This window comes from Lactuca saligna, chromosome 1 (assembly GCF_052625555.1).
Source record: "Lactuca saligna cultivar CGN05327 chromosome 1, ASM5262555v1, whole genome shotgun sequence".
Classification (NCBI taxonomy): domain Eukaryota; kingdom Viridiplantae; phylum Streptophyta; class Magnoliopsida; order Asterales; family Asteraceae; genus Lactuca; species Lactuca saligna.
In genome coordinates, this window is record NC_136417.1 from 135,639,316 (window position 1) to 135,711,404 (window position 72,089).

Below are 72,089 nucleotides of genomic sequence, written 5' to 3' on the forward strand. Positions count from 1 at the left end.
TGATATCTTGGTATATAGCAAGAGCTTGGAGGATCATTTGGTGCACTTAAAACAGGTTTTCAAGATGCTTAGAGCTCAAAAACTCTATGGATAGCAAGAAAAATGTTCGTTTTTAGTGGAAGAAGTGGCATTTTTGGGTTTTGTGGTTTCAAAAAATGGCGTGTCCGTAGACCCATCCAAAACTGAAGCAATCAAGTCATGGCCTATTCCTACTAACATTTCTGAAGTTAGATCATTTCATGGTCTTGCTTCTTTCTATAGAAGATTTGTTCGTGATTTTAGCACCATTGCAAGTCCCATGACAGGTTGTTTGAAGAAAGGAGTCTTTGCATGGGGAGAAGAAGCTCAAAAGGCATTTGAGAAACTCAAGGCATTATTGTGTGATGCTCCTATTTTAGCTCTTCCAGATTTTTCTCAACCATTTGAAGTGGAGTGTGATGCAAGTGGAGTTGGTATTGGGGCTATTTTGATCCAATCCAAACGTCCTATTGCTTATTTTCCTGAAAAGTCGGGTGGTGCTCGTTTGAATTATTGCACTTATGATAAGGAGTTTTATGCTATTGTTCGTGTTTTAGATCATTGGAGTCATTATTTGTGTGCAAATCATTTTATTTTGCATTCTGATCATGAATCCTTGAAGTACATCAATGGGCAACAAAAGTTGAGCACAAGACATGCAAAGTGGGTGGAGTTCTTGCAATCCTTTCATTTTTCATGCAAATACAAGGATGGCAAAAGCAATGTGGTGGCTGATGCACTCTCGAGGCGTTACTCATTATTGGTGACTTTGGATGTTCGTTTCTTGGGATTTGAAACTCTAAAGGACCATTATCAATATGATATGGACTTTGGAGATATGTTTTTGAAATGTGCAGGTGGTCCTAATGGTGAATTTGTGATTCAAGATGGCTTTCTATTCAAAGACAATCGCCTTTGTGTCCCAAAACATGCAATACGGGAGTTGTTGATTCGTGAAGCTCATGGCGGTGGTTTGGCTGGTCATTTTGGCATTACCAAAACTTTGCAGGTGCTTAAAGAACATTTCTTTTGGCCGAAGATGTTGGGGGATGTAACCAACATAGTGGGAAAGTGTGTTACATGTCATATGGCGAAAACAACTTTCAAGAATGGTGTTTACACTCCTTTGTTGGTTCCTATTCGTCCTTGGGAAGATGTGTCCATGGATTTCATTATGGCTTTGCCTAGAACTCAAAGGGGGAAGGATTCCATTATGGTGGTGGTGGATAGGTTTTCAAAAATGGCTCACTTTGTGCCATGTCATAAAACCAATGATGCATCTAATGTGGCTGATTTGTATTTTAAAGAGGTGGTTTGTTTGCATGGTATTCCTAAAACAATTGTTTCTGATAGGGATTCCAAATTTCTAAGTTACTTTTGGAACACTTTATGGAGGAAAGTGGGTACTAAGTTACTTTTTAGTACATCCCATCATCCACAAACGGATGGGCAAACGGAGGTTACTAATAGAACTTTGGGTGCTTTGTTGAGAGGGCTGGTTAGCAAAACTCAAAAAGATTGGGACATCAAACTTGCACATGCTGAATTTGCCTATAATCGTTCTCCTACTTATGCTACACGTCACTCTCCTTTTGAGGTGGTGTATGGTGTGAATCCTCACATGCCTTTGGATTTGATTCCATTGCCAAAGGATGAATTGGTTCACAAGGATGCTAATGACAAGTTGAAGGCCATGATGAAACTACACCAACAAGTTCGTGAGAAGATTGAAGCTGTGAATGAGTTGTACAAACAGAAGTCAAACAAGCATAGGAAACCACGTGTCTTTCAAGATGGTGACTTGGTGTGGGTGCATATGAGGAAAGAACGTTTTCCTAACAAAAGGAAAAACAAGTTAATGCCAAGAGCCGAAGGTCCTTATAAAGTGGTGTCATGTGTCAATGATAATGCTTACAAGGTATATTTAGGAGGAGACCATGGAGTGCATGCTACCTTTAATGTGGGAGATCTTTCACCTTATCTTGATGATGATGGACTTGATGAATTGAGGTCAATTCCTTTCAAAGGGGGAGGGGATGATCCATGCATGGATTATGAAAGCCCAAAATGTGATGGATTAGTGATTACTAGTGGGCTAGAAGGTGGTTTGGGCTTAATGGTTGGGTTGTGCATGGTAACCCACAAATTGAATTAAGGTTGCATGAAGACTAGGGCAATATTTTTAAGGCTTCATAAGTGCTAAAAACGTTACTATTTGCTTCATAAAGCCTCCTAGCCGTTTTTGACACTCTTTGGTGGATTAGGGTTACACTTTAATGCTTATGATGACTCCTTAATGCTTCTTATGGCTCCTTAAGCAAGCATAGCCATTTTTTTTTCATTCACAAGTCTCATGGATGTTTTTTTTGTGTTCTTTCAAGAGTTACCTTAATTTCTATTTACTAGTTTTAATGAATAATTGGTTGGTTGGCTTGTAACCACCAAATTTGTAATAAAGGCTTCATATAAAGCCAAATTATGCATGGCAAAAGTAAGGCACGAATTTTAATCAAAGAACCATTATTTTCACTTTGAATTATTGTTATAATTCTCAAATTATCTTGTTGGGACGTGTTCTTGACTTGATACGAACTCAACCCAATAGGTCTTGGATTGTTTTCATCGGTATACAACTTAATAGGTCTTGAGTTGTTACTATACTAATCTATCTATTTCATTCCATTCACATATCATTTGTGGTTTCTATTCTCTCTTAATTTACCTAAACACTACCCTACTCACTAAATCAAGCCCATACACGCATCATCTTTGCAATTTAGCAAAGCTTTGATGATCGTTGTTTCATTTTTGAGTTCCACAATAGAATTCTATGCAATTTAAGAAAAGCTTTGATGTGCATTGTTTCATTCTTGAGTTCCACATTAGAAGTCTATGCAATTGAGAAAAGCTTTGATGAGCATTTTTTAATTCTTGAGTTACACAATAGAAGTGGTCTTCACAATTTATCAAAGCTTTGATGAGCATTTTTTAATTCTTGGGTTCCATAATTGAAGTCATTGCAATTTAAGCAAAACTTTGATGAGCGTTGTTTAATTCTTGAGTTACACATGGAAGTAGTCTTCGCAATCTAACAAAGCTTTGATGAGCATTGGTTAATTCTTGAGTTCCACAATTGAAGTCTATGCAATTTAAGCAAAGCGAGATGAGCATTGTTTCATTCTTGAGTTCCACATTAGAAGTCTATGCAATTTAGCAAAGCTTTGATGAGCGTCGTTTAATTCTTGAGTTCCACAATAGAAGTCTATGTCATTTAGCAAAGCTTTGATGATCATTGTTTCATTCTTGAGTTCCACAATAGAAGTGTGTGCAATTTAAGCAAAGATTTGATGAGCATTGTTTCATTCTTGAGTTGCACATTAGAAGTCTATGCAATTTAGCAAAGCTTTGATGAGCATTTTTTAATTCTTGAGTTCCACAATAGAAGTAGTCTTTGCAATTTAGCAAAGCTTTGATGATCATTGTTTCATTCTTGAGTTCCACAATAGAAGTCTATGCAATTTAAGCAAAGCTTTGATGAGCATTGTTTCATTCTTGAGTTCCACATTAGAAGTCTATGCAATTGAGCAAAGCTTTGATGAGCATTATGTAATTTTTGAGTTACACAATAGAAGTAGTCTTCACAATTTAGCGAATCTTTGATGAGCATTTTTTAATTCTTGGGTTCCATAATTGAAGTCATTGCAATTTACGCAAAGCTTTGATGAGCATTGCTTAATTCTTGAGTTACACATGGAAGTAGTCTTCGCAATCTAACAAACCTTTGATGAGCATTGTTTAATTCTTGAGTTCCACAATTGAAGTCTATGCAATTTAAGCAAAGTGAGATGAGCATTGTTTCATTCTTGAGTTCCACATTAGAAGTCTATGCAATTTAGCAAAGCTTTGATGAGCGTCGTTTAATTCTTGAGTTCCGCAATAGAAGTCTATGTCATTTAGCAAAGCTTTGATGATCATTGTTTCATTCTTGAGTTCCACAATAGAAGTGTGTGCAATTTAAGCAAAGCTTTGATGAGCATTGTTTCATTCTTGAGTTGCACATTAGAAGTCTATGCAATTTAGCAAAGCTTTGATGAGCATTTTTTAATTCTTGAGTTCCACAATAGAAGTAGTCTTTGCAATTTAGCAAAGCTTTGATGATCATTGTTTCATTCTTGAGTTCCACAATAGAAGTCTATGCAATTTAAGCAAAGCTTTGATGAGCATTGTTTCATTCTTGAGTTCCACATTAGAAGTCTATGCAATTGAGCAAAGCTTTGATGAGCATTATGTAATTTTTGAGTTACACAATAGAAGTAGTCTTCACAATTTAGCGAATCTTTGATGAGCATTTTTTAATTCTTGAGTTCCTCAATAGAAGTCTATGCAATTTAAGCAAAGCTTTGATGAGCATTATTTCATTTTTTTTTTTTTTTTTGAAAGAGCCAAAGCCCAGCAAACTTTATTAAAAAGAATAAAAGAATACAATCACCAAAAATTCAAACAAATAACAAAAATAACCAGCCTATCCATAACCAACTACCAAACCACTTCCTAAGAATAAGAACTAACCACTCACAACCCCAATAATCCCTAAAATCCTTAAAGTTAGCCCAAGGACTTATTGAATGAGGGAAAAAAGGTAACTTCACCCCCTTGCACCTCCAAAAACTCCGAGAACCATAAAAAAAATAGCAAGAGATAAGGCCCTTAAAAAAACCCTCAGTCCAAAGACTAAACTTTAAGGAAAATCCAACTAAGACCAAAAACCTCAACCAACAAATCACAAATAAAAACCAAACATATTTAAAACTGCTAAACAAAATAACAATGCAATCCCTATTAAACTCCAAGAGCTGACCAAAATCACTTCTTCTGTCCCTTTTCCAGTTCTTCATCCTCCTCTTGATTTTCTGCATGAAACTCTCTTCCTTCTTTTCACTACTGTCCATCTTCATCCAATGCAATAGATTCCTGCAAAGAATACAAAACCCAACGAACCAAAAACCAATACCGAGACTCCAGAAATTCAGAATAAGTTTCAGCCTTGACATGGCATCAATCACATGTCTAGGATTTTCAATTTGAATAATCACATAAAAGATCATATCTAAATTAAAAATCCCAATGGTACAAGTCAAATGATTAGAGAGAGAACTCCCCAACCATTGACAATTTCCATCAATTCCTTTGTAAAACCACTTATTCCAAAATTGCCCCCATCTAAAACCAATACTAAGAACAAACTCAAAATAATTTCTCCACTGCCAACCCCAATTAAAAATCACATCAACCAGCGACTTCACAATTCTGAACCAGTAAATCATCTCTTATTTTTGTCCTTTCCATAAATGCCCCAATCCTTATAGATTCTTTCATTAATCAAATTGTTATTATTCCTTAAACCCAACAGCTTTAATCTGATTTCATTCTCAATACAAGCTATCACTCCTTCAGCTGTTAATCTCTTCTTATTAAAAATCCTAGCATTCCTTTCCTTCCAAATATGTGCCACACAACTCGCAAGAATACATTTATTAATTAAATTCTCACAAGAATCCTTGTACAACAGTTTGCAGCACTTCAGAATCAGCTCATTCCAGCCACCCATCACCAAATTAATTCTCATCTTATCACAAAAATGTCTCCAAATACTTTGTGAGAATTCACAATTAAAGAAGAGATGATCATGTGAATCAGGAATAAGATTACAAAAAGGACAGAGGAGAATTCCTGAAGTTTCCCAAACTCTAACACGATCCTGAGTTTTCAATCTATTCAAGATAGCCATCCATAAAATGAAAGAATTTCTAGGAATGCCCTTACCATACCAAACGATTTCCTTCCATGGCACCTTATTCCCAAAATTATTAATATCTCTCCACACTTGATTACACGAAAATTGCTTGCAATTACCCTCCTTATCTCTCCAACCAGCAACATCTCTCATATTAGGATCAATACAAAACATAGGAGCATCCTTTAGACCTGAAAATTTATCAACCCAATTTACAGGCCAACAATAAGTATCATAATCAAGCACATCACTAACCAAAGAAAAGTCATTAAATCCATTGCTAAACCATTCTCTTCTTGGAATGATAGTGCTTAAAATACCTAAAGGATGCCACCAATCATGCCATAAAGAGGTGTTCCTCCCATTTCCCACACAAGCAACAATATGAGGTCTAACAATTTTCCTAATTTCCAAAAATCTCTTCCAGGTCCAGCTCATGCTTTTCTTTTGCATTATATCCCAAAAATTCCTCTTTCCAATGTAATAAGCTTTCACCCATTGCACCCATAAAGAATTTTTATTATTAACAACATTCCACACATGTTTTGCAAGTAAAGCATCATTTCATTTCCTTAAATTCTTAATCCCCAATCCTCCATAATCTTTAGGTTTACAAACATCATCCCATTTGACTTTAGCTTTCCCATTAACTTTTTCACCATTAGCCCATAAGAAGCTTCTACACATCTTTTCAATCTCTTTTATAGTTGCAATGGGAATTTTAAAAATTGAAGCCCAATACACATGAATAGAAGTCAACACAGATTTAATGAGCTGCAATCTTCCAGCAAACGATAAAGTTTTGCATTTCCAGTTGAAAATTCTCATTCTAATCTTTTCTAACAACTTCTTGCAATCTCTTTCAAAAAGTTTAGTAACACACATAGGAACACCCAAGTATTTAAAAGGAAATTTCCCAACATCAAAAGGAAGAATTCCCAAAATAATTCTCCTCATATTCGGTTTAACACAACTGAAATAGATCTGGCTCTTTTCCATGCTAACCTTCAGCCCAGAAACATTTTTGAAATCATCAAGAGCTTCCCTTATGATTCTAGCCGAATTCCCATTACCATAAGAAAATACCAGAAGATCATCAGCAAAGCATAAGTGAGAAATGCTAAGCACCTCACACTTATTATGGTATTTAAAATTATGGCTGTCTTCTATTTTCTTACCAAGAATCTTATTGAATACTTCCATCACTATAGTAAATAAGTAAGGTGACAGTGGATCACCCTGCCTAAGACCCCTCTTTCCTTCAAAATACCCATGGTCTTCACCATTAAAATTGATCATAAACCACGGGGAAGACACACAAGCCATAATCCACTGAATCATAATCGGATGAAATCCAAACCCTTTAAGACTTCTATTAAGAAACTCCCAATCCACTGTATCATATGCTTTTTGAATATCAATTTTTAAGGTGCACTTTGGAACTCCCCTCTTGTTATTATATCCCACCATCAATTCCTGCGCAAGAAGAATATTATCCAAGATCGATCTTCCAGGAATGAAAGCAGATTGATTCTTACTAACAATTTTCCCCAAACAGCTTCTAATTCTATTCACTATAACCTTACTAATACACTTATACAAAGTGTTACAGCAGGCTATAGGTCTAAAATCAGCAACCTTCCTCAGCATATCCACTATAGGAATTAAAATAACTCTCGTAGCATTTATCCCTTTAAGAAGCTTCCCTGTCCAAAAAAATTCTCTCACTGCTTTGCAAACCTCCGATCCAATAATATTCCAGGCACTCTTGAAAAATTTTGAAGAATATCCATCAGGCCCAGGGGCACGATTGTCATCAATTTCAAACATAGCTGCTTTAATTTCTTCATCTGTCACCACTCTGATCATATTAGTAGCATCAGTACTGTCTAACCTATTTTGGAAAATATCTTCAATTAACTCCGGCTTAACAGAATCATCCTTACACCCCAAGAAATTTTTGAAATACGAAACAAATTTATCCTTCAAAGCAATTCCACTAACCCATCTTCCATCTTCATCCAAAACCCTCATAATTCTATTTTTATTGCCCCTGCTCTTCACAATACTATGAAAAAACTTAGTATTATTATCGCCTTCCTGAATCCATTTAATTTTAGCTCTTTGGAATAAAAGCTTCTCTTCATCATTACAAGCTTCATTAAATTTGAACAAAAGATCAGCATGCTCATTCCTAATCTTATAATCATAAGGATTACAATCAATCTCCACTTGTTTACTTTCCAGCTTTTTCCTTAGCTCAAGAATTCGCTTCCCATATTCTCTGTAGCTGTTACAAAGATCCCTACAATGTTTTTTAAGAATCTTCAATTTCTGACAAACCTTAAACATATAAAACCCTTCAATGTTTTCATCCCAAACTTCCTTGACCATAGGTAAAAATTCTTCCTTCTCAGTAATGAAATTAGCAAATCTGAAAGAAGGTCGCCATCTCATTTTACTCAATGGTATATTAAGAACAGCCGGACAATGATCTGAAATTCTATAGGGTTTGAATATAGCATGAGCCAAAGGATAATCCGAAACAAACTTCAAATTATCATCACTCTATCCAGTTTCTTCAGGAGGCCCATACTTCCAGCAGGAGTTTTATTCCAAGTAAATTGAAAACCAGTCGAATTCAGGTCCTCAATATCTAAACAGTTAATACATTCAATAAAGTCTTCAACACCTTTAGGAAAACTAGAACATCCTTCAGAATATTCCGAATGTTTTAAAGCAACATTGAAATCTCCTAATAATCCCCAAGCATCCTCTTTAACCACCAGTTTATGTTTCTTCAAATTCTCCCATAAATCTCTTCTATCCAGATAATTGGAAGCAGCGTAAATAAAAGACAAATACATGCTATAATTAGATTCACAGAATCTAACATAACAGTGAATAACTTGTCTAGATTGAGAAATCACCATCACATCCACAATTCTAGGATTCCATCCAACTATGATCCTAGTTCCAGCCTCACAACAACTATTATTAGAAACCCAATCCCATTGTCCAAAAGTCTTAGCACAAACACTCTTGAGATTTAAGATTTTGACATGAGATTCAATCACAGCACAAATACCAAGGTTATTACACCTAATAACATCAATAACCTCCTTCTGCTTAACAGATTTATTCAATCCCCTAACATTCCAAGCACCAACAGACATCATTGGGAATTAATAGTATTTTTGGCATTTACCTCCTCAAATGCCTGAGAACTCCCCATCTTACTGCTATTATTATCCGACTCCAACTTATCTTTATTCACTTTATTACTTTCATTTCCTTTCTTCTTCCCCTCTCCCTTGATTGAAGAAATCAATTTGTTATTCTTGCTATCATTAGAACCCATTCCAGCATCACCACTATCAACATTTTGATTAGCAACTGTCTTCACAATCTTATTATCCTCTTCCATTTTATCCAAAACTTCCTCTTCAATCTCTCCCAAGATTTCAAAACTGTTTTTATTACTTAATCCCTCCCCTGTTATATTCTCACTACCAAGACTAAAATTGCCCATCTCTGCCTTATTATCCTTTTTAACTACAACCTCCTGCTTATTATTCTCCTTCAACCCCCTACTACCTATAACATCCTGCCCATTAACAAACTTCTCATAATTTGTATTCTTTTCTAAATTCCAGTGACTTATTCCTTTATTACTCCAATTCCAATTTTGCCCTTTACCATTTCCACCTCTGTTCCCATTATTGCCTTTAGAGAAAATACTCCTTCTCCAATTCCCATTCTTCCCATTATTCTTCATATTATTCAATTGATTATAACCCTCTTGAGACTTGCTAGTGCCTTCACCATCATTGTTACCCATTACCTTTTTATATTTAACTTCTGTGAAACCATCCCCATTAACAACTTCCTTCCCTTTATTATTCTTTAAATTTCTCACTTCTCCATTATTATCCTCCTTCTCAACATTCATAGCAGCAGCACAAACTTTATCCACATGCCCATAGACTTTACAATGATTACATCTAGAAGGAATCCAAGCATATTCAACATCAAAACTTTGAATCACAGCAGAATTAGAGACAAAATCCCAAGTAGCTATATCAATCTTCTTTCTCCATTCCTTCCCAGCTGCCATTTCAACAAGAATTCTAGCATAAGCATTCCTTCCTTTATGTTCCAAACACATATCCTCAGTAAAGGAATCAAAAGCCAAAGGAATACCTATCTTACTAGCAATTCTACATAAGTTTTCACCACTCCAAACTTCCAAGGGCAAATCAAATATTTTAATCCAAATAGGAATTTTATCATGCTTGTTCTTAGTTAATGTCAAACCAGGCCTCCATCGTTGAAGAAATAAAGGCATATTATTAAACATTAACCAAGGACTACCCTCCAAAATAGATAACATCCCCTTTTCATCACTAAATTTAAAGAAGAAAAATCCTTTGCTGTTCATGAATACCTCTTCCAAACCCACATTCTTCCACAGTCTTCTAACTTCTTTCTGAATTACAGGAAACGCCAACTTCTTGTCAATCATATAACCATAAAGAGTATTAGAAAAAGGAATACTTGCATTCTTTAGATTCTCTATTGGAATTATAACAGGACCATCCTCTTCCCCTTTCTCCCCTGGAATGAATCTAACATCAATCTTACCCTTATGTCTATTACCCTTTAACACACCAGCATAAGAGTTCATCACATTCCCCTGCATTCCTCCTTCCTCCTTATTGCTAATCTTAGCATTTCCCAAAATAGAAGGAAGTAAATTAATGCTATTAATAACAGTACCTGACTTCTCATTGCAGCTAGTATCCATATTACTCTTAGCATTAACCTCTTCTTCTATTTCAATTTCCTCATCCCCACTAGTATCATCCTCACTTGAATCATTATCCCCTTCCTCGTCAGTATTCTCATCATCATCAGTATTACCTTCTATCTCCTTGTCTTTCTTTTCCAAATTTGACATATCAACATCCATTTTCTGATTCTTCTCACTATCTAAATCTTTCCCCATAGTCTTCTCAACTCCCTTTCCCACCTGTCCTTCTTCCTTCAATTCACTCAGAAATTGAAATCCAACTCCTGGAATGAAATCTTCATTATTATTAGCCCTTTTCTCCCCATCAGTTATAATCTTCACAACTTCATTATCTTCCCTATTAGAGTTATTCTGAACTTTATCATCCATCACTGATATGGTAGGGTTCACATTAACCATTTCACTAATAACATTCTTCAATTCAGAGATTGGACTCAAAACTTCATTACTCATCATCAACCCATCCCAATTTCTCATCAAATTAGCAGTATTACCAGTTGGGATAGAAACAACATGAGAACTTACCTTTTTAGAATCACCAGACAACCCTATCTTCAATTCCTTCTCCTTTCCTTCAGATCTAGGAATAGAAATGTTAGAATCCGACTCCCAAACTGAGACAGATTCCGATTCTTCTCCCGTTTCCTCCTCTGAACCATCTTCATTGAAGAACTCTTCCGTATCCATCGGAGCTAATTTATCCACCTTTTTCCTAGCTCTGTTCTTAATCCTGAAAGATTTCCCCTCCATTTTCCATCCAGCTTTGCTAATCCCAGATGCAACAGCTCCAGTCACACTTGGTTTGCGACGAGCTTTATAGATCGTGGCAGATGATTGTTCAATTACCCCAGGAGGAACAAGATCATTCACCTCCATTTCAGTTTTTGTATAACGAACTGCAGCACTTTTATCCGGAGGTTTAACCTTCACGTCCTTCAATCTATCCGATTTGGAAGATGCTCCCATTAAATCAACGGAATAATGAAAGATATTGCTTCACCAATTAAAAGAAATTCGTCGGAAAAGCAGCGCCGATGAATCAAAGCTAGATCGCACCACCGTCAGAAAGAATCAGGATAAGAGAGAGAAAGTAGAGAGAGAAAGCGAAAAAGCTTCAGCATTATTTCATTCTTGAGTTCCACATTAGAAGTCGATGTAATTGAGCAAAGCTTTGATAACCATTGTTTAATTCTTGAGTTACACAATAGAAGTAGTCTTCGCAATCTAGCAAAGCTTTGATGAGCATTGTTTAATTCTTGAGTTCCACAATTGAAATCTATGCAATTTAAGCAATGCTTTGATGAGCATTGTTTCATACTTGAGTTCCACATTAGAAGTCTATGCACTTTAGCAAAGCTTTGATGAGCATCGTTTAATTCTTGAGTTCCACAATAGAAGTCTATGAAATTTAAACAAAGCTTTGATGAGCATTGTTTGATTCTTGTGTTCCACAATAGAAGTCCGTGCAATTTAGCACAGCTTTTATAAGCATTGTTTCATTCATGAGTTCCACATTAGAAGTCAATGCAACTTAGCAAAGCTTTGATGAGCATTGTTTAATTCTTGTGTTCCACAATAGAAGTCTATGCAATTTAAGCAAAGCATTTATGAGCATTGTTTCATTCTTGAGTTCCATATTAAAAGTCTATGCAATTTAGCAATGCTTTGTTGAGCATCATTTAATTCTTGAGTTCCACATTAGAAGTCTATACAATTTAGCAAAGCTTTGATGAGCATATTTTAATTGTTGAGTTCCACTATAGAAGTAGTCTTTGAAATTTTGCAAATCTTTAATGAGCATTGTTTCATTCTTGAGTTCCACAATAGAAGTCTATGCAATTTAAGCAAACCTTTGACGAGCATTATTTCATTCGTGGGTTCCACAATTGAAGTCTATACAATTTAAGCAAAGTTTTGATGAGCATCGTTTCATTCTTGAGTTCCACATAGAAGTCGATGCAATTGAGCAAAGCTTTGATGAGCATTGTTTTATTCTTGGGATACACAATAGAAGAAGTCTATGCAATTTAGCAAAGCTTTGATGAGCATCGTTTAATTCTTGAGTTCCACAATAGAAGTTTATGCAATTTAAACAAAGCTTTGATGAGCATTGTGTGATTATTGTGTTCCACAATAGAAGTCCATGCAATTTAGCAAAGCTTTGATGAGCATTATTTCATTCTTTTGTTCCACATTATAAGTCTATGCAACTTAGGAAAGCTGTGATAAGCATTGTTTAATACTTGAGTTCCACAATAGAAGTGGATGCAATTTAGCAAAGCTTTGATGAGCATCGTTTAATTCTCGAGTTCCACAATTCATGTTTATGTAATTTAAACAAAGCTTTTAGGAACATTGTAAAGACCTTCTGCTATTGGCATCAACTTTTGATGTTAATAATGCTGAATGGGGGCTTTTTCGCTTTCTCTCTCTACTTTCTCTCTCTTATCCTGATTCTTACTGACGGTGGTGCGATCTAGCTTAGATTCATCGGCGCTGCTTTTCCGACGAATTTCTTTTAATCGGTGAAGCAATATCTTTCCTAATTCCGTTGATTTAATGGGAGCATCTTCCAAGTCGGATAGATTGAAGGACGTGAAGGTTAAACCTCCGGATAAAAGTGCTGCTGTTCGTTATACAAAAACTGAAATGGAGGTGAATGATCTTGTTCCTCCTGGGGTAATTGAACAATCATCTGCCACGATTTATAAAGCTCGTCGCAAACCAAGTGTGACTGGAGCTGTTGCATCTGGGATTAGCAAAGCTGGATGGAAAATGGAGGGGAAATCTTTCAGGATTAAGAACAGAGCTAGGAAGAAGGTGGATAAATTAGCTCCGATGGATACGGAAGAGTTCTTCAATGAAAATGGTTCAGAGGAGGAAACGGAAGAAGAATCGGAATCTGTCTCAGTTTGGGAGTCGGATTCTAACATTTCTATTCCTGGATCTGAAGGAAAGGAGAAGGAATTGAAGAAAGGGTTGTCTGGTGACTCTAAAAAGGTAAGTTCTCATGTTGTTTCTATCCCAACTGGTAATACTGCTAATTTGATGAGAAATTGGGATGGGTTGATGATGAGTAATGAAGTTTTGAGTCCAATCTCTGAATTGAAGAATGTTATTAGTGAAATGGTTAATGTGAACCCTACCATATCGGTGATGGATGTTAAAATTCAGAATAACTCTAATAGGGAAGATAATGAAGTTGTGAAGACTATAACTGATGGGGATAAAAGGGCTAATAATAATGAAGAGTTCATTCCAGGAGTTGGATTTCAGTTTCTGAGTGAATTGAAGGAAGAAGGACAGGTGGGAAAGGGAGTTGAGAAGACTATGGGGAAAGATTTAGACAGTGAGAAGAATCAGAAAATGGATGTTGATAGGTCAAATTTGGAAAAGAAAGACAAGGAGATGGAAGGTAATACTGATGATGATGAGAATACTGACGAGGAAGGGGATAATGATTCAAGTGAGGATGATACTAGTGGGGATGAGGAAATTGAACTAGAAGAAGAGGTTAATGCTAAGAGTAATATGGATACTAGCTGCAATGAGAAGTCAGGTACTGTTATTAATAGCATTAATTTACTTCCTTCTATTTTGGGAAATGCTAAGATTAGCAATAAGGAGGAAGGAGGAATGCAGGGGAATGTGATGAACTCTTATGCTGGTGTGTTAAAGGGTAATAGACATAAGGGTAAGATTGATGTTAGATTCATTCCAGGGGAGAAAGGGGAAGAGGATGGTCCTGTTATAATTCCAATAGAGAATCTAAAGAATGCAAGTATTCCTTTTTCTAATACTCTTTATGGTTATATGATTGACAAGAAGTTGGCGTTTCCTGTAATTCAGAAAGAAGTTAGAAGACTGTGGAAGAATGTGGGTTTGGAAGAGGTATTCATGAACAGCAAAGGATTTTTCTTCTTTAAATTTAGTGATGAAAAGGGGATGTTATCTGTTTTGGAGGGTAGTCCTTGGTTAATGTTTAATAATATGCCTTTATTTCTTCAACGTTGGAGGCCTGGTTTGACATTAACTAAGAATAAGCATGATAAAATTCCTGTTTGGATTAAAATATTTGATTTGCCCTTGGAAGTTTGGAGTGGTGAAAACTTATGTAGAATTGCTAGTAAGATAGGTATTCCTTTGGCTTTTGATTCCTTTACTGAGGATATGTGTTTGGAACATAAAGGAAGGAATGCTTATGCTAGAATTCTTGTTGAAATGGCAGCTGGGAAGGAATGGAGAAAGAAGATTGATATAGCTACTTGGGATTTTGTCTCTAATTCTGCTGTGATTCAAAGTTTTGATATTGAATATGCTTGGATTCCTTCTACATGTAATCATTGTAAAGTCTATGGGCATGTGGATAAAGTTTGTGTTGCTGCTATGAATGTTGAGAAGGAGGATAATAATGGAGAAGTGAGAAATTTAAAGAATAATAAAGGGAAGGAAGTAGTTAATGGGGATGGTTTCACAGAAGTTAAATATAAAAAGGTAATGGGTAACAATGATGGTGAAGGCACTAGCAAGTCTCAAGAGGGTTATAATCAATTGAATAATATGAAGAATAATGGGAAGAATGGGATTTGGAGAAGGAGTATTTTCTCTAAAGGCAATAATAGGAACAGAGGTGGAAATGGTAAAGGGCAAAATTGGAATTGGAGTAATAAAGGAGTAAGTAACTGGAATTTAGAAAAGAATAGAAATTATGAGAAGTATGTTAATGGGAAGGATGTTATAGGTAGTAGGGGGTTGAAGGAGAATAATAAGCAGGAGGTTGTAGTTAAAAAGGATAATAAGGCAGAGATGGGCAATTTTAGTCTTGGTAGTGAGAATATAACAGGGGAGGGATTAAGTAATAAAAACAGTTTTGAAATCTTGGGAGAGATTGAAGAGGAAGTTTTGGATAAAATGGAAGAGGATAATAAGATTGTGAAGACAGTTGCTAATCAAAATGTTGATAGTGGTGATGCTGGAATGGGTTCTAAAGATAGCAAGAATAACAAATTGATTACTTCAAACAAGGGAGAGGGGAAGAAGACAGGAAATGAAAGTAATAAAGTGAATAAAGATAAGTTGAAGTCGGATAATAATAGAAGTAAGATGGGGAGTTCTCAGGCATTTGAGGAGGTAAATGCCAAAAATACTATTAATTCCCAATGATGTCTGTTGGTGCTTGGAATGTTAGGGGATTGAATAAATCTGTTAAGCAGAAGGAGGTTATTGATGTTATTAGGTGTAATAACCTTGGTATTTGTGCTGTGATTGAATCTCATGTCAAAATCTTAAATCTCAAGAGTGTTTGTGCAAAGACTTTTGGACAATGGGATTGGGTTTCTAATAATAGTTGTTGTGAGGCTGGAACTAGGATCATAGTTGGATGGAATCCTAGAATTGTGGATGTGATGGTGATTTCTCAATCTAGACAAGTTATTCACTGTTATGTTAGATTCTGTGAATCTAACTATAGCATGTATTTGTCTTTTATTTACGCTGCTTCCAATTATCTGGATAGAAGAGATTTATGGGAGAATTTGAAGAAACATAAACTAGTGGTTAAAGAGGATGCTTGGGGATTATTAGGAGATTTCAATGTTGCTTTAAAACATTCAGAATATTCTGAAGGATGTTCTAGGTTTCCTAAAGGTGTTGAAGACTTTATTGAATGTATTAACTGTTTAGAAATTGAGGACCTGAATTCGACTGGTTTTCAATTTACTTGGAATAAAACTCCTGCTGGAAGTATGGGACTCCTGAAGAAACTGGATAGAGTGATGACTAATTTGAAGTTTGTTTCGGATTATCCTTTGGCTCATGCTATGTTCAAACCCTATAGAATTTCAGATCACTGTCCTGCTGTTCTTAATATTCCATTGAGTAAAATGAGATGGCGACCTTCTTTCAGATTTGCTAATTTTATTACTGAGAAGGAAGAATTTTTACCTATGGTCAAGGAAGTTTGGGATGAAAACATTGAAGGGTTTTATATGCTTAAGGTTTGTCAGAAATTGAAGATTCTTAAAAAGCATTGTAGGGATCTTTGTAACAGATACAGAGGATATGGGAAGCGAATTCATGAGTTAAGGAAAAAGCTGGAAAGTAAACAAGTGGAAATTGATTGTAATCCTTGTGATTATAAGATTAGGAATGAGCATGCTGATCTTTTGTTCAAATTTAATGAAGCTTGCAATGATGAAGAGAAGCTTTTATTCCAAAGAACTAAAATTAAATGGATTCAGGAAGGCGATAATAATACTAAGTTTTTTCATAGTATTGTGAAGAGCAGGGGCAATAAAAATAGAATTATGAAGGTTTTGGATGAAGATGGAAGATGGGTTAGTGGAATTGCTTTGAAGGATAAATTTGTTTCGTATTTCAAAAATTTCTTGGGGTGTAAGGATGATTCTGTTAAGCCGGAGTTAATTGAAGATATTTTCCAAAATAGGTTAGACAGTACTGATGCTACTAATATGATCAGAGTGGTGACAGATTAAGAAATTAAAGCAGCTATGTTTGGAATTGATGACAATCGTGCCCCTGGGCCTGATGGATATTCTTCAAAAATTTTCAAGAGTGCCTGGAATATTATTGGATCGGAGGTTTGCAAAGCAGTGAGAGAATTTTTTTGGACAGGGAAGCTTCTTAAAGGGATAAATGCTACGAGAGTTATTTTAATTCCTAAAGTGGATATGCCGAGGAAGGTTGCTGATTTTAGACCTATAGCCTGCTGTAACACTTTGTATAAGTGTATTAGTAAGGTTATAGTGAATAGAACTAGAAGCTGTTTGGGGAAAATTGTTAGTAAGAATCAATCTGCTTTCATTCCTGGAAGATCGATCTTGGATAATATTCTTCTTGCGCAGGAATTGATGGTGGGATATAATAACAAGAGGGGAGTTCCAAAGTGCACCTTAAAAATTGATATTCAAAAAGCATATGATACAGTGGATTGGGAGTTTCTTAATAGAAGTCTTAAAGGGTTTGGATTTCATCCGATTATGATTCAGTGGATTATGGCTTGTGTGTCTTCCCCATGGTTTATGATCAATTTTAATGGTGAAGACCATGGGTATTTTGAAGGAAAGAGGGGTCTTAGGCAGGGTGATCCTCTGTCACCTTACTTATTTACTATAGTGATGGAAGTATTCAATAAGATTCTTGGTAAGAAAATAGAAGACAGCCATAATTTTAAATACCATAATAAGTGTGAGGTGCTTAGCATTTCTCATTTATGCTTTGCTGATGATCTTCTGGTATTTTCTTATGGTAATGGGAATTCGGCTAGAATCATAAGGGAAGCTCTTGATGATTTCAAATATGTTTCTGGGCTGAAGGTTAGCATGGAAAAGAGCCAGATCTATTTCAGTTGTGTTAAACCGAATATGAGGAGAATTATTTTGGGAATTCTTCCTTTTGATGTTGGGAAATTTCCTTTTAAATACTTGGGTGTTCCTATGTGTGTTACTAAACTTTTTGAAAGAGATTGCAAGAAGTTGTTAGAAAAGATTAGAATGAGAATTTTCAACTGGAAATGCAAAACTTTATCGTTTGCTGGAAGATTGCAGCTCATTAATTCTGTGTTGACTTCTATTCATGTGTATTGGGCTTCAATTTTTAAAATTCCCATTGCAACTATAAAAGAGATTGAAAAGATGTGTAGAAGCTTCTTATGGGCTAATGGTGAAAAAGTTAATGGGAAAGCTAAAGTTAAATGGGATGATGTTTGTAAACCTAAAGATTATGGAGGATTGGGGATTAAGAATTTAAGGAAATGGAATGATGCTTTACTTGCAAAACATGTGTGGAATGTTGTTAATAATAAAAATTCTTTATGGGTGCAATGGGTGAAAGCTTGTTACATTGGAAAGAGGAATTTTTGGGATATAATGCAAAAGAAAAGCATGAGCTGGACCTGGAAGAGATTTTTGGAAATTAGGAAAATTGTTAGACCTCATATTGTTGCTTGTGTGGGAAATGGGAGGAACACCTCTTTATGGAATGATTGGTGGCATCCTTTAGGTATTTTAAGCACTATCATTCCAAGAAGAGAATGGTTTAGTAATGGATTTAATGACTTTTCTTTGGTTAGTGATGTGCTTGATTATGATAATTATTGTTGGCCTGTAAATTGGGTTGATAAATTTTCAGGTCTAAAGGATGCTCCTATGTTTTGTATTGATCCTAATATGAGAGATGTTGCTGGTTGGAGAGATAAGGAGGGTAATTGCAAGCAATTTTCGTGTAATCAAGTGTGGAGAGATATTAATAATTTTGGGAATAAGGTGCCATGGAAGGAAATCGTTTGGTATGGTAAGGGCATTCCTAGAAATTCTTTCATTTTATGGATGGCTATCTTGAATAGATTGAAAACTCAGGATCGTGTTAGAGTTTGGGAAACTTCAGGAAGTCTCCTCTGTCCTTTTTGTAATCTTATTCCTGATTCACATGATCATCTCTTCTTTATTTGTGAATTCTCACAAAGTATTTGGAGACATTTTTGTGATAAGATGAGAATTAATTTGGTGATGGGAGGCTGGAATGAGCTGATTCTGAAGTGCTGCAAGCTGTTTTACAAGGATTCTGGTGAGAATTTAATTAATAAATGTATTCTTGCGAGTTGTGTGGCTCATATTTGGAAGGAAAGGAATGCTAGGATTTTTAATAAGAGGAGATTAACAGCTGAAGGAGTGATAACCTGTATTGAGAACGAAATAAGATTAAAGCTGTTAGGATTAAGGAATAATAAAAACTTGATTAATGAAAGAATCTATAAGGATTGGGGCATTTATGGAAAGGACAAAAATAAGAGATGATGTTCAGGTTCAGAATTGTGAAGTTGATGGTCGAAGTGATTTTTAATTGGGGTTGGCAGTGGAGAAATTATATTGAGTATGTTCTTAGTAGCGGTTTTAGATGGGGGCAATTTTGGAATAATTGGTTTTACAAAGGAATTGACGGAAATTGTCAATGGTTGGGGAGTTATCTCTCTAATCATTTGACTTGTACCAATGGGATTTTCAATTTGGATATGATCTTTTATGTGATTATTCAAATTGAGAATCCTAGACATGTGATTGATGCCATGTCAAGTCTGAAACTTATTTTGAATTTCTGGAGTGTTGGTGTTAGTTTTTGGCTCGTTGGGTTTTGTATTATTTGCAGGAATTTATTGCATTGGATGAAGATGGATCATAGTGAAAAGAAGGAAGAGAGTTTTATGCAGAAAATCAAGAGGAGGATGAAGAATTGGAAAAGGGATAGAAGAAGAGGGATTGTTCAGCTCTTGGAGATTAATTCGGATCGCATTGTTAAATTGTATAGTAGTTTTAAATATGTTTGGGTTTTATTTGTGAATTGTTGGTTGAGGTTTTTGGTCTTAGTTGGTTTTTCCTTAAAGTTTAGTCTTTGGATTGAGGGTTTTTTTAAGGGCCTTACCCCTTGCTATTTTGTTCATGTTTTTTGGAGTTTTTGGAGATGCAAGGGGGTGAAGTTACCTTTTTTCCCTCATTCAATAAGTCCTTGGGCTAATTTTAAGGATTTTAGGGATTATTGGGGTTGTGAGTGGTTAGTTCTTATTATTAGGAAGTGGTTTGGTAGTTGGTTATGGATAGGCTGGTTATTTTTGTACTTTGTTTGAATTTTTGGTGATTGTATTCTTTTATTCTTTTTAATAAAGTTTGCTGAGCTTTGGCTCTTTCAAAAAAAAAAAAAAAAAAAAAAAAACAAAGCTTTTAGGAGCATTGTTTAATTCTTCAGTTCCACAATAGAAGTCTATGTAATTTAGCAAAGTTTTCATGAGCATTGATTCGTTCGTGGGTTCCACATTAGAAGTCTATGCAATTTAGCAAAGCATTGATGAGCATTGTTTAATTCTTGAGTTCCACAATAGAAGTAGTCTTTGTAATTTATCAAATCTTTGATGGGCATTGTTTAATTCATGAGTTCCACAATAGAAGTGCGTGCAAGTTAAGGAAAGTTTTGATGAGCATTGATTCATTCTTGATTTACACATTAGAAGTCTATGCAATTTAGCAAAGCTTTGATGAGCATTTTTTAATTCTTGAGTTCCACAATAGAAGTAGTCTTTGCAATTTAGCAAAGCTTTGATGATCATTGTTTCATTCTTGAGTTCCACAATAGAACTCTATGAAATTTAAGAAAAGCTTTGATGTGCATTGTTTCATTCTTGAGTTCCACATTAGAAGTCTATGCAATTGAGCAAAGCTTTGATGAGCATTTTTTAATTCTTGAGTTACAAAATAGAAGTGGTCTTCACAATTTAGCAAAGCTTTGATGAGCATTGTTTAATTTTTGAGTTCCACAACTGAAGTCTATGCATTTTACGCAAAGCTTTGATGAGCATTGGTTCATTCTTGAGGTCCACATTAGCAGTCTATGCAATTTAGCAAAGCTTTGATGAGTATCGTTTAATTCTTGAGTTCCACAATAGAAGTCTATGCAATTTAGCAAAGCTTTGATGAGCATCGTTTAATTCTTGAGTTCCACAATAGAAGTCTATGCAATTTAAGCAAAGCTTTTATGAGCATTGTTTCATTCTTGAGTTCCATATTAAAAGTCTATTCAATTTAGCAAAGCTTTGTTGAGCATCATTTAATTCTTGAGTTCCACATTAGAAGTCTATGCAATTTAGCAAAGCTTTGATGAGCATTTTTTAATTGTTGAGTTCCACAATAGAAGTAGTCTTTGCAATTTAGCAAATCTTTGATGAGCATTGTTTCATTCTTGAGTTCAAGAATAGAAGTCTATGCAATTTAAGCAAAGCTTTGATGAGCATTGTTTCATTCGTAAGTTCCACAATTGAAGTCTATACAATTTAACCAAAGTTTTGATGAGCATTGTTTCATTCTTGAGTTCCACATACAAGTCGATGCTGTAACAACCCGAAGTTGTTCATCGCCAAAACTTGTTCTACCCGAAAAATTCGTCATTATCAAATTCGTTCCGTTTTCACTTTGGATTAAATTATTTAAATTTATATGTTTATTATAATTTAATGAGTGTCCAAACCCCTTTGGAATTCATGAAATTAACCCAAAAGTGTTTATTTCAAAAAGTTAGAAACGTTCCCGCCGGGTTACGGTAACTTAATCGGGTGCGACCTAAAGCCCCATTTAATGTCGGTATCGGGTAGAATTCCACCGTGTCCAAGTTTTAGGACCTATATAAACATGTTTAAACATTCATCTGAAGCTTTTTCTTCATCTCTCTACTCTCTCTCTAACCTCTCTCTTAAATCCAAAGTTTAAGGGTCCAAAACTCAATTTTAAGGCCTTAAATCCCTAAGGTACCTTCCTAACCTTAATGTATAGCATATTTGGCTTCCAAATTCGGGATTTAATCATGATTTAAGGCCTTGAATGTGAGTTTACAGCCTTGGTTGAAGCTTAGGCCGTAAACACATAGTTAAGGGGTTTTTAAGCCCTAAAACCCTTCCCAACCACAACTAGACTTTAGATACGGCTAAATGACTTCATGGAATGGACTAACATTTTAAACATGGATTTTGATGGATTTGAAGGAGTTTACGGCCAAGGCACATGCTTGGGCCGTAAACTCATATATATGGGGTTTTTATGACCTCAAACCCTTCCAAAACACTAATGAGGCTTAGATATGAATTTTAGAATATTGGTTTTAGCCTTGGGACACTTTAAACATAATGTTTTGGGGAATAAATAGGAGTTTACGGCCAAGGTTCATGCTTGGGCCGTAAACCCCTCAAAAATGGATAGTAAACTCATTTTAACATGTCCAAATGCCTTCAAACTTAACCAATAGCCTTGTGGTAAATTCTAGAGCCATCTAAAAATAGTTTGGGGATCTTAAACACATTATTTGAAGGATAATTGAGACTTTACGGCCAAGACTTGTGCTTGGGCCGTAAACCCTTCATTTTGGGGTGTAAACTCCTTCAAAGGTGTTAGAAATGCCACTTTAACACCTCTAAAGCCTTGGAATAATTTTTAGAAGTGTTACAAACAAGTTTTTGGCCTTAAAATACAAGGAATCCCTCTCTAAGAGAGTTTACGGCCATGAGGGGGGTCTCATGGGCCGTAAACTCCAAAAACCCCTCAAAAGTCCCATAAAAATTCATGAAAGGCCTTGAAACAATTTTAGCAATCAGATGTGATTTGTTTGGAACCAATAACTCATCCATGCATGGATCATGAAAGCCCAAAATGTGATGGATTAGTGATTACTAGTGGGCTAGAAGGTGGTTTGGGCTCAATGGTTGGGTTGTGCATGGTAACCCACAAATTGAATTAAGGTTGCATGAAGACCAGGGCAACATTTTTAAGGCTTCATAAGTGCTAAAACCATTACTATTTGCTTCATAAGGCCTCCTAGCCGTTTTTGACACTCTTTGGTGGATTAGGGTTACACTTTAATGCTTATGATGACTCCTTAATGCTTCTTATGGCTCCTTAAGCAAGCATAGCCGTTTTTTTTTCATTCACAAGTCTCATGGACGTTTTTTTTGTGTTCTTTCAAGAGTTACCATAATTTCTATTTACTAGTTTTAATGAATAATTGGTTGGTTGGCTTGTAACCACCAAATTTGTAATAAAGGCTTCATATATAGCCAAATTATGCATGGAAAAAGTAATGCACGAATTTTAATCAAAGAACCATTATTTTCACTTTGAATTATTGTTATAATTCTCAAATTATCTTGTTGGGACGTGTTCTTGACTTGATACGAACTCAATCCAATAGGTCTTGGATTGTTTTCATCGGTATACAACTTAATAGGTCTTGAGTTGTTACTATACTAATCTATCTATTTCTTTCCATTCACATATCATTTGTGGTTGCTATTCTCTCTTAATTTACCTAAACACTACCCTACTCACAAATCAAGCCCATACACGCATCATAAGTGGTATTAGAGCGCATAATGGATTTTGATGATCCAGAGTTCCTACAAAATCTTCGAGAAGCATTAAGAAACATCCAAGAAGGTGGAAATCGAAGGAAACCCCGTCGTAGTGAACATAGGGTTGTGGAAGAATTCAAGGTGTCTGAATTGCCTGAATTTGTTGGTGGAACTGATCCTGAACGCTACTTGGAGTGGGAAAGGAAGATTGAAAGAATGTTCGAGTACAAAGAAGTGGATGACAAAAAAAGCTGCAAGTATGCCATTCTCAAGCTAAGTGGTGGTGCTTCATTGTGGTTTGAAGGGCTTAAGGCCAAGAGAACCCGTGAAGGCAAAGAAAAAATTTGTTCTTGGCTTTCTTTAAAACGAAAGCTAAGAAAGAGATATGTTCCTTCTACTCATAGAATGGCCACTTACAAGAAGATTGCTGATTTGAGGCAAGGAAAAATGAGTGTTGGAGAATACATTGATGAATTTGAGAAGTTGTCCTTGATGGGGGATATTGAAGAAATTGAAGGACAAAAAATGACTCGTTTTCTAAAAGGGTTGAACTACAACATTGCCAATGTTGTGGAGTTATATCCTTATGATGATTTTGGAACTCTTTGTGGTTTGTGTTTGAAGTTGGAGGGGCAAACCAAAGCACTTTATGGTGGGAGTTCAAGTTCAAGTCTCGAAAGTCCCAAGTCAAAGTCGTGGTCAAAGCCCAAGTCTAGCAATAGACAAAATTTTGTTTCTACTCCTTCTGGTTCTAGTAGTGTTCCCGTTGCTCCTAAACTTACTAGTGGTACTAAAGAAACTAGTTTGGCGAAAATTATATGTTTCAAGTGTCAAGGTTTTGGTCATTACCAAAATGCTTGTCCAAACAAAAGGGTGGTGACTTTAAGGGAGGCCATTGAATGTCGTGAAGAGTTGGAGGAAGAAGAGAGGTTGACGGGTATTTTTTATGATACACAACAAGAAGAGGAAGAAGAGGAGGAGGTAGAGTATGAAGCACCAGTGTATGATATAGTTTTGGTGCTTAGAACCCTTAAAACTCAAGGGGTTCAAACCGTGGCTGATGTGGATCAACGAGACCAATTGTTTCACACCAAATGTTTGGTTAGATACAAGTGGTGTAGTTTGATTATTGATGGTGGAAGTTGTACTAATGTTGCTTCTAATGAAATTGTGACCAAATTGGGTTTGTCTACAACAAACCACCCAAAACCATATGTTCTTCATTGGTTGGATGATGGAAGCAAAATAAAGGTGACAAAACAGGTTAGAGTTGGTTTAACGATGGGGTCTTATGAAGATGAAGTGTTGTGTGATGTTATTCCTATGGATGCATGTCATATTTTGTTGGGGCGTCCTTGGCAATTTGATAGGGACGTGTTACATAGAGGGAGGAGCAATGAATATGAGTTGAAACACAATAATAAAAAAATTGTGTTAAAACCCATGTCCCCAACGGCCATAAGGTCCATGATTTCTAAACAAGTAAAAAAACCTAGTCTTTCTATGTTTGCTAGTGAAAGGGAGGTGGAGCAAGTTCTTGACAAAGGTGATGTTATTTACATGCTTGTGGCCAAAGAGCATGCAAAGGTGGAGAAGATGGTGCATGGAGAAAACACTATTGCTGATTTGCTTTTGGAGTTTCAAGATGTGTTTCCAAGCGAATTACCACCGGGTTTGCCTCCAATCCGCGGTATCGAACACCAAATTGACCTTATTCTGGGTGCTCCTTTGCCTAATAAAGCTGCCTATAGATGTAATTCGGAGGTGACAAAAGAGTTGCAAAAACAAATTGATGAACTCATGAAAATGGGTTATGTTCGTGAAAGCCTAAGTCCTTGTGCTGTTCCAGTTTTGTTGGTTCCAAAAAAGATGGTTCTTGGAGGATGTGTGTTGATAGTAGGGCTGTTAATAACATCACCATAAAATACCGATTTCCTATTCCTAGAGTTGATGATTTATTGGACGAGTTGCATGGTTCTATTGTGTTCTCAAAAATTGATTTGAGAAGTGGTTACCATCAAATTCGTATGCGTGAAGGGGATGAATGGAAAATAGCCTTTAAAACTAAACATGGCTTGTATGAATGGACCGTGATGCCTTTCGGTCTAACTAACGCACCTAGCACTTTCATGCGACTAATGAATGAAGTGCTAAAATCTTTTTTGGGCAGGTTTGTGGTTGTGTACCTTGATGATATCTTGGTATATAGCAAGAGCTTGGAGGATCATTTGGTGCACTTAAAACAGGTTTTTGAGATGCTTAGAGCTCAAAAACTCTATGGATAGCAAGAAAAATGTTCGTTTTTAGTGGAAGAAGTGGCATTTTTGGGTTTTGTGGTTTCAAAAAATGGCGTGTCCGTAGACCCATCCAAAATTGAAGCAATCAAGTCATGGCCTATTCCTACTAACATTTCTGAAGTTAGATCATTTCATGGTCTTGCTTCTTTCTATAGAAGATTTGTTCGTGATTTTAGCACCATTGCAAGTCCCATGACAGGTTGTTTGAAGAAAGGAGTCTTTGCATGGGGAGAAGAAGCTCAAAAGGCATTTGAGAAACTCAAGGCATTATTGCGTGATGCTCCTATTTTAGCTCTTCCAGATTTTTCTCAACCATTTGAAGTGGAGTGTGATGCAAGTGGAGTTGGTATTTGGGCTATTTTGATCCAATCCAAACGTCCTATTGCTTATTTTCCTGAAAAGTCGGGTGGTGCTCGTTTGAATTATTGCACTTATGATAAGGAGTTTTATGCTATTGTTCGTGCTTTAGATCATTGGAGTCATTATTTGCGTGCAAATCATTTTATTTTGCATTCTGATCATGAATCCTTGAAGTACATCAATGGGCAACAAAAGTTGAGCACAAGACATGCAAAGTGGGTGGAGTTCTTGCAATCCTTTCATTTTTCATGCAAATACAAGGATGGCAAAAGCAATGTGGTGGCTGATGCACTCTCGAGGCGTTACTCATTATTGGTGACTTTGGATGTTCGTTTCTTGGGATTTGAAACTCTAAAGGACCATTATCAATATGATATGGACTTTGGAGATATGTTTTTGAAATGTGCAGGTGGTCCTAATGGTGAATTTGTGATTCAAGATGGCTTTCTATTCAAAGACAATCGCCTTTGTGTCCCAAAACATGCAATACGGGAGTTGTTGATTCGTGAAGCTCATGGCGGTGGTTTGGCTGGTCATTTTGGCATTACCAAAACTTTGCAGGTGCTTTAAGAACATTTCTTTTGGCCGAAGATGTTGGGGGATGTAACCAACATAGTGGGCAAGTGTGTTACATGTCATATGGCGAAAACAACTTTCAAGCATGGTGTTTACACTCCTTTGCCGGTTCCTATTCGTCCTTGGGAAGATGTGTCCATGGATTTCATTATGGCTTTGCCTAGAACTCAAAGGGGGAAGGATTCCATTATGGTGGTGGTGGATAGGTTTTCAAAAATGGCTCACTTTGTGCCATGTCATAAAACCAATGATGCATCTAATGTGGCTGATTTGTATTTTAAAGAGGTGGTTCGTTTGCATGGTATTCCTAAAACAATTGTTTCTGATAGGGATTCCAAATTTCTAAGTTACTTTTGGAACACTTTATGGAGGAAAGTGGGTACTAAGTTACTTTTTAGTACATCCCATCATCCACAAACGGATGGGCAAACGGAGGTTACTAATAGAACTTTGGGTGCTTTGTTGAGAGGGCTGGTTATGCTACACGTCACTCTCCTTTTGAGGTGGTGTATGGTGTGAATCCTTACATGCCTTTGGATTTGATTCCATTGCCAAAGGATGAATTGGTTCACAAGGATGCTAATGACAAGTTGAAGGCCATGATGAAACTACACCAACAAGTTCGTGAGAGGATTGAAGCTGTGAATGAGTTGTACAAACAGAAGTCAAACAAGCATAGGAAACCACGAGTCTTTCAAGATGGTGACTTGGTGTGGGTGCATATGAGGAAAGAACGTTTTCCTAACAAAAGGAAAAACAAGTTAATGCCAAGAGCTGAAGGTCCTTATAAAGTGGTGTCGCGTGTCAATGATAATGCTTACAAGGTAGATTTAGGAGGAGACCATGGAGTGCATGCTTCCTTTAATGTGGGAGATCTTTCACCTTATCTTGATGATGATGGACTTGATGAATTTAGGTCAATTCCTTTCAAAGGGGGAGGGGATGATCCATGCATGGATCATGAAAGCCCAAAATGTGATGGATTAGTGATTACTAGTGGGCTAGAAGGTGGTTTGGGCTCAATGGTTGGGTTGTGCATGGTAACCCACAAATTGAATTAAGGTTGCATGAAGACTAGGGCAACATTTTTAAGGCTTCATAAGTGCTAAAACCGTTACTATTTGCTTCATAAAGCCTCCTAGCCGTTTTTGACACTCTTTGGTGGATTAGGGTTACACTTTAATGCTTATGATGACTCCTTAATGCTTCTTATGCCTCCTTAAGCAAGCATAGCCATTTTTTTTCATTCACAAGTCTCATGGATGTTTTTTTGTGTTCTTTCAAGAGTTACCTTAATTTCTATTTACTAGTTTTAATGAATAATTGGTTGGTTGGCTTGTAACCACCAAATTTGTAATAAAAGCTTCATATAAAGCCAAATTATGCATGGAAAAAGTAATGCACGAATTTTAATCAAAGAACCATTATTTTCACTTTGAATTATTGTTATAATTCTCAAATTATCTTGTTGGGACGTGTTCTTGACTTGATACGAACTCAATCCAATAGGTCTTGGATTGTTTTCATCGGTATACAACTTAATAGGTCTTGAGTTGTTACTATACTAATCTATCTATTTCTTTCCGTTCACATATCATTTGTGGTTGCTATTTTCTCTTAATTTACCTAAACACTACCCTACTCACTAAATCAAGCCCATACACGCATCAATAACACACTTATTCATGGGAATTTGAGAGTTTATGGCCATGAGTCCTATGCTAGGCCGTAAACTCCCTTAAGTATGTCATTTGGTGTTTAAAAATTATTCCAAGCCCTTAAACCAAGCCTAGAAATTATCCCCTAAGTGTTTCAAGCCATTTTGTGCCATAAACTACCCCACCATGAGTTTACAGCCGTAAACTCATGGGGAGAGGGTCATTAGGGCCGTAAACTCCCTAAGGAGTGTTCTTTTGAAGTCCCAATTCAATATCCTAACTATATGTGTCCCCAAATGTCACTCAGGTCCCTCCAAACACTTGTATCGCCGTGCGTTTGCAAGCCCCGGACCAACGTTTAGCTTCCGAAATCGTCACATTTCTCGTCCGGTAAGTTCATACCCATACGCACTTTTCCGTGTTTTTCAATGTTTTCAGGGGGGGGGGAATCCAAGTAAACTATAACTGTTTTCAAATCATAACATTGTTATGTTTCAAATAATATCTGGCAAATTTATAAATACTTTTACTCCTTATGTATTATGCTGAGCATAAGGAATGATTTATCAATTACAACTAAATGGATTTAGTTAAGGAAATAACCAAACTAATCAAATTATTATGGGAATAATTTGGGGTTCTTTACTGTTCGTTTTATCATGTACTGATATCTATATAAAGTTATTCGATAAACTATGTCTGATTCAGTTTATCTCCGTATCATTTGAATGTATTGTCAGATAGTTTCATTGTATGTATCTATATTCGCTGTATTACGTTTCATAATCTTCTGTATGTTGATATCATATGAGAACCCTGTGAATAGTTTAGTACTAGTTTGTGAGATAGTCACTACCCTTTATGGATGATCAGTAAATCCTCCCTGGAAGTGTAACCAGAGTCTCCTGGAGGGAGAGCGAGGAATTTGTGAATGGATTTATTCGGGACTGACAATCCCACACCTTAACTGCTAGCTACAGTTAGGCGGGCACGCCTGGGGTGACAAATTTATGGATATCATTCGACGTCTGACAAGCGTCAAGGAGGTCTCGTTGTCGTATTAGCATGGTTACCCGACTCACAACATGTATTAATATAAGTTTATTCACAGTATCGTTTTGACTTTGTTTCGATTGCGTATCTACTTTTTATATGGTATCTACAACTTGTACGTGATGTTTGCCCCATGATTTTTAACTATGTTTTATACGGGATAGTAATCCCATGGTTTTGAATCTATAACTATTACGGGATAGTAATCCCATGGTCTAAACCTATATCTTGTCTGGGATAGTGATCCCATGGTTTTCAATCTATATTTATTTCGGGATAGTATTCCCATGAATTTCAATCTATATCGAGTACGGGATGATAACCCCATGATCTAAATCTATATTTTGTCCGAGATAATAATCCCATGGTTCCCAATCTATATTTTCATATATATCAAATTATCTTGTGTCTAGTCCGGGATGGTAGTCCCATGATCTTAAATCTGTATTTTCATATGTGTCCAACTATCTTATATCTCTTTCGGGATAGTGATCCCAAGATTTTCAATATATAGTTTTGTGTATTAAACTATACTCTGTGATATACAATTGGTCTTACAATTAGGAAAATATGGGATTTTCCTGGGGTAAAATACAACACGTAATCGAATTGGTAACAAATGATAACTAAACTAACTTTACATAAGAAAATATGGGATTTTATTGGATAACAAACCTTTTCGGAAAACTAAAGGAAACCGATACATTTTCATAAAACAAAACCGCTTATGAACTCACCAGCTTTATGTTGATTTTCAAACCGCTTGTATTCTCAGGTCCAAGTTAGACAGGTACCCGGTGATATCTTTTGGTGAAGACGGAGTGCTCAGAAGACTCGTCTCAACTTTTGTTAATATGATGCATATGTATATCTTGTATAACTTTACTTTTGAAACAAATGTAAACTTTCATATATATATATATATATATATATATATATATATATATATATATATATATATATATATATATATATATATATGTAATGTAATGGTTGTTTATTGTGATTACTATGTACATTGGATTTGATACACAACGTGGAGTCCATCCCGGAAATGTTTCCACCTTTGATTTTCAGGGTGTGACAGATTGGTATCAGAGCCCTTGTTTATAGTGAACGGAGTATACCAAACCTTACATGGTATAAAACTATAAACACTAAAGGGCCTCAGTGCTCTGAATTAAAAGTATCTTCAAAACTATAAGTATTTTCAAAAGTATACAAGTATACCGAACCGTCAAAATCCGTAACTACAAGTAGAACAAAACATAAGTAAATGGGTGTTGTACACTGCGGTTAAACCTGGGCAGTTATGTAGTCGTGTCTAGGATCAATATAGCTTGGCCAACTATATTCATTCGAGACACGGCCAACATGTGCTTGGGAGTGACTGTGGTACGTAGCATGCCTAAAACTTACCTAATATCCCAAACAACGAATCGTCGCTGCAGCAAACCATAAAATACTATGGGAGTATTTCTCGAGCCGATCCTTGGTAGAAAGTCCTCGTATACGTGTTGTTCCTTGACCATTCCTCTAGCGATAAAATGTTCTGTCTTGATAACTCTTTCCTGCTTTATCGCTAAGTGTAATGCTATATTTGTCTCGATGAGATATCCCATGTTCCATATCTCTTGATTCAATTCAGAGGACTTATGATCCTCTCTTTCCTGATCTTCTTAGATCAAGATGCCTCCAAGAAAGAGACCCAGCTCGAAGAACAACAATAATCCTCCTCCGCCACCACCTTCTCCTCAATTTGATCTCGCATCACTTCAGACAGTCCTGACTGCTGCAATGGTGGCAGCCATGTCACAAATGAATCCCGGTGGCTCCGAAGGTGGTCCCCAACCCCAAAATCCAGAAGACAGCTGGGAACACCGAAGAGGGGGTTCCTATAAAGACTTCATGAATGCGAAGCCCACAACCTTCGATGGCACTGGAGGTGTCATTTCTCTGACCCGATGGTTCGAGAAAATCGAATCAATCTTCGAAATATGTGCCTGTTCGGAGTCTGACAAAGTAAAGTTCACCGCCTGCACCTTCCTTGATAAAGCCCTGACTTGGTGGAACGGCCGAGTCAAATCTTTAACTTTACCTGTAGCAAATGCCATGGGTTGGGAAGCTATGAAGGATCTTCTGCTTGCAAAGTATTGCCCTCGGGGCGAAATACAGAAGCTAGAACACGAACTCTGGAACCTTAAGATGAAGGGTTCCAACATAGCCGCTTATACCTCAAGATTTGATGACCTGGCATTACTCTGTCCGGGAATGGTTACCCCGGAGAGTAAAAAGATTGAGAGATTCATCTGGGGATTGACCCAACCAACAAAAGGGAATGTCTTGGCTGCGAAGGCAGATACCTACAACAGCGCTAAATGTCTTGCGAAAATCTTGATCGATCACGAAGACAACTCTGATGAGGAAGCTACTACCCCCGAGCCAGTCACCAGTGGAGACAGAAACAAAAAGAAATCTTGGAACAAGCGGAAGGCCCCGAGTACGCAAGGGTCTTCTAAGAAACAACAAACAGTAGCAGTCCATGCTGCTACTGCCCCTATTGCTGTTTCAGCTGTCGGTTCCACGGCCCAAACTCCCGCCAGTGGATACACTGGTACCCTTCCTTGGTGTGGTAAGTGCAGCTACCATCACCACATTCCTGGTCCATGTCGCGAAAGGATTTGTGACAACTATGGCAAAAAAGGCCATCTTGCTCGAACCTGCAGAAAACCAGTCAAATCAACGAACCAATCATCCGGAGCGGGCATCAGTCCATCCTGCTACAATTGTGGCGAAGCAGGGCACTTCAAAAGGAATTGCCCCAAAGCAGCTACAACCACTGATCCCTCTGTTGCCGCAGGTATATTTCTCTTTGATAATTCTTATGCATGCAACTCTTTCGATTCCTGTACAAAGAGGGAAACCTGTTATCTATCTATTCAAACATTTTTCTAAGCTCAACCCTTCATATGTGATCGAAATGTGTATCATCGAGACGACTAACCAGTGAGATAGAGAACACTAACTTCGTACCTATAGATTAAATCCCCAGTCCAGAGGACTATTTTGTTCCATTCAATTAAATGGGAAACTTTTCACGAAATGCTTTGATGCTATGTTTAACATGGAATGACTGAGCCTCATTCATGTTGGCATCTTGGTTTCAAAAGGGTCGCCGGTCTAGATCTTTTCCCCGACCCGACTCTCATGATCTTCGGCATCAAACCTTCGTTATGTTTCATGCTTTAAAACTCAAAAGTTTTTCCCGATATGAATTACCACACCTCCCTCGTTTCTGTGATCATTGAGAAACGGGAAGTTAACAACTCTTTCTTCTAAATGTCTATCCCGAAGGATTTCCGGGAATTTCATTTGAACGTCTAAAGTTTAGTCCCACCTCAGACCTTTCAAGATCTTCGTAGAAATCGATTCTGCAACCTTCAGATTTCGGATGCCTTCAGAGCCTGGTAACATCTATCCAGTACATCACGTCTCGAATCCTTAGAATTACCTACCCGACAAAACCCTAGTGATTTTCTTTGAGGAAACCGAAGTCGTTCAGGGTTGGAACCTCCATGGGAGAATCAATTAAGATCATAGATTGAGAGAGAGTCAAGGTACGAAACAAAGACACGTCCCGATAGTGAGAATTCATTAGAACGCCAAGTAGAGACTTGATTCCACTTGAGAAAGTGAAGATCTGAGTCAACAAATCCATTCGTATCTCATTCCAAATTCATGATCTATATCTTATTCTTTGAATTTCGGGACGAAATTCCCTCTGACGCGGGGATAATGTAACAACCCGAAGTTGTTCATCGCCAAAACCTGTTCTACCCGAAAAATTCGCCGTTATCAAATTCGTTCCGTTTTCACTTTGGATTAAATTATTTAAATTTATATGTTTATTATAATTTAATAAGTGTCCAAACCCCTTTGGAATTCATGAAATTAACCCAAAAGTGTTTATTTCAAAAAGTTAGAAATGTTCCCGCCGGGTTACGGTAACTTAATCGGGTGCGACCTAAAGCCTCGTTTAATGCCGGTATCGGGTAGAATTCCACCGTGTCCAAGTTTTAGGACCTATATAAACGTGTTTAAACACTCATTTGAAGCTTTTTCTTCCTCTCTCTACTCTCTCTCTCTCTAACCTCTCTCCTAAATCCAAAGTTTAAGGGTCCAAAACTCAATTTTAAGGCCTCAAATCCCTAAGGTACCTTCCTAACCTTAATGTATAACATATTTGGCTTCCAAATTCGGGATTTAATCATGATTTAAGGCCTTGAATGTGAGTTTACGGCCTTGGTTGAAGCTTAGGCCGTAAACACATAGTTAAGGGGCTTTTAAGCCCTAAAACCCTTCCAAACCACAACTAGACTTTAGATATGGCTAAATGACTTCATGGAATGGACTTAGAACATTTTAAACATGGATTTTGATGGATTTGAAGGAGTTTACGGCCAAGGCACTTGCTTGGGCCGTAAACTCATATATATGGGGTTTTTATGACCTTAAACCCTTCCAAAACACTAATAAGGCTTAGATATGAATTTTAGAATATTGGTTTTAGCCTTGGAACACTTTTGTAACAACCCGAAGTTGTTCATCGCCGAAACCCGTTCTACCCGAAAAATTCGCCGTTACCAAATTCGTTTTGTTTTCACTTTAGGTTAAATTATTTAAACTTATATGTTTATTATAATTTAATGAGTGTCCAAACCCCTTTGGAATTCATGAAATTAACCCAAAAGTGTTTATTTCAAAAAGTTAGAAACGTTCCCGCCGGGTTACGGTAACTTAATCGGGTGCGACCTAAAGCCTCGTTTAATGCCGGTATCGGGTAGAATTCCACCGTGTCCAAGTTTTAGGACCTTATAAACGTGTTTAAACACTCATTTGAAGCTTTTTCTTCCTCTCTCTACTCTCTCTCTCTAACCTCTCTCCTAAATCCAAAGTTTAAGGGTCCAAAACTCAATTTTAAGGCCTCAAATCCCTAAGGTACCTTCCTAACCTTAATGTATAACATATTTGGCTTCCAAATTCGGGATTTAATCATGATTTAAGGCCTTGAATGTGATTTTACGGCCTTGGTTGAAGCTTAGGCCGTAAACACATAGTTAAGGGGCTTTTAAGCCCTAAAACCCTTCCAAACCACAATTGGACCTTAGATATGGCTATATGACTTCATGGAATGGACTTATAACATTTAAAACATGGATTTTGAGACATTTGAAGGAGTTTATGGCCAAGGCACGTGCTTGGGCCGTAAACTCATGTATAAGGGGTTTTCATGACCTTAAACCCTTCCAAAACACTAATAAGGCTTAGATATGAATTTTAGAATATTGGTTTTAGCCTTGGAAACACTTTAAACATGATTTTTGGGGGATTTATGAGTTTACAGCCAAGGCTTGTGCTTGGGCCGTAAACTCCATGAAACATGGTGTAAATTCAATTTCAAGGTGTTAGAAAGCCATCCAACACCACCAAAAGCCTTGGAATAAATCATAGGACCAACCAAAAATAGTTTAAGGGCCTTAAACACATCAAAACCCTTCATTTAAGAGTTTACGGCCATAGAAGGTGCCCCATGGCCGTAAACTCCAAAAAACCCTTCAAATCATCAAGCAAATGCATGTAAGGCTCAGGAATAAATCTAGCAATCACATGTGATTAGTTTGGAATCAAAAAACACAACTTTTCATGGGTTTATAAGAGTTTATAGCCATGAGACCATGCTAGGCTGTAAACTCCCTAAAATGTGTCATTTTGGTGTTTAAAATTTATTCCAAACCCTTAAACCAAACCTAAAAATTGTCCCCTAAGTGTTTGAAGTCCAAATTGCACCATAAACCACCCACCATGAGTTTACGGCCGTAAACTCACGGGGAATGGGTGTTTAGGCCGTAAACACCATTTAGAAGTTTACTCTTGGGGAGTAAACTCATTTCCTAAGTCCCTCGCATCGTTACATGTCCTTAAACGCCACCCGGGTCCCTCCAAACACTTGTATCAGAGTGTTTTCGTAACTAGAAGTAATTGTCCTTATCAAATAATCAATCTAAGTCCTAATTAGATACAAATGTGTATCTTTACATTATACTTAGGAACCTCATGCGTTTGCAAGCCCCGGACCAACGTTTAGCATCCGAAATCGTCACATTTCTCGTCCAGTGAGTTCATACCCCTACGCCCTTTTCCGTGTTTTTCAATGTTTTCAGGGGGGGAATACAAGCAAACTATAACTGTTTTCAAATCATAATATTGATATGTTTCAAATATATATGATAAACTTATAAACTCTTTTACTCCTTATGTATTATGCTGAGCATAAGGAATGATTTATCAATTACAACTAAATGTATTTTAGTTAAGAAAATAACCAAACTAATCAAATTATTATGGGAATAATTTGGGGTTCTTTACTGTTCATTCTATCATATACTGATATCTATATAAAGTTATTAGATAAACTATGTCTGATTCAGTTTATCTCCGTATCATTTGAATGTATTGTCAGATAGTTTCATTGTATGTATCTATATTCGTTGTATTACGTTTCATAATCTTCTATATGCTGATATCGTATGAGAACCCTGTGAATAGTTTAGTACTAGTTTGTGAGATAGTCACTACCCTTTATGGATGATCAGTAAATCCTCCCCGGAAGTGTAACCAGAGTCTCCTGGAGGGAGAGCGAGGAATTTGTGAATAGATCTATTCAGGACTGACAATCCCACACCTTAACTGCTAGCTACAGTTAGGCGGGCACGCCTGGGGTGACAAATTTCTGGATATCGTTTCGACGTCTGACAAACATCAAGGAGGTCTCGTTGTCATATTAGCATGGTTACCCGACTCACAACATGTATTAATATAAGTTTATTCACGGCTTGGGTTTTAGAATCTATATCTAATTCGGGATGTTGCCCCATGATTTTTAACTATATCTTATACGTGATAGTAATCCCATGGTTTTGAATCTATAACTATTACGGGATAGTAATCCCATGGTTTACACCTATATCTTGTCTGGGATAGTGATCCCATGGTTTTCAATCTATATTTATTTCGGGATAGAAATCCCATGATTTCGATCTATATCAAGTACGGGATGATAATCCCCTGGTTTACACCTATATCTTGTCCGGGATAGTGATCCCATGGTTTTCAATCTATATTTATTTCGGGATAGAAATCCCATGATTTCGATCTATATCAAGTACGGGATGATAATCCCATGGTTTAAATCTATATCTTGTCCGGGATAGTGATCCCATGGTTCCCAATCTATATTTTCATATATATCAAATTATTTTGTGTCTAGTCCGGGATGGTAGTCCCATGGTCAAAAATCCGTATTTTCATTAGTATCGAACTATCTTATATCTCGTTCGTGATAGTGATCCCATGATTTTCAATATATAGTTTTGTGTATCAAACTATACTCTGTGTTATTAAATCTTGCATTTAGGAAAATATGGGATTTTCCTGGGGTAAAATAGATCACATAATCGAATTGGTAACAAATGTTAACTAAACTAACTTTACATAAGAAAATCTGGGATTTTCTTGGATAACAAACCTTTTCGGAAAACTAAAGGAAATCGATAAATTTTCATAAAACGAAACCGCTTATGAACTCACCAGCTTTATGCTGATTTTCAAACCGCTTGTATTCTCAGGTCCAAGTTAGACAGGTACCCAGTGATATCTTTTGGTGAAGACAGAGTGCTCAGAAGACTCGCCTCAACTTTTGTTAAAATGATGCATATGTATATCTTGTATAACTTTACTTTTGAAACAAATGTAAACTTTCATATATATGTAATGTAATGGTTGTTTACTGTGATTACTATGTACATTGGATTTGATACACAACGTGGAGTCCATCCCGGAAATGTTTCCGCCTTTGATTTTCGGGGTGTGACAACTTTAAACATAATTTTTGGGGAATAAATAGGAGTTTACGGCCAAGGTTCATGCTTGGGCCGTAAACCCCTCAAAAATGGATAGTAAACTCATTTTAACATGTCCAAATGCCTTCAAACTTATGATACGTGTATGGGCTTGATTTAGTGAGTGGGGTAATTTTTAGGTAAACTAAGAGAGAATAACAACCACAAATGATATGTGAATGGAAAGAAATGGATAGATTAGTAACAACTCAAGACCTATTAAGTTGTATACCGGTGAAAACGACCCAAGACCTATTGGATTGAGTTCATATCAAGTCAAGAACACGTCCTAACAAGATAATTTGTGAATTATAACAATAATTCCAATTGAACAAAGGTTTTTTTCTTAAAAATTCGTCTATTACATTTCCATGGATAAACATGGCTTTATATGAAGCCTTTATTACAAAGTTGGTGGTTACAAGCCAACCTACCAACTACTTATTAAAGCTAGTAAATGAAAATTAAGGAAACTCTTGGAAATAACACAAAAAAATGTCTACCACCCTTAAGAATGAAAAAAAACGTTCATGTCTTCAATTGTTCTTCAATTGCTAGTAATTAGTTATGAGAAGATGTAAAGAGTGTAACTCTCAAGGATTAAAGAGAGCCATCAATAATAACAGTGTAACTCCCAAAGTTTAAAGAGGACCATAAATATTACCCTTCCAAATGCTTCCATAACCATCCAAGCATTGAATTAAACAATCAAAGAAGTCTTGGATTTATTAAACTTCTATGAATTTAATTAAGAAAACCCTAATCCAACAACTACCTCACCATGCACACCCCATAGGCCATTAAGCCCAAACAACTTTCTAGCCCAATATTAAGCTACCCATAACCTTTTGGGCCTTCATTATCCATACACGGATCATTCCCTCCTTCTTCGAAAGGAATTGTCCTCAATTCAGTTAGATCCAAATTGTGTTGTTCCCCCATACGAACCTTCCATGACAGTAAGTCTTGAAAACAATTTTTTATTGCATAGTGTGACCTTTTCTTTACTCCAACTTGGTCTTTTCTCCACATACACATGTTCTTCTTCAGATAACTCAAATAACTCGCCAAATTCAATCCTAACTGTATCTTCCATTTGTGGATGAAAAACCACTTACGTACATTCCCATGAACTCGGCCTTGCAAATTAACCTTGCAATAATTTAAATGGTTAATTGTAGTCATTTTAAAGAATGGATCATGGTTTGTATTTGTAAGTTGATGAGCAGTACGCCTCAATATCATGGTTTCCCAATTTAAGGCACACCAAAAGAATATGAGTCCAAACTTCATGAGTATCCTCCCATGTAAATACTTGGGACTTAGATCTTCATATTGATTAATTCTTTCTTCTTTGCTCGTAGAAAGATGGTTTGTAGAAAGATGGATACCATCGTTCGTCTTTCTTTCACCACAAACTTCAAGCCTTCGCTCTTGGTGTTTTTGAACAACGAATGAAGAATTAATTAAGATATCTTTTGTTTGTGGACAACACAAAAAATTGGCATACGAATTGTCACACAATGTCTTTTTTCGTGACTGATTGCTACCACCATGAACACATCTTGTTTTGGAAATCATCATATTGCCTTTTGGAGCATACAAAATTCTGCCATCATCTAAAAATAATTGGTCTTGCTATTTTTGAGTCTTAAGTGAAAAGTCTACATCTCTAATTGCACAAAACTTTTTATCAAAAGTAATATGCATGTCTTTTTTCTCCTTTTGATCAATTAACAAAGACAAAACAAAAACATCACTATCAAGATCATAATTAGTAAAATCCAACCTCTCACCATACTTCTTCTTGTCACTAAGGCCTTCAAAATGCAAAATATAAGCATTCCATGGCATCCAAAGTGTAAAAATCTCCCACACATTGAAACGAAAATAAAGATGAAAAATGGAAATCCCCCACACTTTAGAAAAGGAATCGTGTTCATAAAAGATATGAGAACCTGAATTTTTGTGGCTCTTATAGTCATTGGTTCTCAAGGTTGTGAGCTCTCGGAATGATTTTAGTTGTTCAACAAAAATCACCATTTCTTCAACAATTTTGTGCATATCAACAAAATTGATTTCTTCCACAATTGCCTCAACAATTTCATCTCCGATCACAAAATTAGTTCCTTCTTCAATTTCTTCAATAAATTCCTCTTCAACCAAGAAATTTATTCTTTCACAAAATTCTCCTTTTCCATCAGTGTCGTAGATGGGACCGGAATCTTCTTCCTCATCTTTTTCAATTTTCTCTTCCTCTATATCTTCTTCATCATATAGCTTGCGCAACATTTTTGGACAATAACTGAATTCAAACAAACTTAGCAGAATTTTTTTTTTTGAACAAGAACTTAGTTACACCCAATCGGAACTAGGCTTTGATACCACTTATGATACGTGTATGGGCTTGATTTAGTGAGTGGGGTAATTTTTAGGTAAATTAAGAGAGAATAACAACCACAAATGATATGTGAATGGAAAGAAATGGATAGATTAGTAACAACTCAAGACCTATTAAGTTGTATACCGGTGAAAACGATCCAAGACCTATTGGATTGAGTTCGTATCAAGTCAAGAACACGTCCTAACAAGATAATTTGTGAATTATAACAATAATTCCAATTGAACAAAGGTTTTTTTCTTAAAAATTCGTCTATTACATTTCCATGGATAAACATGGCTTTATATGAAACCTTTATTACAAAGTTGGTGGTTACAAGCCAACCTACCAACTACTTATTAAAGCTAGTAAATGAAAATGAAGGAAACTCTTGGAAATAACACAAAAAAAACATCTACCACCCTTAAGAATGAAAAAAAAAACGTTCATGTCTTCAATTGTTCTTCAATTGCTAGTAATTAGTTATGAGAAGATGTAAAGAGTGTAACTCCCAAGGATTAAAGAGAGCCATCAATGATAACAGTGTAACTCCCAAAGTTTAAAGAGGACCATCAATATTACCCTTCCAAATGATTCCATAACCATCCAAGCATTGAATTAAACAATCAAAGAAGTCTTGGATTTATTAAACTTCTATGAATTTAATTAAGAAAACCCTAATCCAACAAATACCTCACCATGCACACCCCATAGGCCATTAAGCCCAAACAACTTTCTAGCCCAATATTAAGCTACCCATAACCTTTTGTGCCTTCATTATCCATACACGGATCAACTTAACCAATAGCCTTGTGGTAAATTCTAGAGCCATCTAAAAGTAGTTTGGGCACCTTAAACACATTATTTGAAGGATAATTGAGAGTTTACAGCCAAGACTTGTGCTTGGGCTGTAAACCCTTCATTTTGGGGTGTAAACTCCTTCAAAGGTGTTAGAAATGCCACTTTAACACCCCTAAAGCCTTGGAATAATTTTTAGAAGTGTTACAAACAAGTTTTTGGCCTTAAAACACAAGGAATCCCTCTCTAAGAGTTTTTACGGCCATGAGGGGGGTCTCATGGGCCGTAAACTCCAAAACCCCTCAAAAGTCCCATAAAAAATCATGAAAGGCATTGAAACAATTTTAGCAATCACATGTGATTTGTTTGGAACCAATAACACACTTATTCATGGGGATTTGAGAGTTTACGGCCATGAGTCCTATGCTAGGCCGTAAACTCCCCTAAGTATGTCATTTGGTGTTTAAAAATTATTCCAAGCCCTTAAACCAAGCCTAGAAATTATCCCCTAAGTATTTCAACCCATTTTGTGCCATAAACTACCCCACCATGAGTTTACGGCTGTAAACTCATGGGGAGAGGGTCATTAGGGTCTTAAACTCCCTAAGGAGTGTTCTTTTGAAGTCCCAATTTAATATCCTAACTATATGTGTCCCCAAATGTCACCCGGGTCCCTCCAAACACTTGTATCGGGGTGTTTTCGCGACTAGAAGTAATTGTCTCTATCAAATAATCAATCTAAGTCCTAATTACATACAAATATGTGTCTTTATATTATACTTAGGAACCCCGTGCGTTTGCAAGCCCCGGACCAATGTTTAGCATCCGAAATCGTCACATTTCTCGTCCGGTGAGTTCATACCCCTACACCCTTTTCCGTGTTTTTCAATGTTTTCAGGGGGGGGGGGGGGAATACAAGCAAACTATAACTGTTTTCAAATCATAACATTGTTATGTTTCAAATAATATCTGGCAAATTTATAAATACTTTTACTCCTTATGTATTATGCTGAGCATAAGGAATGATTTATTAATTACAACTAAATGGATTTAGTTAAGGAAATAACCAAACTAATCAAATTATTATGGGAATAATTTGGGGTTCTTTACTGTTCGTTTTATCATGTACTGATATCTATATAAAGTTATTAGATAAACTATGTCTGATTCAGTTTATCTCCGTATCATTTGAATGTATTGTCAGATAGTTTCATTGTATGTATCTATATTTACTGTATTACATTTCATAATCTTCTGTATGTTGATATCATATGAGAACCCTGTGAATAGTTTAGTACTAGTTTGTGAGATAGTCACTACCCTTTATGGATGATCAGTAAATCCTCCCCGGAAGGGTAACCAGAGTCTCCTGGGGGGAGAGCGAGGAATTTGTGAATAGATCTATTCGGGACTGACAATCCCACACCTTAACTGCTAGCTACAGTTAGGCGGGCACGCCTGGGGTGACAAATTTATGGATATCATTCGACGTCTGACAAGCATCAAGGAGGTCTCGTTGTCGTATTAGCATGGTTACCCGACTCACAACATGTATTAATATAAGTTTATTCACAGTATCGTTTTGACTTTGTTTCGATTCCGTATCTACTTTTTATATGGTATCTACAACTTGTACGGGATGTTTGCCCCATGATTTTTAACTATGTTTTATACGGGATAGTAATCCCATGGTTTTGAATCTATAACTATTACGGGATAGTAATCCCATGGTCTAAACCTATATCTTGTCCGGGATAGTGATCCCATGGTTTTCAATCTATATTTATTTCGGGATAGTAATCCCACGAATTTCAATCTATATCAAGTACGGGATGATAACACCATGATCTAAATCTATATTTTGTCCGGGATAATACTCCCATGGTTCCCAATCTATATTTTCATATATATCAAATTATCTTGTGTCTAGTCCGGGATGGTAGTCCCATGATCTTAAATCTGTATTTTCATATGTGTCAAACTATACTTTGTGATATACAACTGGTCATACAATTAGGAAAATATGGGATTTTCCTGGGGTAAAATACAACACGTAATCGAATTGGTAACAAATGATAACTAAACTAACTTTACATAAGAAAATATGGGATTTTCTTGGATAACAAACCTTTTCGGAAAACTAAAGGAAACCGATACATTTTCATCAAACAAAACCGCTTATGAACTCACCAGCTTTATGCTGATTTTCAAACCGCTTGTATTCTCAGGTCCAAGTTAGACAGGTACCCGGTGATATCTTTTGGTGAAGACGGAGTGCTCAGAAGACTCGTCTCAACTTTTGTTAATATGATGCATATGTATATCTTGTATAACTTTACTTTTGAAACAAATGTAAACTTTCATATAAATGTAATGTAATGGTTGTTTACTGTGATTACTATGTACATTGGATTTGATACACAACAGAAGAAGTCTATGCAATTTAGCAAAGCTTTGATGAGCATTGTTTAATTCTTGGGTTACACAATAGAAGAAGTCTATGCAATTTAGCAAAGCTTCGATGAGCATGGTTTAATTCTTGAGTTCCACAATAGAAGTTAATGCAAGTTAAACAAAGCTTTGATGAGCATTGTTTGATTATTGTGTTCCACAATAGAAGTCCATGGAATTTAGCAAAGCTTTGATTAGCATTATTTCATTCTTGAGTTCCACATTATAAGTCTATGCAACTTAGCAAAGCTGTGATGAGCATTGTTTAATACTTGAGTTCCACCATAGAAGTGTATGCAATTTAGCAAAGCTTTGATGAGCATCGTTTAATTCTTGAGTTCCACAATTCAGGTTTATGTAATTGAAACAATGCTTTTTTGAGCATTGTTTAATTCTTCAGTTCCACAATAAAAGTCTATGTAATTTAGCAAAGCTTTCATGAGCATTTATTCGTTCTTGGGTTCCACATTAGAAGTCTATGCAAATTAGCAAAGCATTGATGAGCATTATTTAATTCTTGAGTTCCACAATAGAAGTAGTCTTTGCAATTTATCAAATCTTTGATGAGCATTGTTTAATTCTTGAGTTCCATAATAGAAGTGTGTGCAATTTAAGCAAAGTTTTGATGAGCATTGTTTCATTCTTGATTTGCACATTAGAAGTCTATGCAATTTAGCAAAGCTTTGATGAGCATTTTTTTAATTCTTGAGTTCCACAATAGAAGTAGTCTTTGCAATTTAGCAAATCTTTGATGATCATTGTTTAATTCATGAGTTCCACAATAGAAGTGTGTGCAATTTAAGCAAAGTTTTGATGAGCATTGTTTCATTCTTGATTTGCACATTAGAAGTCTATGCAATTTAGCAAAGCTTTGATGAGCATTTTTTAATTCTTGAGTTGCACAATAGAAGTAGTCTTTGCAATCTAGCAAAGCTTTGATGATCATTGTTTCATTCTTGAGTTCCACAATAGAAGTCTATGCAATTTAAGCAAAGCTTTGATATGTATGGTTTCATTCTTGAGTTCCACATTAGAAGTCTATGCAATTGAGCAAAGCTTTGATGAGCATTGTTTAATTCTTGAGTTACACAAAAGAAGTAGTCTTTGCAATTTAGCAAATCTTTGATGAGCATTGTTTAATTCTTGAGTTCCACAATAGAAGTCTATGCAATTTAAGCAAAGCTTTGATGAGCATTGTTTCATTTTTGAATTCCACATTAGAAGTGGATGCAATTGAGCAAAGCTTTGATGAGCATTGTTTAATTCTTGAGTTACACAATAGAAGTAGTCTTTGCAATCTAGCTAAGCTTTGATGAGCATTGTTTAATTCTTGAGTTCCACAATTGAAGTCTATGCAATTTAAGCAAAGCGAGATGAGCATTGTTTCATTCTTCAGTTCCACATTAGAAGTCTATGCAATTTAGCAAAGCTTTCATGAGCATCGTTCAATTCTTGAGTTCCACAATAGAAGTCTATGCAATTTAGCAAATCTTTGATGATCATTGTTTCATTCTTGAGTTCCACAATAGAAGTGTGTACAATTTAAGCAAAGCTTTGATGCGCATTGTTTCATTCTTGAGTTCCACATTATAAGTCTATGCAACTTAGCAAAGCTTTGATGAGCATTGTTTAATACTTGAGTTCCACAATAGAAGTGTATGCAATTTAGCAAAGCTTTGATGAGCATCGTTTAATTCTCGAGTTCCACAATTCAGGTTTATGTAATTTAAACAAAGCTTTTTTGAGCATTGTTTAATTCTTCAGTTCCACAATAAAAGTCTATGTAATTTAGCAAAACTTTCATGAGCATTGATTCGTTCTTGGGTTTCACATTAGAAGTCTATGCAATTTAGCAAAGCATTGATGAGCATTATTTAATTCTTGAGTTCCACAATAGAAGTAGTCTTTGCAATTTATCAAATCTTTGATGAGCGTTGTTTAATTCTTAAGTTCCACAATAGAAGTGTGTGCAATTTAAGCAAAGTTTTGATGAGCATTGTTTCATTCTTGATTTGCACATTAGAAGTCTATGCAATTTAGCAAAGCTTTGATGAACATTTTTTAATTCTTGAGTTCCACAATAAAAGTAGTCTTTGCAATTTAGCAAATCTTTGATGATCATTGTTTAATTCTTGAGTTCCATAATAGAAGTGTGTGCAATTTAAGCACAGTTTTGATGAGCATTGTTTCATTCTTGATTTGCACATTAGAAGTCTATGCAATTTAGCAAAGCTTTGAGGAGCATTTTTTAATTCTTGAGTTCCACAATAGAAGTAGTCTTTGCAATTTAGCAAAGCTTTGATGATCATTGTTTCATTCTTGAGTTCCACATTAGAAGTCTATGCAATTGAGCAAAGCTTTGATGAGCATTTTTTAATTCTTGAGTTACACAATAGAAGTGGTCTTCACAATTTAGCAAAGCTTTGATGAGCATTTTTTAATTCTTGAGTTCCACAATAGAAGTAGTCTTTGCAATTTAGCAAAGCTTTTTATGATCATTGTTTCATTCTTGAGTTCCACAATAGAAGTCTATGCAATTTAAGCAAAGCTTTGATGAGCATTGTTTCATTCTTGAGTTCCACATTAGAAGTCTATGGAATTGAGCAAAGCGTTGATGAGCATTGTTTAATTCTTGACTTCCACAATAGAAGTAGTCTTCGTAATTTAGCAAATCTTTGATGAGCATTGTTTAATTCTTGAGTTCCACAATTGAAGTCTATGCAATTTAAGCAAAGCTTTGATGAGCATTGTTTCATTCTTGAATTCCACATTAGAAGTCGACGCAATTGAGCAAAGCTTTGAAGAGCATTGTTTAATTCTTGAGTTACACAATAGAAGTAGTCTTCGCAATCTAGCAAAGCTTTGATGGGCATCTTTAATTCTCGAGTTCCACAATAGAAGTCTATGCAATTTAAGCAAAGCGAGATGAGCATTGTTTCATTCTTGAGTTCCACATTAGAAGTCAATTCAATTTAGCAAAGCTTTGATGACCATCATTTAATTCTTGAGTTCCACAATAGAAGTCTATGCAATTTAAGCAAAGATTTGATGAGCATTGTATGATTCTTGTGTTCCACAATAGAAGTACATGCAATTTAGCAAAGATTTGATAAGCATCGTTTAATTCTCGAGTTCCACAATTGAAGTTTATGTAATTTAAACAAAGCTTTTATGAGCATTGTTTGATTCTTCAGGACCACAATAGAAGTCTATGTAATTTAGCAAAGCTTTCATGAGCATTGATTCGTTCTTGGGTTCCACATTAGAAGTCTATGCAATTTAGCAAAGCATTGATCAGCATCATTTAATTCTTGAGTTCCACATTAGAAGTCTATGCAATTTAGCAAAGCTTTGATGAGCATTTTTTAATTCCTGAGTTCCACAATAGAAGTAGTCTTTGCTATTTAGCAAATCTTTGATGAGCATTGTTTCATTCTTGAGTTCCACAATAGAAATCTATGAAATTTAAGCAAAGCTTTGATGAGCATTGTTTCATTCTTGAGTTCCACATTAGAAGTCTATGCAATTTAGCATAGCTTTGATGAGCATCGTTTAATTCTTGAGTTCCACAATAGAAGTCTATGCAATTTAAGCAAAGCTTTTATGAGCATTGTTTTTTTCTTGAGTTCCATATTAGAAGTCTATGCAATTTAGCAAAGCTTTGATGAGCATTTTTTAATTCTTGAGTTCCACCATAGAAGTAGTCTTTTCAATTTAGCAAAACTTTAATGAGCATTGTTTCATTCTTGAGTTCCACAATAGAAGTCTATGCAATTTAAACAAAGCTTTGATGAGCATTGTTTCATTCGTGAGTTCCAAAATTGAAGTCTATACAACTTAAGCAAAGTTTTGATGAGCATTGTTTCATTCTTGAGTTCCACATAGAAGTCGATGCAATTGAGCAAAGCTTTGACGAGCATTGTTTAATTCTTGGGTTATACAATAGAAGAAGACTATGCAATTTAGCAAAGCTTTGATGAGCGTCGTTCTTGAGTTCCACAATAGAAGTTTATGGAATTTAAACAAAGCTTTGATGAGCATTGTTTGATTGTTGTGTTCCACAATAGAAGTCCATGCAATTTAGCAAAGCTTTGATGAGCATTATTTCATTCTTGAGTTCTACATTATAAGTCTATGCAACTTATCAAAGCTGTGATGAGCATTGTTTAATACTTGAGTTCCACAATAGAAGTGTGTGCAATTTAAGCAAAGTTTTGATGAGTATCGTTTAATTCTCGAGTTCCACAATTCAAGTTTATGTAATTTAAACAAAGCTTTTATGAGCATTGTTTGATTCTTCAGTTCCACAATAGAAGTCTATGTAATTTAGCAAAGCTTTCATGAGCATTGATTCGTTCTTGGGTTCCACATTAGAAGTCTATGCAATTTTGCAAAGCATTGATGAGCATTGTTTAATTCTTGAGTTCCACAATAGAAGTAGTCTTTGCAATTTATCAAATCTTTGTTGAGCATTGTTTAATTCTTGAGTTCCACATTAGAAGTGTGTGTAATTTAAGCAAAGTTTTGATGAGCATTATTAAATTCTTGATTTGCACATTAGAAGTCTATGCAATTTAGCAAAGCTTTGATGAGCATTTTTTAATTCTTGAGTTCCACAATAGAAGTAGTCTTTGCAATTTAGCAAAGCTTTGATGATCATTGTTTCATTCTTGAGTTCCACAATAGAAGTCTATGCAATTTAAGCAAAGTTTTGATATGCATTGTTTCATTCATGAGTTCCACAGTAGAAGTCTATGGAATTGAGCAAAGCGTTGATGAGCATTGTTTAATTCTTGACTTACACAATAGAAGTAGTCTTCGTAATTTAGCAAATCTTTGATGAGCATTGTTTAATTCTTGAGTTCCACAATTGAAGTCTATGCAATTTAAGCAAAGCTTTGATGAGCATTGTTTCATTCTTGAATTCCACATTAGAAGTCGACGCAATTGAGCAAAGCTTTGAAGAGCATTGTTTAATTCTTGAGTTACACAATAGAAGTAGTCTTCGCAATCTAGCAAAGCTTTGATGGGCATTCTTTAATTCTCGAGTTCCACAATAGAAGTCTATGCAATTTAAGCAATGCGAGATGAGCATTGTTTCATTCTTGAGTTCCACATTAGAAGTCAATTCAATTTAGCAAAGCTTTGATGACCATCATTTAATTCTTTTTTTTGAAAAGAGCCAAAGCTCAGCAAAATTTATTAAAAAGAATAAAAGAATACAAATATAGAAAAAATAAAAACAAACAAGACCCTAACCAAACCAACCTATCCATAACCAACTCCCCATCCACTTTTTAAACATATCAACTAAGCTCCAAATATCCCAAAAAACCTTAATGTTCATAAGCCTACACCAAGGACTTATTAGAAGTGGGAAAAAAGGTAACTTCACCCCATTGCAAAAACCACCCCACCAATCACCATTAAGACCAAAGCAAGGGGTAAGGCCCTTAAAAAAACCCACAGTCCAAAAGTGAAAACTTAACAAACAACCCCATAAAAGATCAAACCCAAACATCCTACATACAAAATTAAAGTACCAAAAAATACAAAAAATATAACCCAAAAACCACTGCAAAAGCATCAAGAACTCATTCCAGCAACTTCTGTCAACTTTCAGCCCTTGTATCCCTCCTTTATTGTACTCTCTATTATCCTTCATCCTCCAAATTTGACTCAACATAATGGCTTTCCTGCTATAAACATTCGTACTATCCAAATTCACTACAAACAGCTTCATAATTCCTTTCCTGCAAACATAAAAAAGCCCACACTGGACTACACAATACCACCATATTATCAAACCCAGTTGCATACTTGACATGGCATCAATCACATGTCTAGGATTTTCCATTTGAATAATCTCAATTAAGATCATATCCAAACAAAAAATCCCAAAGGTACATATCACAAAATTCAAGAGCAAGCTCTTAAACCAGTGAATTAATCCGTCAATTCCTTTGAACCTATCATTCCGAAAAAACCCCCAATACAAACCTCCCATAAGAACAGTCAAACAATTCAACATCTCCATATTATCCCAATCCTCAAAACAAACAGGATCACAACAGCTACTTCTAACAAAGAAATTCGCAAAACCCATCAATTTTTTCCAAAAATACCCCATATCTGTAAAATTTCCCTGTTGACCATAACATTCATCTTCCTTAACCCTAATAACTTCAATTGAATTTCATTCTCAATACACATAATAACTCCTTCATTCGATTTTCTCAATTTACTAAAAATTCTCGAATTTCTTTCTTTCCAAATGTGAGAAACACAGCTAGCAAACACCCATTTTTTGATCAAAATCTCAATAGATCTCGAACTTAAGACTGAAGACAATTTAAGAACAAGATCATTCCAATTAGAATAAGAAATGTCAATTCCAGCCTTAGAACAACAATGTTTCCATATACTATGCGAGAAATCACATTGAAAGAAAAGATGGTCATGAGAATCAGGAATTTTTAAACAGAAAGGACAAAGTAAAGAACCTGATTTCTCCCAGCATTTAACTCGATCTTGAGTTTTCAGACGATTCAGCACAGCGAGCCATAAAATAAATGCATTCCTGGGAATACAATTACTATACCAAACACAGCTAACCCAGCCGACTTTACTTCCAAAATTATTGATATCTCTCCAAACTTGCTTGCAAGAAAATTTTTTATTCACACCATTTATATCCCTCCAAACAGTAATATCCTTTTGATTACCAATATTACAAAACATGGGAGCATCTTTCAGACCAGGAAAATTAATTACCCAATCAACAGGCCATCTATAAGTATCATTAGTCAAAACATCACTGACTAAAGAATTTTCACTAAATCCATTTCTAAACCAATCCCTCCTTGATATAATTGTACTTAATATGCCAATTGGGTGCCACCAATCATGCCATAAAGAAGTATTTCTACCATCACCAACACATGAAACAATATGATGTCTAACAGTTTTTCTCAATTCCAAAAATCTTTTCCAAGTCCAATTCATACTTTTCTTCTGCCAAATATCCCAGAAATTTCTATCACCAATGTAGTTTTCTCTCACCCACTGAACCCACAGAGAATTCTTGTTACTAATCAGATTCCAAATGTGTTTAATTAATAAAGCATCATTCCAGAATCTTAAGTCCTTAATTCCCAGCCCCCCATTTATTTTTGGCTTACAAACATCACTCCATTTAACTTTAGCTTTTCCTCTAACCACTTCTCCATTTGCCCACAGAAAGTTTCTACAAATCATTTCAATCTCCCTAATAGTAGCTATAGGGATTTTGAAAATTGAAGCCCAATACACATGAATAGAAGTCAGGACAGAATTTATGAGCTGTAATCTTCCAGCAAAAGAAAGCATCTTGTTTTTCCAATTACACACTCTCAATTTAATCTTATCAACAAGAGCAAAACAATCTCTTTTGAAAAGCATATTCACACACATGGGAATCCCAAGGTATTTGAAAGGAATTTTACCAATGTCAAAAGGTAAAATTCCCAAAATAATCCTTCTCATGTTTGGCTTCACACAACTAAAAAAAATTTGGCTTTTTTCCATGCTAGCTTTCAAACCCGAAACATAATTAAAATCATCAAGGGCAGCTTTTATTACTCTAGCAGAATTACCATTACCAAAAGAAAACACCAACAAGTCATCCGCAAAACATAAGTGAGTAATCCTCTGAGATTCACACTTGCAATGAAATTTGAAACATTGGCTTTCTTCAATTTTCTTCACCAGGATTAGATTAAAAACTTCCATAACCAACGTGAATAAGTAGGGAGATAAAGGATCTCCTTGCCTTAACCCCCTCTTTCCTTCAAAATATCCATGGTCTTCACCATTAAAATTCAGCATAAACCAAGGGGAAGAAGTGCATGCCATAATCCAATTAACCATGACAGGATGAAATCCAAATCCAAGAAGAATCCTATTAAGAAATTTCCAGTCAACAGTATCATTTGAAGGAAAGAGGGGGTTAAGGCAAGGAGATCCTTTATCTCCCTACTTATACCATCATTTAATTCTTGAGTTCCACAATAGAAGTCTATGCAATTTAAGCAAAGATTTGATGAGCATTGTATGATTCTTGTGTTCCACAATAGAAGTACATGCAATTTAGCAAAGATTTGATAAGCATCGTTTAATTCTCGAGTTCTACAATTGAAGTTTATGTAATTTAAACAAAGCTTTTATGAGCATTGTTTGATTCTTCAGGACCACAATAGAAGTCTATGTAATTTAGCAAAGCTTTCATGAGCATTGATTCGTTCTTGGGTTCCACATTAGAAGTCTATGCAATTTAGCAAAGCATTGATCAGCATCATTTAATTCTTGAGTTCCACATTAGAAGTCTATGCAATTTAGCAAAGCTTTGATGAGCATTTTTTAATTCCTGAGTTCCACAATAGAAGTAGTCTTTGCTATTTAGCAAATCTTTGATGAGCATTGTTTCATTCTTGAGTTCCACAATAGAAGTCTATGCAATTTAGCAAAGCTTTGATGAGCATTTTTTAATTCCTGAGTTCCACAATAGAAGTAGTCTTTGCTATTTAGCAAATCTTTGATGAGCATTGTTTCATTCTTGAGTTCCACAATAGAAATCTATGAAATTTAAGCAAAGCTTTGATGAGCATTGTTTCATTCTTGAGTTCCACATTAGAAGTCTATGCAATTTAGCATAGCTTTGATGAGCATCGTTTAATTCTTGAGTTCCACAATAGAAGTCTATGAAATTTAAGCAAAGCTTTGATGTAACAACCCAAAATTTCCGTATCATCTCTTGTAACTCTTTCGTAGTACAATTTACGCAACCAATCGTCGTTTCAAAATTCAATTTCCCATCTTCCGTTTAATTAAGTCATTAACTGGTACGTATTAAAATGACTTAATGGGTGTCTTAATACATTTAGAAATCATTTTAACACCCAACTTTAGTGATCGGAATATTTCTAGAAATTACCGTATCGAGTTACGGCAACTCAATCGGGTACTACCGAAAGCCTCGCCTAACGCCGGTATCGGGTAGAATTCCACCGTGTCCAAAACTTAGACACTATATAAAGTGTTTTAAGACTTCATTTGAAGCCTTTGGCCATTTTCTCATAAAACTCTCCCAACCTCTCTCCTCATCCATAATCAAGGGTCCAAAACAAAGATTTAAGGCTTCCAATCAAAGAGGTAACACCCCTAACTTGTTATTCAACCTCTTTAGCCTTCAAATTGATGTTTAAACTTAGTTTTGGGACCAAGAACATGAGTTTACGGCCAAGGATCAAGCTTGGGCCGTAAACTCCTCAAAATGGGGGTTTTTGAGCCAAATTACCCTTCCAAATCATAGTTGGGACTTAGATATGACCTTAAGGCTTGCTAATCGGGACTTGAAACATCTAAAACATGAATTATATGGGACAAAAGAGAGTTTACAGCCAAGGCTCCTTCTTGGGCCGTAAACTCCTCTAAAATGGGGATTTAGTGCCTTTAAACATGTCCAAATGCCTTGAAACTCAACCAATGGCCTTGTGGTAAATTCTAGATGCATCTAAAAATAGTTTAAGGGTTTGTAACACATCAAAAATGCCACATATAGGAGTTTACGGCCTAGGAACATACCCTTGGCTGTAAACTCATAAAACCTTGTTAAGTGATGCATCAAATTCACTCTAATGGCTTGCATAAATTTCTAGAATCACATGTGATTGTTTTAAGCATCAAAAACTAATTTTTCATGAGTATAGGAGAGTTTACGGCCATAGAACATGCCTCTAGGCCGTAAAATCCTAATAATATGTTTAATGGTGTTCTAAATTCATACCAAGCCTTAGAAAATTAGTTAGAATCACATGTGATTGTCCTTTGTAGCTTAAAACAATTTTACTTGGCCATGGGTGAATTTACGGCTGTAAACTCCCTTTTAAGTGATATAATTCCATTCAATCCATTCCAAGGCATTTTAGAAATCCATTCCAACAATCCCCATGTCCATTTAAGCCATTAAACACTCAAAATCACACCAACATGAGTTTACGGCCGTAAACTCATGTGTGAGTGTGTTATGTGGCTGTAAACTCCTTAAAATGTTTACTCTTGGGGAGTAAACTCAAGTCCCAAGTCCCTAGTGCCATTACACGTCCGAAGATGTCACCCGGGTCACTCCAAACGCTCATTTTGGAGGTGTTTAACCTCGTTGGAGTGTAATGTTCCATATAATTAGTGAATGTATCCCTAATTGAATATATATGGACATTATTTCATTTTAGATAGGAACATCGCGAGTAAACAATCCCCGGACCAACGTCTAGTATCCAAAACCAATGCATTTCCGAGTCTGGTGAGTTCATACCCCTACTCTTTTTCACTGTTTTCACTGTTTTCAGGGGGGAACACAAGCAAAGTACAAGGTAATTCTTGTACTCAAAACATGTTGTCAAATGTGTGTTTCATATTTCATATGCTTTTATTACTGATTACTACAACTGATAACCAATTGAACATGCAGATCACGTAACATATATTTGTGAAATAGGTCTTTAAACTGTTATGTTTTACATATATTTCACAAATGGTTTTCCACATTTTATCAGTTAAAAGCATGACATTAGGCATTTGAATATAATACCTGTACACTGTTTTATCCTCGGTAACACTCCACATATTGTCACAACCCGAAAATCAAAGGCAGAAACATTTCCGGGGTGGACTACCACGTTGTGTAAACCTTGTGTATTAGGGTTTGTGTTATGTTCATACTGTATAACTTGCTATATTAATGGGAAAACATCACTTGAGAAAAGTCTTGTGTTAAAAATTTCCTAAGCCCTAGTACTAATCAATGAACTAAACTGATGAAAACCATGTTGCACACTCATTAAGAGTGCGTGGGATCCTTAATCATGACTTAACGGGGCTCAAGAGACTCGCATTACGGAACCAAACACTCACTAATGCCACACTTGAAATCTCTCTCAACTATCTCTCTGTATGAGAAATCTCTCCAAGAACGTCAAATCTCTCCCAAATCTCTCCAAGTATGTGAAATCTCTCTCAAATATCTCTTCGTATGAAAAATCTCTCCAAGAATGTCAAATCTCTCCCAAATCTCTCCAAGTATGTGAAATCTCTCTCAAATATCTCTTCGTATGAAAAATCTCTCCAAGAATGTCAAATCTCTCTCAAATCTCTCCAAGTATGTGAAATCTTTCTCAAATATCTCTCTGTATGAGAAATCTCTCCAAGAATGTCAAATCTCCCTCAAATCTCTCCAAGTATGTGAAACCTCTCTCAAATATCTCTTTGTATGAGAAATCTCTCCAAGAATGTCAAATCTCTCCCAAATCTCTCCAAGTGTGAGAAATCTCTCCCAAATCTCTCTCAAAAGTTTCCCGTAACTTTTTGGAATCATTCGGGTCATTCCGGCCCTTAACCGGGTCAAAAACGGCTTAAAACGGGGCGAAAACGAGAAAAATAGGCTTTAGGAACCGAAACCGGAATGAGAGGCTTCTTAGGACCAGAGACCGAGCCTCTGGTGGCTAAGAGACCAGAGACCGAGCCTCTGGTGGCTAAGAGACCCGAGACCAACCGAGCGATCGGTCCCTCTCGGTGCCTCTCGGTCTGCCTCCACTCTCGGTGCCTCTCGGTCCGCCTCCACTCTCGGTGCCTCTCGGTCCGCCTCCGCGCTCGGTTCCCTTTCTCTCCTCTCGGTTCTCTTCGCGCGCTCGGTTCCTTCTCTCCCTCTTCTCCCCTCTCGGTTCCTTCCCTTCTCTCTTCTTCTTCTCTCGGTTTCTGCCTCCCTCTCTCTCGGTTCAGCATAAGAGGGCCGAGCCTCGGCCAGATTTCGCATTTTTGTCACTTTTAGCCCATTTTTGATATTTTTAACATTTTAAGTCCGTTTTTCGTGATTTTAAAGCGGGATTTTCTCCAGAAATTATATTTTAACATAATAAACTCTAAATATTCATAATTTAAACATATTTTGATGAAAATCATTATTTAAATAATAAAGATCTAATGGGGGATTTATTTAAGGTAGAGTGTTGACTTTGCCTTAACTTATGACACAAGCAACCACCCCACACCCACTCTATGACCAGCCATACCTCCCCACCTTACCTATGTCACTTCAATGTTCCCTTACACTCAAATTTCACTCACTCCCACGTTTTTAAGCTGGAACAAACAACCACACTCCTCATTTTCTCTCATTTCTCTCATTCCACTAAGTAACAAACACCACTTTTTCTCTCAAACTCTTCTACACAAATTTTCGAGATCCAAGGCTGATTTCAAGTGTTCTTCCACACTTAGTAAGTAAAAATTCATCCTCCCTATTATTATTTCACTTCATTCTACACAAATCTTTGGTTGCTTACACAAACTCCCTAACTATGATGTTAGATTCTCGAAAACCTTCAAGGCATCTCCAAGTGTTCTTGAATTAAACACTTCCATTCTTCAACAATCATCTACTGAAATCACTTAAGGTGAGTTCATACCCCTACATTTTCATGTTTTCTCAAGTTTTTAATGGGGGAATACAAGTTAAAACACTAAGAACATAACTAAATTTCTCTAACAGCCTTCATCAGAAAAGTTCAACTCCATTCACGGACTGTTTTGGGTATCTTAAACATTTTTGTTTTCAAAACTGTACAAGGTGTAAGTAGTTCAAGTTCTTAGCTTTAAAATGACTACTTGCACATCTCCATACGATTTTTCTACAATTTATGGTGATTTTTACAAAACTGCCTATCATTTCAAACAACAATCCGGACCAGTCTGTGATTATGGACATTTTCACCCAAGTTGGAGGTCATTAAAAATCGTGATAAAAATTATGAGTAAACTAGACACATTTTGTGAACTCCCAGAATTTACGGATCTAGTTTTCGACTTCTTATGATTTTTCTATGATTTTTACAAAACTGGGCAGAATTGCTAAAGTTAGCCAACAGCATGTAAATATCATAACACTTTGTAATATGTTGAGCAAAGTGTATAATCATAAGTTCTAATATTTGAATGTGTTTCCTTGTTAGTTTATCATTGTGAACTGAAACTAAGTTATTCATATTAAATATTATTCATTCCTTTAGAACACGTATTATGTAACTATAAAAAGTATAGTTGGATAAATTCACAACACTAATACATTCCATAAAAAGAATTCATACATATTATATACATTTTAGATAAACTATAATAGGTATAGTTTATGATACATCACTCAACACACTCGTACAAAAAGGGTACATTCATACAAGAAAGATTTATATCCACACACATTTCACGTAAACTTGTTAACCTATGTTGTGAGACTCTCTCTCTCCCCGTACGTCCGAGTGCGGGATATAATTCCTGGTAGTTATAATCAAAATCTCCTTGAGGGAGAACGTGATACTTGTATATAGATCTATATTGGGTTTGACACCCCACACCTTGCTGCTAGCTACAGTGGGACCTGCAGGTCTACGGGTGACAAATGTCATTTCATTTTCGCGACGCCTGAGAAACGTTGTGGCAGGTTCACATAGTCACAGTATGATTATAGCGACTCACTTAGGGGGATAACAATTCATGAAGTTTACGGGGTTTCATAAAACCCAAGTAGGTTTTAGGTTGATAAAAGAAATTTACTTTCCATAACATTTTAAACTCACAACATTTCTACTAAGAAACGATGATTTCTCATACATTCCAGTCTTTGGTTATAAGGCTACATTTTTCGGATTTCAAGGAAAATATCGGATTTTTCTGAAACAAACGCGACATTTACATGTGAAATACTTCTACTAAGTTTATTAATAAAAGCTTATGAACTCACCAACCTTTGTGTTGACACTTTTCAAACAACTTGTATTCACAGGAAAACACTAATCAGGTTATCAAGTGCTTTTGAGGATGGGACGTTAAGGCGTCAAACTTTTCATATTTTGACAACATATTGTAATTGATTTTGAAACATGTAATTCATACAAGTGATGTAACTTTTTCAATTATATATATGTTGGTTGTGTTTGCTTAAATTACTATTAAAATTGTGGTTATGATGCTATACATGAAGTCCTCCACCCCCGGACGTTTCCGCCATCCTCGGTTTGGGGGTGTGACAAACTTGGACCTGAGAATACAAGCGGTTTGAAAATCAGCATAAAGCTGGTGAGTTCATAAGCGGTTTTGTTTTAAGAAAATATATCGGTTTCCTTTAGTTTCCGAAAAGGTTTGTTATCCAAGAAAATCCCATATTTTCTTATGGAGTAAATTACACGAATGGTCCCTATGGTTTGGGGTAATTTGCACGTTTGGTCCCTAACTTATTTTTTTAACTCGGAAGGTCCCTACTGTTTGTTATTGCTACACATTTGGTCCCTATTGTTTGTTTTAGTTACGCGTTTGGTTCCTATCTTACGTAAAAAGACAATTATTTAAATAGAGAAAAATGATATAGTAGTAAGGTAAGGAGAGAGGATGAGATTGAGGGTGTGTTTATTTAAATAAATTAAAAAATCAAGGGAAAAATAGACTTTTTATGTAAGACAGGGACCAAGCGTGTAACAAAAACAAACAGTAGGGACCTTCCGAGTTAGAAAAATAAGTTAGGGACCAAACGCGCAAGTTACCCTAAACCATAGGGATCATTCGTGTAATTTACCCTTTTCTTATGTGAAGTTGGTTGAGTTATCATTTGTTACCAATTCGATTACGTGTTGTGTTTTACCCCAGGAAAATCCCATATTTTCCTAATTGTAAGATCAGTTGTATATCACAAAGTATAGTTTAATACACAAAACTATATGATGAAAATCTTGGGATCTGATCCATGCATGGATCATGAAAGCCCAAAATGTGATGGATTAGTGATTACTAGTGGGTTAGAAGGTGGTTTGGGCTCAATGGTTGGGTTGTGCATGGTAACCCACAAATTGAATTAAGGTTGCATGAAGACTAGGGCAACATTTTTAAGGCTTCATAAGTGCTAAAAACATTACTATTTGCTTCATAAAGCCTCATAGCCGTTTTTGACACTCTTTGGTGGATTAGGGTTACACTTTAATGCTTATGATGACTCCTTAATGCTTCTTATGGCTCCTTAATGAAGCATAGCCATTTTTTTTCATTCACAAGTCTCATGGACGTTTTTTTTGTGTTCTTTCAAGAGTTACCTTAATTTCTATTTACTAGTTTTAATGAATAATTGGTTGGTTGGCTTGTAACCACCAAATTTGTAATAAAGGCTTCATATAAAGCCAAATTATGCATGGAAAAAGTAATGCACGGATTTTAATCAAAGAACCATTATTTTCACTTTGAATTATTGTTATAATTCTCAAATTATCTTGTTGGGACGTGTTCTTGACTTGATACGAACTCAATCCAATAGGTCTTGGATTGTTTTCATCGGTACACAACTTAATAGGTCTTGAGTTGTTACTATACTAATCTATATATTTCTTTCCATTCACATATCATTTGTGGTTGCTATTCTCTCTTAATTTACCTAAACACTACCCTACTCACTAAATCAAGCTCATACACGCATCATAAGTGGTATCAGAGCGCAGAATGGATTTTGATGACCCAGAGTTCCTACAAAATCTTTGAGAAGCATTAAGAAACATCCAAGAAGGTGGAAATCGAAGGCAACCCCGCCGTGGTGAACAAAGGGTTGTGGAAGAATTCAAGGTGTCTGAATTGCCTGAATTTGTTGGTGGAACTGATCCTGAACGCTACTTGGAGTGGGAAAGGAAGATTGAAAGAATGTCCGAGTACAAAGAAGTGGATGACGAAAAAAGCTGCAAGTATGCCATTCTCAAGCTAAGTGGTGGTGCTTCATTGTGGTTTGAAGGGCTTAAGGCCAATAGAACCCGTGAAGGCAAAGAAAAAATTTGTTCTTGGATTTCTCTAAAACAAAAGCTAAGAAAGAGATATGTTCCTTCTACTCATAGAATGTCCACTTACAAGAAGATTGCTGATTTGAGGCAAGGAAAAATGAGTGTTGGAGAATACATTGATGAATTTGAGAAGTTGTCCTTGATGGGGAGAAGAAGCTCAAAAGGCGTTTGAGAAACTCAAGGCATTATTATGTGATGCTCCTATTTTGGCTCTTCCAGATTTTTCTCAACCATTTGAAGTGGAGTGTGATGTAAGTGGAGTTGGTATTGGGGCTGTTTTGATCCAATCCAAACGTCCTATTGCTTATTTTTCTGAAAAGTTGGGTGGTGCTCGTTTGAATTATTGCACTTATGATAAGGAGTTTTATGCTATTGTTCGTGCTTTAGATCATTGGAGTCATTATTTGCGTGCAAATCATTTTATTTTGCATTCTGATCATGAATCCTTGAAGTACATCAATGGGCAACAAAAGTTGAGCACAAGACATGCAAAGTGGGTGGAGTTCTTGCAATCCTTTCATTTTTCATGCAAATACAAGGATGGCAAAAGCAATGTGGTGGCTGATGCACTCTCGAGGCGTTACTCATTATTGATGACTTTGGATGTTCGTTTCTTGGGATTTGAAACTCTAAAGGACCATTATCAATCTGATATGGACTTTGGAGATATGTTTTTGAAATGTGTAGGTGGTCCTAATGGTGAATTTGTGATTCAAGATGACTTTCTATTCAAAGGCAATCGCCTTTGTGTCCCAAAACATGCAATACGGGAGTTGTTGATTCGTGAAGCTCATGGCGGTGGTTTGGCTGGTCATTTTGGCATTACCAAAACTTTGCAGGTGCTTAAAGAACATTTCTTTTGGCCAAAGATGTTGGGGGATGTAACCAACATAGTGGGCAAGTGTGTTACATGTCATATGGCAAAAACAACTTTCAAGCATGGTATTTACACTCCTTTGCCGGTTCCTATTCATCCTTGGGAAGATGTGTCCATGGATTTCATTATGGCTTTGCCTAGAACTCAAAGGGGGAAGGATTCCATTATGGTGGTGGTGGATAGGTTTTCAAAAATGGCTCACTTTGTGCCATGTCATAAAACCAATGATGCATCTAATGTGGCTGATTTGTATTTTAAAGAGGTGGTTCGTTTGCATGGTATTCCTAAAACAATTGTTTCTGATAGGGATTCCAAATTTCTAAGTTACTTTTGGAACACTTTATGGAGGAAAGTGGGTACTAAGTTACTTTTTAGTACATCCCATCATCCACAAACGGATGGGCAAACGGAGGTTACTAATAGAACTTTGGGTACTTTGTTGAGAGGGTTGGTTAGCAAAACTCAAAAAGATTGGGACATCAAACTTGCACATGCTGAATTTGCCTATAATTGTTCTCCTACTTATGCTACAGGTCACTCTCCTTTTGAGGTGGTGTATGGTGTGAATCCTTACATGCCTTTGGATTTGATTCCATTGCCAAAGGATGAATTGGTTCACAAGGATGCTAATGACAAGTTGAAGGCCATGGTGAAACTACACCAACAAGTTCGTGAGAAGATTGAAGCTGTGAATGAGTTGTACAAACAGAAGTCAAACAAGCATAGGAAACCACGTGTCTTTCAAGATGGTGACTTGGTGTGGGTGCATATGAGGAAAGAACGTTTTCCTAACAAAAGGAAAAACAAGTTAATGCCAAGAGCCGAAGGTCCTTATAAAGTGGTGTCGCGTGTCAATGATAATGCTTACAAGGTAGATTTAGGAGGAGACCATGGAGTGCATGCTACCTTTAATGTGGGAGATCTTTCACCTTATCTTGATGATGATGGACTTGATGAATTGAGGTCAATTCCTTTCAAAGGGGGAGGGGATGATCCATGCATGGATCATGAAAGCCCAAAATGTGATGGATTAGTGATTACTAGTGGGCTAGAAGGTGGTTTAGGCTCAATGGTTGGGTTGTGCATGGTAACCCACAAATTGAATTAAGGTTGCATGAAGACTAGGGCAAAATTTTTAAGGCTTCATAAGTGCTAAAAACGTTACTATTTGCTTCATAAAGCCCCATAGCCGTTTTTGACATTCTTTGGTGGATTAGGGTTACACTTTAATGCTTATGATGACTCCTTAATGCTTTTTATGGCTCCTTAATGAAGCATAGCCGTTTTTTTTTCATTCACAAGTCTCATGGACGTTTTTTTTGTGTTCTTTCAAGAGTTAACTTAATTTCTATTTACTAGTTTCAATGAATATTTGGTTGGTTGGCTTGTAACCACCAAATTTGTAATAAAGGCTTCATATAAAGCCAAATTATGCATGGAAAAAGTAATGCACGAATTTTAATCAAAGAACCATTATTTTCACTTTGAATTATTGTTATAATTCTCAAATATCTTGTTGGGACGTGTTCTTGACTTGATACGAACTCAATCCAATAGGTCTTGGATTGTTTTCATCGGTATACAACTTAATAGGTCTTGAGTTGTTACTATACTAATCTATCTATTTCTTTCCATTCACATATCATTTGTGGTTGCTATTCTCTCTTAATTTACCTAAACACTACCCTACTCACTAAATCAAGCCCATACACGCATCAGGATCACTATCCCGAAAGAGATATAAGATAGTTTGAAACATATGAAGGTACAAATTTAAGATCATGGGACTACCATCCTGGACTAGACAAGAGATAATATGATATATATGGAAATATAGATTGAAAACCATGGGATCACTATCCCGGACAAGATATAGATTTAGACCATGGGATTACCATCCCGTACATAATATAGATTGAATTCATGGGATTACTATCCCGTAATAGATATAGTTAAAGACCATGGGGAAAAACATCCCGTACAAGTTATAGTTACAAAACCATGGGATCACTATCCCGTATAAGATATAGTTAAAGACCATGGGGAAAAACATCCCGTACAAGTTATAGATATAAAACCATGGGATCACTATCCCGTATAAGATATAGTTAAAGACCATCGGGAAAAACATCCCGTACAAGTTATAGATATAAAACCATGGGATCACTATCCCGTATAAGATATAGTTAAAGACCATGGGGAAAAACATCCCGTACAAGTTATAGATATAAAACCATGGGATCACTATCCCGGACTAGATACAAATAGTTTGATAATACCATGGGATCACTATCCCGAAAGAGATATAGATTCTAAAACCCAAACTGTGAATAAACTAATGTTAATACACGTTGTGAGTCGGGTAACCATGCTAATACGACAACAAGACCTCTTGACGTTTGTCAGACGTTGAAACGATATCCAGAAATTTGTCACCCCAGGCGTGCCCGCCTAACTATAGCTAGCAGTTAAGGTGTGGGATTGTCAGTCCCGAATAGATCTATTCACAAATTCCGCGCTCTCCCTCCAGGAGACTCTGGTTACACTTCCGGGGAGGATTTACTGATCATCCATAAAGGGTAGTGACTATCTCACAAACTAGTACTAAACTATTCACAGGGTTTGTGTGGCTCATATTTGGAAGGAAAGGAATGCTAGGATTTTTAATAAGAGGAGATTAACAGCTGAAGGAGTGATAACCTGTATTGAGAACGAAATAAGATTAAAGCTGTTAGGATTAAGGAATAATAAAAACTTGATTAATGAAAGAATCTATAAGGATTGGGGCATTTATGGAAAGGACAAAAATAAGAGATGATGTTCAGGTTCAGAATTGTGAAGTTGATGGTCGAAGTGATTTTTAATTGGGGTTGGCAGCGGAGAAATTATATTGAGTATGTTCTTAGTAGCGGTTTTAGATGGGGGCAATTTTGGAATAATTGGTTTTACAAAGGAATTGACGGAAATTGTCAATGGTTGGGGAGTTATCTCTCTAATCATTTGACTTGTACCAATGGGATTTTCAATTTGGATATGATCTTTTATGTGATTATTCAAATTGAGAATCCTAGACATGTGATTGATGCCATGTCAAGTCTGAAACTTATTTTGAATTTCTGGAGTGTTGGTGTTAGTTTTTGGCTCGTTGGGTTTTGTATTATTTGCAGGAATTTATTGCATTGGATGAAGATGGATCATAGTGAAAAGAAGGAAGAGAGTTTTATGCAGAAAATCAAGAGGAGGATGAAGAATTGGAAAAGGGATAGAAGAAGAGGGATTGTTCAGCTCTTGGAGATTAATTCGGATCGCATTGTTAAATTGTATAGTAGTTTTAAATATGTTTGGGTTTTATTTGTGAATTGTTGGTTGAGGTTTTTGGTCTTAGTTGGTTTTTCCTTAAAGTTTAGTCTTTGGATTGAGGGTTTTTTTAAGGGCCTTACCCCTTGCTATTTTGTTCATGTTTTTTGGAGTTTTTGGAGATGCAAGGGGGTGAAGTTACCTTTTTTCCCTCATTCAATAAGCCCTTGGGCTAATTTTAAGGATTTTAGGGATTATTGGGGTTGTGAGTGGTTAGTTCTTATTATTAGGAAGTGGTTTGGTAGTTGGTTATGGATAGGCTGGTTATTTTTGTACTTTGTTTGAATTTTTGGTGATTGTATTCTTTTATTCTTTTTAATAAAGTTTGCTGAGCTTTGGCTCTTTCAAAAAAAAAAAAAACTATTCACAGGGTTCTCATACGATATCAACATACAAAAGATTATGAAACATAATACAGCGAATATAGATACATACAATGAAATTATCTGACAATACATTCAAATGATACGGAGATAAACTGAATCAGACATAGTTTATCTAATAACTTTATATAGATATCAGTATATGATAGGACGAACAGTAAAGAACCCCAAATTATTCCCATAATAATTTGATTAGTTTGGTTATTTCCTTAACTAAAATACATTTAGTTGTAATTGATAAACCATTCCTTATGCTCAGCATAATACATAAGGAGTAAAAGAGTTTATAAGTTGGTCAGATATATTTAAAACACATCAATGTTATGATTTGAAAACAGTTAAAGTCTGCTTGTATTCCCCCCCCCCCCCCCCCCCCCCCGAAAACATTGAAAACAGTGAAAAGGGCGTAGGGGTATGAACTCACCGGACGAGAAATGTGACGATTTGGTTACTAAGAGTTGATCCAGGGTTTGTAAACACACGAGGTTCCTAATTATGATGTAAAGATACACATTTGTATCTAATTAGGACTTAGATTGATTGTTGGATAGGGACAATTGTTTCTAGTCGCGAAAACACTCCAATACAAGCGTTTGGAGGGACCCGGGTGGCGTTTAAGGACATGTAATGATGCGAGGGACTCAGGAAATGAGTTTACTCCCCAATAGTACACTTCTAAATGGTGTTTACGGCCAAAACACCCATTCCCCATGAGTTTACAGCGGTAAACTCATGATGGGTGGTTAAGGTGCAATTTGGACTTCAAACACTTAAGGGGCAATTTCTAGATTTGGTTTAAGGGTTTGGAATAAGTTTTAATCACCAAAATGACACATTTTAGGGAGTTTATGGCCTAGGATGGTCTCATGGTCGTAAACTTCTATAAACCCATGAAAAGTTGTGTTTTTGGATTCCAAACTAATCACATGTATTGCTAAAATTGTCCCAAGGCCTTATATGCATTTGTTTGAAGTTTTGAAAGGGTTTTTGGAGTTTACGGCCAATGAGACCCCTCTCATGGCCGTAAACTCTCTTAGAGAGTAAATCCATATGTTTTGAGGTTAAAAACTTGCATGTAAGTGCTTCTAAAATTCCCTTAAAGCCTTGAAGTGAATTTGGGACACATTTTGACACACTTTTTGGAGTTTACGGCCAAGGAACACATGCTATGGCCGTAAACTCTTATTTGAAAGGGTTTTGATGTGTTTAAGGCCTTTAAACTATTTTTGGTTGGTCCTTTGATTTATTCCAAGGCTTTTGGTGGTGTTGGATGGCTTTCTAACACCTTAGAAATGGATTTGCACCATGTTTCATGGAGTTTACGGCCCAAACACAAGCCTTGGCCGTAAACTCACAATAATCCCTCAAAATGATGTTTCAAGTGTCCAAATGAAAATACCAATATTCTATAATTCATATCTAAGCCATATTAGTGATTTGGAGGGGTTTAAGGTCAAGAATACCCCATATATATGAGTTTACGGCCCAAGCATGTGCCTTGGCCGTAAACTCCTTCAAACCCAACAATAACTATGTTTTAAATGTTATAAGTCCTTTCCATTAAGCCATTAAACCATATCTAAAGTCCAATAGTGCTTAGGAGGGGTTTTAGGGCTTAAAAACCCACTTATTATGAGTTTACGGCCTAAGCTCATTCCATGGCCGTAAACTCATATACAAGGCCTTAAATCATGATTCAATCTCGAATTTGAAGGTTAAAGATGCTATACATTAAGGTTAGGAAGGTACCTTAGAGATTTGAGGCCTTAAAATTGAGTTTTGGACCCTTAAACTTTGGATTTAGGAGAGAGGTTAGAGAGAGAGGGTAGAGAGAGAAGGAAAAAGCTTCAAATGGGTGCTAAAACACGTTTATATAGGTCCTAAAACTTGGACGCGGTGGAATTCTACCCAATACCAACGTTAGACGCGGCTTTTGGTCGCACCCGATTAAGTTACCGTCACCCGGTGGGGACGTTTCTAAAACTTATGAAATAAATATTTTGGGCTAATTACATGAGTTCCTGAGTGGTTTAGACACTCATTAAATTATAATAAACATATAATTTTAAATAATTGACCCAAAGGGAAAACGGAATGAATTTGATAACAGCGACTTTTTCGGGTAGAACGGGTTTTGACGACGAACAACTTCGAGTTGTTACATTATCCCCCCGTTAGAGGGAATTTCGTCCCGAAATTCAAAGAATAAGATATAGATCATGAGTTTGAAATGAGACACGAATGAATTTGTTACTTCGGATCTTCACTTTCTCAAGAGGAATCGGGTCTCTACTGGCGTTCTAGTGAATTCTCACTATCGGGACATGTCCTTGTTTCGTATCTTGACTCTCTCTCAATCTATGATATCAATCGGTTTTCTCATGGAAGTTCCAACCCTGGGCGACTTCGGTTTCCTCAAGGAATCACTAGGGTTTCGTTGGGTAGATGTTTCTATGGATTCGAGACATGATGTACTGGATAGATGTTAACAAGCCCTAAGAGCATCCGAACCCTGAAGATTGCAGAATCATTCTCTACAAAGACCTCGAAGAGTCTGAGGTGAGACTAAACTTTAGACGTTCGAATGAAATTCCCGGAAACTCTTCGGGACAGACATTTAGTAGAAAGAGCTACTAACTTCTCGTTTCTCAATCATCACAGAAACGAGGGATGTGTGGTAATTCGTATCAGGAAAACTTTTGAGTTTTAAAGCATAAAACAATACAAAGATTTGATGCCGAAGATCATGAGAGTTAGGTCGGGGAGAAGATATAGACAGGCGACCCTCTCGAAACCAAGATAACAAGATGAATGAGGCTTAATCATTCCATGTTAAACGTAGCATCAAAGCATTTTCGCGAAAAGTTTCCCATATAATCGAATGGAACAGAATAATTCTCCGGACTGAGAATATAATCTATAGGTACGAAGTTAGTGTTCTCTATCTCACTGGGTAGTCGTCTCGATGATACACATTTCGATCACATACGAAGGATTGAACTTAGAAGACGTTCGAATAGGTAGATAACAGGTTTCCCTCTAAATACTGGAATCGAAAAGAGTTGCAGGTATAAGAATTATCAAAGAGAAGTATACCTACGGCGACAGAGGGATCATTGTTGGTAGCTGCTTTGGGGCAATTCCTCTTGAAGTGTCCTGCTTCACCACAATTATAGCAGGCCGGACTGATTCCTGCTCCCGATGATTGGTTCGTTAATTTGACTGGTTTTCTACAGGTTCGGGCAAGATGGCCCTTCTTGCCACAGTTGTCGCAGATCCTTTCGCGACATGGACCAGGAATGCGGTGATGGTAATTGCACTTACCACACCAAGGAAGGGTACCAGTGTATCCACTGGCGGGAGTTTGGGCTGTGGATCCAACAGCTGAGACAGCAACAGGGGCTGTAGCAGCATTGACTGCTACCGTTTGCTGTTTCTTAGAAGACCCTTTCGTACTCGGGGCCTTTCGCTTGATCCGAGATTTCTTTTTACTTTCACCTCCACTTGTGCCTGATTCAGGAGTGGTAGCTTCCTCATCAGAGTTGTCTTCGTGATCGATCAAGATTTTCGCGAGACATTTAGCGCTGTCGTAGGTGTCTAGCTTCACAGCCAAGACATTCCCTTTGGTTGGCTGGGTCAATCCCCAGATGAATCTCTCGATCTTTTTACTCTCCGGGGTAACCATTCCCGGACAGAGTAATGCCAGGTCATCGAATCTCGAGGTATAAGCGGCTATGTTGGAACCCTTCATCTTAAGGTTCCAGAGTTCGTGTTCTAGCTTCTGTATTTTGCCCTGAGGGCAATACTCTGCAAGCAGAAGCTCCTTCATAGCTTCCCAACCCATGGCATTTGCTACAGCCTACAGGTAAAGTTAAGGATTTGACTCGGCCGTTCCGCCAAGTCAGGGCTTTATCAAGGAAGGTGCAGGCGGCAAATTTTACTTTGTCAGACTCCGAACAGGCACATATTTCGAAGATTGATTCGATTTTCTCGAACCATCGAGTTAGGGAAATGACACCTCCAGTGCCATCAAAGGTTGTGGGCTTCGCGTTCATGAAGTCTTTGTAGGAACCCCCTCTTCGGTGCTCCTGGCTGTCTTCTGGATTTTGGGGTTGGGGACCACCTCCGAAGCCACCGGGATTCATTTGTGACATGGCTGCCACCATTGCAGCAGTCAGAACTGTTTGAAGTGATGCGAGATCAAATTGAGGAGAAGGTGGTGGCGGAGGAGGATTGTCATTGTTCTTCGAGCTGGGTCTCTTTCTCGGAGGCATCTTGATCTAAAAAGATCAGGAAAGAGAGGATTATAAGTCCTCTGAATTGAATCAAGAGATATGGAACAAGGGATATCTCATCAAGACAGATATAGCATCATACTAAGCGATAAAGCAGGAAAGAGTTATCAAGACAGAACATTTTATCGCTAGTGGAATGGTCAAGTAACATCGCGTATACGAGGATTTTCTACGAAGGATTAAACACCCAAAACCACACCCACATGAGTTTACGGCCGTAAACTCCTGTATGTGTGTGTTCAATGGTTGTAAACTCTTTAAAATGTTTACTCTTGGGGAGTAAACTCAAGTCCTAAGTCCTTAGTGCCATTACATGTCCGAAGAAGTCACCCGGGTCACTCCAAACGCTCGTTTTGAGGTGTTTAACCTCATTGGAGTGTAATGTTCCATATGATTAGTGAATGTATCCCTAATTGTATATATATGGACATTATTTCATTTTACATAGGGACATCACGAGTAATCAAACCCCGAACCAACGTCTAGCATTCAAAACCGACACGTTTCCGAGTCCGGTGAGTTCATACCCTTACCCTTTTTCACTGTTTTCACTGTTTTCAGGGGGGAACACAAGCAAAGTACAAGGGAATTCTTGTACTCAAAACATGTTTTCAAATGTGTGTTTCATATTTCATATGCTTTTATTACTGATTACCATAACTGATAACCATTTGAATATGTAGAAAACGTAACATATATTTGTGAAATAGGTCTTTAAACTGCTATGTTTTATATATATTTCACAAATGGTTTTCCACGATTTATCAGTTAAAAGCATGACATTAGATATTTGAACATAATACCTGTACACTGTTTTGTCCTCGGTAACACTCCACACATATATGCGAGTGGAGGATTATCATATTATTACTAGTAAATTTGTTAATCCTGTATGATTGGAGACACGTCCTCGGAGAACACTCCACCGAGATACGCGAGTGGAGGACTACACCCATAACCAGAATCTCTGGTATTTAGAGAGCGTGACTTGAGTGTATAGATCTATACGGGGCTGACTACCCCACACCTGGCTGCTAGCTACAGCCGAACCGAAATGGTTCAAGGGTGACGAAAGTCATAAGTATGTGGACGACTTATTGCCACATGTGGACTACTTATTGCCACAGGTTTTAGTCTATTGTATGGTTATGGAACTCGCAATTAGGATAACAGAGATTTACTTATAGTAATAATGAACCACCTTATTACATCTTTTACATCTTTTACATCTTTCACTTAACTATTAATCAGGAAAATACGGGACTTTCCTGGGGAAAACATGGAACATAAACATGATTACATCTTTTACATCTTTAACATCGTTTACATTAGAAACCAACATGCTGGAAACCATGGGGCTTTCCTGGGTAACACTTACATAACTAGAAAGAGTAACAATTTGATAACAATACATCTTTTACAATTTGTAATATACAATAAGGAAAGTATGGGACTTTCCTGGTAACACATGATAAGTAAACAGAACACTTTAACCAGTCAAATTACCAACTATACATTTTCACATGAATAAACATGTTTTCAGTGTACAAACTTACTATACTTTACAATTGTGAAACAATAACCAACTTTTAAGAAAATACGGGATTTTCTTGGTGTACATAACATTTCAGAAACAGAAAGGAAACTCGAAACATTTTCACAAACAAAAACCGCTTATGAACTCACCAGCTTTATGCTGATTTTCAAATCGCTTGTGTTCTCAGGTCAGCGTTAGAACAGGTACTCGAAGATCCTTTTTGCTTGAAGACGGTGTACATGAAGATCCGTTTCTTTTGTTTATATATATATATTGTATCACAACTGTACAAACTTTACTTTTGAAACAACTGTAAAACTTTATTATGTAATGTATGGTTGCTTTACTTTACTTACTATGTGCATTGGATTTGATACTCAACGTGGTAGTCAACCCCGGAAATGTTTTCCGCCTTCGGTTTTCAGGGTGTGACAGATTGGTATCAGAGCCCTTGTTTATAGTGAATGAAGTATACCAAACCTTACATGGTATAAAACTATAAACACTAAAGGGCATAAGTGCTCTGAATTAAAAGTATCTTCAAACTACAAGTATTTTCAAAAGTATACAAGTATACCGAACCGTCGTCATCCGTAACCACAAGTAGAACCGAACATAAGTAATTGGGTGTTGTGTACTATGGTTAAACCTGGGCAGTTATGTAGTCGTGTCTAGGGTCAATATGGCCTGGCCAACTATATTCATTCGAGACACGACCAACATGTGCTTGGGAGTGACTGTGGTATGCGGCATGCCTAAAACGTACCCTAAAATCCCAAACATCGAATCATTGTCGTAAACAATTCATGAAATACTATGGGAGTATTTCTCAATCCCAATCCTTTGTAGTAATCCTTATTCGAGTGAGTTTCTGTGATTATTCTTAGCGATAAATTATCTGTTCGATAACTTTTTCCTGCTTTATCGCTTACTCGAATCATATAACTGCCATATCTATCGATTCAATGTAGAGGACTTACCATCCTCTTTTTCTTGATCTTATTAGATCAAGATGCCTCCCCGAAAGAGACCTAGCTCAAAGAACGACAACAATCCTTCTTCGTCGCCACCCCCTCCCCAGTTTGACCTAGCATCGCTCCAGACGATGATGACAGCTGCAATGGTAGCAGCTATGTCACAACTGAACCCTAGTGGTTCAGGAGGTGGTCCTCAATCTCAAAACCCTGAAGGTAGTCAGGGACACCAAAGAGGGAGTTTCTACAAGGATTTCATGAACGCGAAACCAACATCCTTTAATGGCACCGGAGGTGTCATTTCCTTATCTCGATGGTTCGAGAAAATAGAGTCCATCTTTGAAATCTGTGCTTGTGCGGATTCCGATAAAGTCAAGTTCGCAGCATGTACCTTCGTTGATAAAGCCTTGACTTGGTGGAATGGCCGAGTCAAATCTCTAACCTTACCCGTAGCCAATGCCATGGGTTGGGAGGCCATGAAAGAACTTCTCATTGCCGAGTACTGCCCCCGTGGTGAAATGCAGAAATTAGAGCACGAGCTCTGGAACCTGAAGATGAAAGGTTCCGACATTGCTGCATATACTTCCCGATTTGATGATCTCGCACTTCTCTGCCCCGGATTAGTCACTGCTGAAAACAAAAAGATCGAAAGATTCGTTTGGGGGTTATCTCAACCGACAAAGAGTCATGTTTTGGCTGCTCGTCTGGATACCTATGATAGTGCCAAAACTTTAGCTCAAATTCTAATTGATCACAGCGACGATGTTAAGGAAATCACTACCACTTCTGAGCCGACTCAAAGGAGTGGTGAAAAGAGGAAATTCTGGAAGAAGAAGAAGGGTCACTCTTCTCAAGGATCTTCCAAGAAACAACAGACGGTAGCAGTCCATGCTGCTACTACTACCCCTGTTGCTGCTGTTTCTGTCATGGGATCCACAGCCTCAACTCCTACCAGTAAATATACTGGTAACCTCCCTCTGTGTGACAAGTGTAAATACCATCATCATCCTGGTCCCTGCCGAGAATTGTCTTGCACCAACTGTGGTAAGAAAGTGCACACAGTTCGATTCTACAGAACTCCTACCCAATCAGCCAACCAATCATCGGGAGCAGGTGTTAGTCAAGCCTGCTACAACTGTGGAGAAGTTGGGCACTTTAAAAGGAACTGTCCCAAGAAGTCAACTGCTGATAACACTGGAAGGGTTCTAACCATGGGACGGGAGGAAGCAGTTGCTGATCCCACTGTTGTTTCGGGTACGTTCCTTCTCGACAACTCATATGCTAGTATTCTTTTCGATTCGGGTGCTGAAAGGAGTTTTGTTAGTCATGCATTTAAACATAATCTAAAACCTAATCCTCGACCTCTAACCGAAACGTTTACCGTCGAGATGGCTAACGGTGAGAAAGAAAGCGCTAACGATGTATTCATAGGTTGTGCGCTTACCTTAAACGATCACTCATTTCCTATAGATCTCATGCCCGTTTCCATTAAGAGCTTTGATGTTATCATTGGCATGGATTGGTTGAGTCCCAATCATGCTGACATTCTTTGTTACGAAAAAGCTACCCGTCTCAATCTCCCTTCGAATCAAACTCTCGTAATCTATGACGATAAACCCATTTCCAATCTTCATATCATTTCTTGCATCAAAGCTCGAAAGCTCCTTCGAAAGGAGTGCGTTGCATTCTTAGCTCATGTGATCAACGAGAAACAAG

The 72,089-nt window shown here is 36.7% G+C and overlaps 2 protein-coding genes across 2 annotated transcripts; one reads left to right on the forward strand and one right to left on the reverse strand.

The window, feature by feature from the left end:
• Window positions 1-5,338: 5,338 nt before the first annotated feature.
• LOC145011896 (uncharacterized) lies at window positions 5,339-6,265 on the reverse strand. Its single transcript, XM_078970650.1, has one exon. It carries the CDS (start codon window positions 6,263-6,265, stop codon window positions 5,339-5,341), a length of 927 nt encoding a protein of 308 aa, XP_078826776.1.
• A 17,279-nt stretch (window positions 6,266-23,544) lies between these two features.
• LOC145011933 (uncharacterized) lies at window positions 23,545-26,750 on the forward strand. Its single transcript, XM_078970683.1, has 4 exons — window positions 23,545-25,427; window positions 25,469-25,600; window positions 25,694-25,724; window positions 25,809-26,750. The coding sequence occupies exons 1-4, from the start codon at window positions 23,545-23,547 to the stop codon at window positions 26,748-26,750; spliced, it is 2,988 nt and encodes a 995-aa protein (XP_078826809.1).
• Window positions 26,751-72,089: the final 45,339 nt, after the last annotated feature.

Bases quoted from the DNA above. Each gene is read 5' to 3' on its own strand.
- LOC145011896 (XM_078970650.1), bottom strand. From the start codon at position 6,265: ATGCAAAAGAAAAGCATGAGCTGGACCTGGAAGAGATTTTTGGAAATT.
- LOC145011933 (XM_078970683.1), top strand. From the start codon at position 23,545: ATGGATTTTGATGATCCAGAGTTCCTACAAAATCTTCGAGAAGCATTA. The intron at 25,428-25,468 runs GTTAATAACATC...TCCTATTCCTAG, and splicing joins TGTGTGTTGATAGTAGGGCT to AGTTGATGATTTATTGGACG. The intron at 25,725-25,808 runs GTATATAGCAAG...CTCTATGGATAG, and splicing joins TGTACCTTGATGATATCTTG to CAAGAAAAATGTTCGTTTTT.